This window comes from Cavia porcellus, unplaced genomic scaffold (genome assembly GCF_034190915.1).
Source record: "Cavia porcellus strain 051 isolate PalLab524CR breed Dunkin Hartley unplaced genomic scaffold, mCavPor4.1 scaffold_7, whole genome shotgun sequence".
Lineage (NCBI taxonomy): Eukaryota > Metazoa > Chordata > Mammalia > Rodentia > Caviidae > Cavia > Cavia porcellus.
The window spans coordinates 96,222,791-96,291,575 of NW_026947490.1; the positions used below are offsets into that span (position 1 = coordinate 96,222,791).

At 43.6% G+C, this 68,785-nt stretch overlaps 2 protein-coding genes across 3 annotated transcripts in view; one reads left to right on the plus strand and one right to left on the minus strand.

The window, feature by feature from the left end:
• The window catches only part of Nr2e1 (nuclear receptor subfamily 2 group E member 1), a 22,203-nt gene extending 11,762 nt beyond the window's left edge, over nucleotides 1–10,441 (plus strand). Inside the window, exons 5-9 of the mRNA XM_003466034.4 lie at nucleotides 1–83; nucleotides 3,046–3,142; nucleotides 3,525–3,674; nucleotides 3,910–4,015; nucleotides 8,889–10,441. The exon at nucleotides 1–83 is cut by the window's left edge and continues 64 nt beyond it. Of these exons, the coding sequence (XP_003466082.1) occupies nucleotides 1–83; nucleotides 3,046–3,142; nucleotides 3,525–3,674; nucleotides 3,910–4,015; nucleotides 8,889–9,051 (599 nt within the window). The 3' untranslated portion in view covers nucleotides 9,052–10,441. The remainder of the gene's footprint in view (nucleotides 84–3,045; nucleotides 3,143–3,524; nucleotides 3,675–3,909; nucleotides 4,016–8,888) is intronic.
• A 13,579-nt stretch (nucleotides 10,442–24,020) lies between these two features.
• Nucleotides 24,021–59,466, minus strand: Snx3 (sorting nexin 3). Of its 2 annotated transcripts, none has more exons than XM_063253976.1 (4): nucleotides 59,125–59,466; nucleotides 28,609–28,704; nucleotides 25,924–26,048; nucleotides 24,021–24,707 (listed from the first exon to the last, which is right to left on the minus strand). In XM_063253976.1, exons 1-4 carry the CDS (start codon nucleotides 59,218–59,220, stop codon nucleotides 24,602–24,604), a joined length of 423 nt encoding a protein of 140 aa, XP_063110046.1. In that variant the 5' UTR covers nucleotides 59,221–59,466; the 3' UTR covers nucleotides 24,021–24,601. The 2 variants fall into 2 exon arrangements, with proteins under 2 accessions (XP_063110046.1, XP_063110045.1); XM_063253975.1 differs by having other exon boundaries at nucleotides 59,059–59,454.
• Nucleotides 59,467–68,785: the final 9,319 nt, after the last annotated feature.

The window sequence follows — 68,785 nt, forward strand, 5'->3', positions numbered from 1 at the left end:
AATCAGCTGCCAGGCTCCTTTTTATGAGCATCAAGTGGGCGAAGAGTGTGCCAGCTTTCTCCACGCTGTCTTTGCAAGACCAGGTATGACCAGCAGGGCATGGAGGTCTTAGGAGTAGCAGGGCTGGGGCTGGGGATTTAGCTCAGCGGCATAAGCACCTGCCTTGCAAGTGTGAGGTCATGAGTTCGATCCCCGGTACCGATAAAAAAGAAAAAGACAAAAAAAAAAAAAAAAAAAGTGAGCAGGAGTAGCAGGGTTGGGCATAAAGCAATTTAATTTGTAGCATTTAGTCTGAGAAAACTGGATATTGCTTGGATAAATCTCTAAGGCAAACATGCATGAACAGCGAAGACAGAACTATTTTTACCGGTGTCTTTCTATAGATTCAGAATAATCTATCTGTAGAACTGTTAGTAAGAAATGTAATTATGTTATTTCAAAAAGGCCAGATCTGGCTTATGAAAAGACATGGAAAGAACATTATCTCTATTTTAGTTTAGCTGAAACATCAAACTTAACCTCAAATTTTAAAACCTTAGTCCTTTCCTTTTATAAGTTGCTGATAAATCTACTTTCTTAAGAACACTAAAGGGGCTGGGGATTTAGCTCAGCAGGCATAAGTGTCTGCCTTGCAAGCAAGCAGTTGTGAGTTCGATCCCCGGTACCGATAAAAAGGAAAAAGACCAAAAAAAAAAAAAAAAAAAAAAACAAACCACTAAAGCTGAGAAAGTGCAGGTGGTAAGGAGATTCTCTCGGGATTATTTTTAAAATTAGTCCCATAATTTTACACTTTTATGTCAGTTTATGTCATTCATCGTGATACAGTTCGGGCCCCTGACTTAGCAGCGTGCAGCAGCACAGGGCACGCTGCACACCTCTGCAAGCTGGGGTAGTTTGTGGTTCTGGTGCCTTTAGAGATCTCATAAATAAATGGGCATTTTGCATAATTCTGTGGTCATAAATGACATTGAGAGAGAAAATTGTGCGCAGCTAAATTTACTTTATACCAAAATGAAGAAATTAGGTTGTTTGGAATATCAAAAATAGCCCCTGCCAGTATTTTTCTAACGAGTAAGAGAAAGAAAATGAAATATTCACAGCCATCGGCTGTGACTTCTGTATTCATGGAAATTAATGACAGGTTGCCAAAAACTAAGTCATTTTTGGGTGCCTACCTCCGTTGGGCTGGAGATGAAACCCAGAGTCTAGCACATTGCAGACAAGAGTTCTACCTCTGAACTACATCCCAGGCCCTGATAAGTAGTTCTAAAAGCAAAGGATTTAATTCTCCAATTCTTTTCATGCTAATGAATGTATAATAGTGCCCTTTACTTAATATGAAGTATTTTTTGTCCAGGAAGACTGGGCAATGTGCTGAAACATTTAATCTTCTAGCACAAAGTAGCCAGAGTTAGATATTGTTTACCTTGTACATTAAAACGATTATTTCCTATACTTACTTAATGCAATAAAAGAAAAAATAAAGCACTTTGAAAGTTAAATCTTTTGGTCTAATTGTGATTTTGGTTATAAGCTTTCATGATTTTAGGTAGTTCTTTTACACATGTCGTTGAGAACTGGCTGATTTTTGAGGGATTTTTAAAAATAGCTATTATTTTTTCAAGATTGTTAGATCCTGTCTTTGACCAGGTGTTAGTTACTGGTTGGCTGTAGCATTCGGGGTGTGTGTGTGTGTGTGTGTGTGTGTGTGTGTGTGTGTCTGTGTGTTTGTGTCTGTGTTTGTATTGGCTCTTCTTTTTCTTAAACAAGTATTTGTATTCTTTAATCCAAACAAAATTTACTTTCTGTCTGCCACTTAGCCCTTTGGTAGAAACCCTTTGACAAGAAGCAAACTGTAGGGAAGTAGAATTTGATATATTAATTTTAAAAGGAGACAGATTTTCATTTAAATATTCAATAGCAGATTTTATTAGAATGAAAATGACAAGTACCTTGACGCTGTCCACTTATGAGTCTCAGAAAAATCAGACAGTGAGATGAGGTAAACCCAGTAAAACCCGATTAACATAATTACACCCTGATTTCCCCATGCCTCTTGGGAATTAGTGATCATGTCTCTCTCCCTCTCTCTCTTTCTGTTTTCCTTTCTCTCTCTCTCTCTCTCTCTCTCTCTCTCTCTCTCTCTTTCTCTTTCTCTCTGTCTCTGTCTCTCTGTCTCTGTGTCTCTCTCTGTCTCTCTCTGTCTCTGTCTCTCTCTGCCTCTGTCTCTGTCTCTCTGTGTGTGTCTCTCTCTGTCTCTGTCTCTGTCTCTCTGTCTCTGTCTCTGAGTCACTCTCTCTGTCTCTGTCTCTGAGTCTCTCTGTCTCTGAGTCTCTCTCTCTGTCTCTGTCTCTGTCTCTCTCTGTCTCTGAGTCTCTCTCTCTGTCTCTGTCTCTGTGTCTCTCTGTCTCTGTGTCTCTCTCTCTATCTCTCTCTCTGTCTCTGTCTCTGAGTCTCTGTCTGAGTCTCTCTCTCTGTCTCTGTCTCTGTCTCTCTCTGTCTCTGAGTCTCTCTCTCTCTGTCTCTGTCTCTGTGTCTCTCTGTCTCTGTCTCTGTCTCTGTGTCTCTCTGTCTCTGTGTCTCTCTGTCTCTGTGTCTCTCTCTCTCTCTGTCTCCCTCCCTGCCCGCCCCTCTTGGTCCTCCAGACCTGCAAGCTTAGTCATAATCAGTAGCCCTCACCTCTGACAACATTAGCATCCTGTACCCGGAGTCCACCTGCTGAGCTGCGGTGGCATTTCTGGGAGCCCTATCCCCAGAGAAGTTTCTAGGTGGTGAGAAAAGGTGGGAGCAAGGACAGGAGGGGGTAAATCCTTTTCTGAGAGAAGCAAACGCTGACTCTCAAATGCACATGGATATCTATAAGCACTTTTTTTTTAAAAAAAAAAGGAAAATATGGGAAATAAGAGAAAGCTAAAATATTCAGAAAAAGGTTTACCAAGACAGACTCTTAAAGTGCTTTTTTAAATAATGGAATTTACATATTGAAATTGTTTATAAATTTATAAATTACACACTATATTATATTATACATCTATTGTATGACAGCTGATGCTTTTGGAAGATGCTTGGAGAGAACTGTTTGTTCTAGGAATAGCACAATGGGCCATTCCGGTTGATGCTAACACTCTGCTGGCCGTTTCTGGTAAGAATTGCACAATTTAATGACTTTGTTGTAGAAATTACCATAAAAATACATTACTAGAAAAGAACAACATGTAAAGAATAACAAATTCCTGCTGAACAATAGAGTATACCTGTCATTTATAAATCTATATTTAGATGCAAATGATGTTGTTTTGTTGTATTCATGACTGCTTGCATTGTTATTTAAATGCAAATTACTGTGTTTGTTATCATCCAAGAGAAGATTTTGTATTAACTTTCATACAATATAGCCAGTTTACATGGAATCAGATATCTTAGCGTGACAATTGAATATTGATATGCAGTATTTTGTCAAAAATCAATATTAAATCATGAAAATGCCTTCGTATTAGAGTACTTATCCCATATTTTTATTCTAGGCATGAACGGTGACAACACAGATTCCCAGAAGCTGAACAAGATCATATCTGAAATTCAGGCTTTACAAGAGGTGGTTGCACGGTTCAGACAGCTCCGGCTGGACGCTACTGAATTTGCCTGTCTGAAATGCATTGTCACTTTCAAAGCTGGTGAGCAGATGCAGGCCCTGTCCCTGTCCCTCGTCCTTCTCCAGCTCACCACCTCATTAAATTCAGCCGCCTCAAAGTCTAGGTTGACTTTTGCAAAACGAGGGGACCTTTACAGGGGAGCTGGTTCTCTGAGCTGACCCTTGGCCCGTAGCTGTGGGGACCTGTGTGCTCTGCGGATGGGCTCCCACTGCATGTCCTGTGCTGTCTGCTACAGTGTCCCGCGCTTCCTTTCCAGTGCCCACACACAGCGGCTCTGAACTGAGAAGTTTCCGGAATGCTGCAGCCATTGCAGCGTTGCAAGATGAGGCTCAGCTAACGCTCAACAGCTACATCCACACCAGGTGACCCTTGTTTGCCTAGAACGTGTACTTAAGGAAATTGCTTCTATTGTGAGCATGTGAGCAGGCAGTAATAAGCCAGGTCTAACACTGTGACTAATTATCCTGTTGCCAATCAGTTAATTTAGTTAGAATCTGTGTCCTCACCTATCTCTCATGGCGGGTGACAGGCGCAAATCAAATTAAGAGATCAAGCTGAAAGCTTTGTTAGACCCTCCATGGCTGTCCTGGCTGAACAAGGTGACCAATCAAGGTAGTGGGCTCCATTGCTGTGAGTGGATCTGGGATGGTTCAGAAACGAAGGTGAACATCTCGTGGTTAATATACTACAGTGGTTGTATCGTCCTTGAAGAAAGATGTCTTTCTCCAGACGCCAATGCCAAAGAGAAGGACCAAGGAACTTTCTAGAGAGGCCATCTTGACTCCTCTCCTAGGTGATTGGTGTCGCTTGAGTAATTTCAAGCCATAGCATCCACCTTACTCCCAGCCTCTGGGTCCCCCTGGCAGAGGTTGTTGGTGGCTATTGTAGACACTGCAAAAACAGGAGCAAAGCACTGCCGGCCCAGCACTGAGCAGGCTCCCCAAGAGTTGTAGACTTTCTGATTCATTTTCAGATGCAAAACAGCCAGGACTTTGAAAGCCATGGAGGGCTGAGGATGGAGCTCAGAGGCACAGTGCCTGCCTGGAAAGTGCAAGGTCAATCCCTGGCATCCACATCCCAGGAAGGAAAGAAGGAAGGAAGGGAGGGAGAGAGAGAGAGAGAGAGCAAGCAAGCAATGGAACCTCTTTAGCTTCCTAAATTAGGAGTGTGTGATCTGAGAATAGCAGAGAATTATTGTTTATTCTCAAGATTGGAAGCCTTTATCAACTCACATCAGCCATACACACTGATGGCACAACCACATCCAGTGGGTGGAGGCCGTTGATGCCTCCTCTCCTAAAGGCCCAAGAAATCCCAAGTTGACTATTACCCACTGGGGGTGATACCACTTCTGCTAGGATCTGATTAATTCTGTTATAAATTCTCTCTTTTTAATTTTTATAAATAAAGAAAGTAGTTCAGGATGGCCTTGAACTCGCTCTGTAGACAAGCTGGTCTCAAACTCACAGTGATCGTCCTGCCTCAGCCTCCAAGTGCTGGAATTATGGGAGTGGGCCACGACCCCCAGCCATAAATTCTCTTTTGAGTGCTAAATGAATAAATATTCTTTATCCATGGGATATCATTGAAAAAACTGTATTGAGTAATAGTGCATATGTATATGTTTTTGCAAAGTAAAGTGCCCTTGTTTAAAATTTTAAATCTGCATTGAGTCCATTAGGCAGTTAGTGTTTGTTCAAGACTACAAAATGGAGCAGTGCACACATAGTTCGGGCACTCTTCCCCACTAAAAACAGGCTTATACCCCAGACTTGATCTCGACATCCAAAGCTTTTAGAATATATATATATATATATATATATATATTATTTTGTCTTTTTTGAGATGGGGTCTTACTGTGCAGTTCAAGCTGGCCTTGAGCTCACTTTGTAGCCCAGGCTGGTCTCGAACTCGCAACCATCCTCCCACCTCAGCCTCCCGAGTGCTGGGATTACAGGCATGAGCCACCTCCCCCGGCTCCCTTTTAGAATATTAAGAACGCCTGAGAATGTGATGTTCCTTGCCGGTTCAGCCCAGCCTTTCTGGGCACTTGCCATGTGTGGGACTCGGGGTGGCCATTGCAGGGCCAGGAAGAACAAGGCACCGTCCCTTCCCCTTGTGTGAAGTGGGCAGAAATGCCACTTCAAGCAGACAGGTCAGAAACAAAGAGCCCGATTGCAGGGGTGAGGAGATGAGCTCTGACCGGGAGAGAAGATCCATCTCTGTGGCCAGTGGAGATGGCCGTGGGCGTCGGCCCCTGAGTGTGGGAGCAGGGAAGGGGGTGCCACAAGAGCCAGGGGAGGAGCTGGAGGTGCCAGGGGAGCGGCCCAGGCGCACGCTACCAAGGGGACCCGCGGCTGTTTAGAGGAGTGGTGTGGGCAGCGCCTCAGCTTCACCCCCTCGGGAAACCCCTGGCTCCCCATGGGGTTCTTATGTCAGGACATCAGCTACAGTTACAATTAGTGTTAATATCTAGAGTCATGCTGTGATAAAAATCAGCGTGCTTTATTTCTTATTCTGAGTAAAACAAGAAGCTAGCACAGAAACTGAGCTCCTCGTTTCCGTCCTATAAGTACCCAGGACATAAGGAGCGGGCCAGGAATTGGCATTCAACATGGATGTTACACGTGGAGCTCAGGCACAGGTGTGACTCTGTGACTGACACACAACACGACACTGAAAACTAGCTATTTTGCCAGTGGAAGGAGTCAGGAGCACAGTCTCCCCTCGCCCTCCATGCACACCCAGTGTACACACACAGTGATACTATTTCCGGGTAGTACGTTACCCGACCTATAACAGAGTATAACATTTACTGACTGACCAGTTCTTTTCCAATTAGGAAATAGAAGGAGTGGATAAACAGAAGATTAGAAAATGAATCTGCAGAAAAATCAACAGTTAAACCAGCTGGTACATGCCTGTAATCCCAGCATTCAGGAGGCTGAGGCAGGAGGGTTGTTCTGAGGCAGAGGCCAGCCTGGGCTACACACTGAGTTCAAGGCCAGCTTGAACTACATAGCAAAGCCCTGGCTCACAAAGACCACCAAAAAAAAAAAAATCAATAGTTAATTGGGAGGCTGGAGTACGTGCCTAGCGTGGAGGCCCTGGGTTCAATCCCCAGCAACACACATGTGCACACACACACATATATACACATGCACACACATACATACACATGCACACACATATACACATATATAATTGTCTATGGATTTTCCAAATCCATGACTTCTGCAAGTAATGTTTTCCACAGTGGTCTCTCGTCCTGGGAAATGGTCAGCAAGTCAGGTGTCTGCTGCAGACCTGGCGGTCTATCTAGGCAGCTGCTGCCCTCAGACCTCCACAGGGCCATCTCTCTTCTCTGTCCGATTCCACGAAGGGGAACATAAGACCGCTGCAGTGAAAGGCAGACATGAGACACACTGAGCCAGGAGCGCCAGTGGTGGGACTTGGGTTTGGTTTTGTATTAAACGTAGATAAGCTTCACTGTTTGCATAGCGTGTTATTAAATGTGTCCCCGCCCCTGGTGGACAGTGTAGGAACCTGATGACCCTGCAGAGGCCCAGAATGAATGATAAGCCTTGTCTTTGGTTAAAAGGCAGAAAAGTGGCTCTTGTGGACTGTTGTAGCAGGCGGCCTCATCAGGCAGTTAGACACGGCTAGCGGACTCCTGGAAGGAAGTTTGCTGTCTGTCAGTTACCGGCACTATGATCTGTACCAAGTGTGGTCAGTCACACCTTGGTGTCCTCGGAGCTCAGTGCGTTGGGTGGTTTGTTTCCAGGAGGGAGCCCCCCTTGAGGAGCGTACTGATACCTGCTTCTAAGCTATAGACAAAAAAGACGGGGCTGCAGTAGGAGGTGATTTATAGGCATCTTAAAGACAGCAGAAAATTGAACTTGCACGTCCGAGTATAGATGTGTGTTGGACATCAAGAGAGAAAATTGTTAAGCAATTTCTCACGTCTTTAATTATGTGCCAATTTCATTGACATGAAAGTTGGGTGGCACTGCCACCCAACAGAACTTAGCCTTTAATTTGCAGTGTAATAAGGACAGAATTATTCCTGCGAGTGACTAAGTATAATGCCTGAATAATAATTTGGAGAATTGCTTAGAAAAAGAAGCCATTTTATCTGAGGGAACTAGTTTCATGAAGGAGCCTTAAGAATCAGAAAATGTGGATTCATTTCTTGTTAGCTTTATCATTGGCATCATGGTCACTTTCTACAGTGGCAAACTCAAGTTTAATATTTGGGCCTAAAATTAGTTTCTTTCTTTTTTATTCCTTTTTTTTTGTACTGGTGATTGAACGCATGGCTTTGTGCTGAGCTACATTTCTAGCCTCCTTTTTTTATTTTTGAGACAAGGTCTCACTAAATTGCTAAGCTGTTCAAGGTGGTTATGTTCTTTTCTCCTCTTTCACCCTCTTCCTGTGGGATTGAACCCAGGACTTTTTCACTACATGCCAGTGCTATATTTACTTATTTATTAATTTTTTTTAAATTGGTACCGGGGATTGAACTCACGACTGCCTGCTTGCAAGGCAGGCGCTTATGCCGCTGAGCTAAATCCCCAGCCCCTATTTATTAATTTTTTTTTTTTTGGTCATTTTCGTTTTTATCGGTACCAGGGATTGAACTCGCGACTGCCTGCTTGCTATTTATTAATTTTTGATACCAGGAATCAAACTCATGACCTTGCTCTTGCCAGGCAGGTGCTGTGCTGCTGAGCTATATCCCTGTCTCCCCCCGCCTTTTATTTTTAATTCTGGTTTTAGACAGGATTGTACCAAGTCACTAAATTATCCAGACTGGGCTCAAATTTATAATCCCCCTGCCTCAGCTTCCCAGAGTGCTGAGAATACAAGCATGCATCACCATGCCTTCCCCTGTCATGTTTCTAAAACTTTTAGGGGCTGGGGATTTAGCTCAGCGGCATAAGCGCCTGCCTTGCAAGCAGGCAGTCGTGAGTTCGATCCCCGGTACTGATAAAAAGACTTAAAAAAAAAAAAACAAAAACTTTTTTCCTCCAAATAAAATAAATTAACATAATGAAAATAAATAACATAAATAAATAAATAAATGAAAATAACATAATGAAAATAAAGTGGTTTCAGAACCCCGCTGCGGGGCAGTGTGTTACTTGAGGAGGAGACGACGTGTGTTTGAGTGTAAGCTGTTACTTCCCGTGCGTGCTGGGCTCTGATGTCGCTCCACGGCTTCTCGTGTTGCAGATACCCCACCCAGCCTTGTCGCTTTGGGAAACTCCTGTTGCTCTTGCCCGCTTTACGCTCCATCAGCCCATCAACCATAGAAGAAGTGTTTTTCAAAAAAACCATTGGCAACGTGCCAATCACAAGACTGCTTTCAGATATGTACAAATCCAGTGATATCTAAGCTCTCCAGCCCCGGCTGTCCAGGATGGGACAACGTCAGATGGACTTCTACCCGTGGACATCGAGCCTCAACTAACAAACCCTTCAGGAAGCATACATCTGGGAATGTGTAGCCTTCAGGAAATATATCAGTGGATACAAAACAGTTCCAGTAGCTGTGACCTGCTGCCTCAACTGGGGTCGGGCAGCCTAGGAGGAAAGGGCTGAGCGGGACCACCCGATGACAAACTCCTCACCGTGGTGCCGGGAGGGGCCAGCTGGGGGCTGCTGCAGGCCGAGCCCCCTGCCTGACCTGGGACACCAGGCAGAGCCATCAAAAGCTAAGACAAGTCATGCTGTCTTTTCCTGTTTAGCACATAAAGTTGGGTGAGCAGATATAGCTCCATGTATAACATCATTCTGCGGCCTTCAGAAGTATGTTACGTTGGAGCATTTATTTTTAAAATACTGGCTAGGCTTTAAATCAAGAGTATTATCAAAAGTTTCCCTTCTATTGTAATGCATCATAAGTGGCCTTCGGAACCGAGGTAACTGGTGAAGAGTAGCTTACGCTGTGTGGTTTGTTTTTACTCTCTCTCCCCCATCTCCCTTTTCCTTTTTGTTCTGTTCTTTTTCCTTTCCTTCTTGTTTTTAATACCATAGGCCAGGCAGCCTTGTCGGAGGAATCGGTGGATGGAAGTGAAGTTCTCTCCGGGACTTCAGCTTGGATGCCATCTCAGAACCTGAAGAGATGAGAGGGGATGAGGAAAAACAGCAAAACCAAAAAACGTGGGGATGTGTGGTCCAGTGAAGCCGAGTGCAGTCCTGTTAAGGCAGTGCCAAGGCCAAGGCAAGGGTCCGAGCTCACGGCTCTGCTGCCCACGCCAGGCACCGAAACAGTGCCCGGAGGAACTGCGGGGGGAGAAAGCTGAGAGGTTCCGTGACTGATCTGTGCTGATGGCCTGAGACTCTTCAGCGCTTTCCTAGTAAAGCCTTGAATGCACACACAGAGGCATGCGTGCACACACAGAGGCACGCGTGCACACACAGGCATGCGTGCACACACAGAGGCACGCGTGCACACACAGAGGCACGCATGCACACACAGAGGCACGCGTGCACACACAGAGGCACACATGCACACACGCTGCAGGTCCCTCACTGTCAGTCAGCTGCTCCTCTGGTATGAATCGATACTTACGGAAACGTAGAAACAAACATTTTTAAATAGCTGGTGTACTTTTCACATTTTGGTCTATTAGGAACTAGCACCGAGGAAAACAATCCAGCACTTGGACTATCATAGGATGAGTTAAAGTTTTCTTGTACAGAGTGAATTAACTGATTTGTGAAGTTAAAAGGCTGTACTCATTGTATTTACAAAGAATAAAAATATATTGAATTTAAACAAATTCGGCCTGGTTTCTTTACCAGCCTCCCTGGCTGCTTCTGACTTGCCGGATTCAAGGTGGGGTCGGCAGCTGTTGAATCTGAGGCGCGAGCACAGAGCCGAAAAACAGAACGACAAAGGCAATTTCCTTTTTACAGTGAATGCCATTTGTAAAATGATGAATAAAGAAATAAGACATAAGATTCAATTCTCTGCAGCTCTCCCATGTAATTGCATCTGTTAGAAAAATTGCTGTGTGAGGAGGAAAGAGACCGATTAAAAGTCTTCACTCTCCCCCGTTTCTAACTCTCTTGCCGACATTTCAGTCTGACCAGGAACTTTAAATCACTGAATGATCAAGAAGATGAAGTGTTTAAAAAAAAAGATGAAGGGTTAAAAAAAAAAAAGAAAAGAAAAAGAAATCCTGGTGAGGAAGACGCAGAAGGAGCCATAGTCCAGTGTTCCCGGAAAATCGCAGGGCAGCGGCACAGTCCCAAAAGCCCCAGGCCTGGCGCCTCTGCTGTCACCTGAGACCATGTGTCGAGGGGCTTGTCCCCTGCTTCCACAGAGCAAGGGCTGTCTGTCTCAAACGAAAAGCAAGTTAGCCTAGAGATGTACCGATGATACAGCATGTGCTTGACATTCCCTGGCTCAGTCCCCAGAAGCACCACACACATGCACACATGCACACACGCACACACACACACACACACACACACACACACACACCCCTACAAGGCACTCAAATATTTGCAAACAAGAATGTTCAATATTCCTTGCACTTTTGTTAGTTTTCAACAATATAAATGTCCAGCCACCGAGAATAGATACATTGTAGTTGATGATGTTACAGCTGTTAAAGGGAACAGCCAGAGCCCATGTTTCCATCTGGGAAAATCTGGAATTTCACCTTAGAATGCGAGGGAATTGCACAGATCCATGCAGCTTGCTGTCGTCTATTATACTTACACGTCTTATACCTACAGGAAAGTACTGCATAGACACATGGGTATCTAAACATACATCAAACACTCAAGCATGAGGCCGGTGAGAGAGCAGTATAAGCACCTTCCTGACAAGTGCAAGGGCCTCAGTTCAATTCCTGGTACAAAATAAAGAAATAAACAAGCACGATCATTTATGGTAAACACTAACTCATGAGAGTGGGTCCCCTGTGGGAATAGATAGGCTTGCTAAAGGGCACCAAAAACAACAACAAAAAAGTCACATATTTCTGTAATGATTTATTTTACAACAAAAGAAAAAAGCTGAAACACCTATGATATCAAAGAGAAGATTTGGAAAACTGGATGATGGATCCAACACTACCCCAGATAACAACCCCAGAAGCTTAAAGAAATAAGCTTATTACTTGCTCGGGGACTGTCAGCCATCTATGGCTCTGCAGGGCTGGGCGTCAGCCTGTGGTGTGGGTCCAGATGTGCACCAGGGATCCCTCCTTCTGGACCGGCAGCCGCTCCTTCCCATAGTGGCCTGCAGAAGGGCAAAAGGCTGAGCGGCCCCGTGCAAACACACTGCTAGCTACAACTGGCCTCGGTTGTTCACTTTTCACTTCCAGGAGCCAGATACAGGCCAAACCCAACCCTAGAGGAGCAGAGGATTACTCTCCTGGGAGGTGGTTCAGGGGCGGAGGCTCACCAAGCGTAATGGAATCGAGTACAATTATGATCTCCTTTACCGAATCTCAAAGAGTCTCCGCAAAATTACAAAGCAATGATTCCTGGGACAAGCCTTAGAACACTGTAATGTCTTCACTGTCAGTATCTCTGCTGTGGAAAACAAGAATCAAATCTGGCTCTCAATCTTTGAAAAGGCCCAGAATTTAAAAATCGGTTGAAGTCCCTCCTGGGATTTTGGAATTTCTGCTGCAGTCGCTGAGCATGGGATCCTTGGGCACCTGAAGACCCTTACTGCTGCCAGGACTTAAGGTGGACCTGTCTGCAGCTAGCATTTAGGGAGCTGCTTCAGCGGCTCTGAATGCATGTTCAAGATACTTGAATACATTTTCAAGTTTGAATATATAAGCAAGAGAAAGCAAGCCCTGCCAGGAGGTCACTGTTGTCAGAGCTGCAGAGCTTCTCTGACAAACGGACTTTGTAAATCCGGAGAGTTGCTTTTCATAAGTTTGAGTGCATATCGTGCGGCAAGGTACAGAGACTTACATTTGTGTTTGGATTATTTTTACTGGGTTTTTGTGCAAGGAAAGGGAGGACAGATGTATTCAGGAACATCTCTGAACTAAGACTCACATTGCTTCAGTTCACTTCAATGTCTTTAATCAAATTTAGAAGGTAAGAATTAAATTCATTGGCCAGTACATGCCTTATGCTGCTGTGCGTGTGCGTGTGCGTGTGCGTGTGCGTGTGCGTGTGTGTGTGTGTGTGGTGCTGGGGATAAGCTGAGGGCCTTGCACGTGCTAGGCAAGGCCTCTACCACTGAGCTATATCCTAGCCCCCTAAATATATATATATATTTTATCTTTATTTATCTATCGGTACCGGGGATCAAACTCACGACCGCCTGCTTGCAAGGCAGGTGCTTATGCCACTGAGCTAAATCCCCAGCCCCCTATATATTTTTTTTAAAGACAGGGTCTCACTATGTCTCACTATGTGGTTAAAGCTGGCCTTGAACTCACTATGTACCCCAGACTGGCCTCAAACTCGTGGTGATCCTCCTGCCTCGACCTCTGGAATGCTGGGATAACAAGTATCTGCCACTAGGCCCTGCCAGCTGCTTAATAATTTTTATAAGAATGGAAGGCTACAAGGCTGGGAATTTAGCTCAGCGGCATAAGTGCCTGCCTTGCAAGTGTGCAGTCATGAGTTCGATGCCCAGTACCAAAGAAAAAAAGAATGGAAGGCTACTTTTCTGCAGGTTGTGTGTGTGTGTGTGTGTGCATTTCTGTCTCTCCTGGTGAATATGTACGCTAATATATGCTATCACTCAACTTATCTGCTTAGAACTGCAGGCTGTGAGCTAAGACTGCATTCTGTGCATTCATAGTTCTAATTCTTCGTTGACAGAGTTGGGTGATTTGCAGTTTTTCACTTTAACAAATTAAACTTTAAAGCACTAACTTCCCTTGTGTACCTTTATGGATTCATGGCAGTATTTCTGTAAGATAAATTTTTACAAATACTATTTCTGGGTCAAAGATTATATGCATTTTTAATTTTGATAGATACAGCCGAATGTTTCTCTAAAAGGGTTGTATCAATTTGCACTCCTGCCAAGAGGATGTGAGAGGGCCCATTTCATTGCTCAGAATTTAAAAGTGCTTAATCAGACACTGATGAACACTTCAGAGGCTGTTAGAAAAATAGAGAACGCATATGTTTCTATTATGACCATGTGCCTGCTACAATGCTTACTGAACTGCTTAAGTAGGTCTCACCCTGTTACCGATAGTTAGAGCTTGGTCCCCCCAATTTTTCAGTCCAGGACACTGTGAACTTTTAGGAATATCTGTATCAAAATGAAGGTGGAGAGAAAATGCAAAGTCTGAGCAGTTTGGCTGACACTTTGCACGGCTAAGGTGCTCTGAGAATCTCAGCTAAGTGGGCTGCAGGGATAGCACAGGGGCAGAGCACCTGAGGCCCTGGGTTTCTATCTGCAGCCCCAGCACTGGGAAAAAAAATGCAGCTACTTATTGTATATACTAACTTTTAAAATACAGTAGTGTACATTGCTTCTGGAAAATGAAGAACAGTATCTCTTAACTAACTCTAATACCTTTAGCAAAAGTGACACATGGAGCATTCCCCATGCACTCTGCATTTTTATGATGTTTAGAATTTTAGAACTCGGGGCTGGGAATTTAGCTCAGCGGCATAAGCATCTGCCTTGCAAGTGCACAGTCATGAGTTCGATCCTCAGCACTGAAAAAAATTTTTTTTTAGAATTCATCCAGAGCACATGGAAGCTCCTCTTCTCTGCACACTGCTGACCTCATAGAACTGCTGGGCAAGGTCATCAGCACTTGCGGCTGCACACTGTCAGCTGGGCCTGTCAGCAATGTGGCAGGGACAGAGTCTTAGATGAAGAAACCAGGATGTTGCCACATACCCTGGGCTTCTTTGTGATGTGCTGAAGTGCTGACATGCTTTTCTGGAAAACCATGAGTGGCTAATGTGTTGAGGATGCCACGGTCTTAGGTTTGCCCTTGGGACAAGCAAAAGGGACTTATTCTTTCATGGCACAGTTTCCTCTAATATTTACCAGTCACGGTGCCCTGGGGGGACTAAGCAAGAGTCAGGAGAGAGACTTGGTTCCTGTACCGTGAACTTACAGCTTCTGCACCACCAATGGCCAGTCCAGGCCCAGGAGAGGGAGTACTGACCAGGGCGAAGAGAATGGAGTCTAGTATGACCACTATGATCTGGGGCAAGTAGGCTAAGCTCTGTGCCCCTCTGGGCTTCACCTGTATAAAGGGGTGCTGGCCTCAGAGTTGCCTAACTTCCTCCCTTCATTACCACACCTCATCACCATCTTTAAGTGAGGCCAGAACTCCTGGGGAGCAAGAACTAATCAGATCAGCACATTTCTCACTGCACTTGGCCTTAGCTAGCACTACCCCTTGCCGGCATCAGATGCTGACCACTCAGGCCAGCGTCTGTAGGGCGGAGCCCAGGTGGTGGGGTTTTGGGGCAGCATGGGTGAGAGAGATGAACCCTAGAACGTGGTGTATACTAAGCATGTGCTCTACTGCTGAGCGGCACCCGCAGCTCCCAAGTGAGTGGAGCGCTAAGGGTGAAAAGCACCGACAAGGGCTTGGATCCCACCCTGGGAAAGGGGGCTGCATCTGCGGACTCCGGGGTCGGCGCCTTTCCTCCCTCATACCTAGTAACTCGCCCTTACTCTCTGGTGACCTTTTAAAAAGTTAATTCTTCCCCCTCTTTGCCTGCTCTGGCCTATCACTGAACTTACCCAACTGATTGTAGCTCTTGTGATTGAGAACCTCTTCTGACCGCTTCCCTTTCCCCAGAAATTAACGTGATCATTAAGGCTTATAATTTCACTCACCAGTGCTATCAATCAAGGGGCTGCAAAAACGGAGTTAAGAGTCCTCTTGTAATTGGCAGCAGCCTGTGATTCTGAGCCGAGCATCCAGGGTCTGTGGGGAGGCTGGAGGAGGGGAGCCTGGTGTGCAGGGAGGGGTCCTGCCCCCCCCCCCAGCTGACTCCCAAAGCTTCCCTAAGGGTCCAGCAAACCTTCATCTCCACCTTGTTGAATGTCAAAATGAAGAAGCCAGTTCCTGCCCACCCCCAGCTCTCTGCATTAGCAAGAATGGTCTCTCCAACATCCCAGCACATGGAGAGACCAGCGAGCTTGTGTGCATGCATGTTTCAGTAGCGGGGATTGAACCCAGGGCCTCGCATGTGCTAGGTGAGCTACATGCCTGGCCGGGGTGGAGTCATTATCCAAATCTGATTATGGAGGAGCTGTGCATTCTGTTTAGCTATCGTACAGGTGGAGGGCTATCAGACCTAAGCGGGGTAACACATTCCTGCCTGACCCCTCATTTAGAGACACTTTGATCCCAATCAACTACAGGCGAGTGCGCAGCAATGTGTGCCGTGCTCCCTCCCTACAGCCCAGCTTGCTCCAAGGCTGCCTCCTCCATGCAGGTGCAGAAGGGCTCTTTTCTTCCTGAGAGAGCTGGGCTGTCTGATTGTCTCCAACCCAGGCAAAGCCCGGAGAGTGCTTGACACAGGCATGGAAGGTGGCATGTAGGCCAGAAATGAAGGACCAGCTATTTTATTTCAAATACAACATTGTAACGTAACAGCACCCAAAGTGACTTTTTTTTTGGGGGGGGTAACTGCATCAAAACCTGAAGGAGGAAAATCACCTGTAATTCCACCTCCCTAACACAACCATTTTTATTTCTGCCTATTTTTCTGGTTCATGCACATGCACCTATATATTTTAAAGTAGTTGTAATCAGAGTGAACATGTTTTGCATTCTGATAGCCTTTTTAACATTCTATCACTGACATTTTTTATTAGTAGTTATGAACTCTCAGAATTCCTTCTGGTGTTTGCATAATCATTCTGTTACTTGGTGTGTGCCATGATTTATCTGCCATTTGCTGTTTTGGATAATTAGGCTCAACAAAAATGTTTAATAAATTAAATGCACAGTCTATGGAATAGTATGAATAAATCCTATGCTTGGAGAGTATTTAAAATATGGGCTCCTGCTTCCTACTGACCAGTGGACTCAGGGACAGGAGAGGCCTGGACAGCTGCATTTCACAGTCCCCATGCAGCTGCTTTTAACTCCTTACTTTCTGAGGCACTGTTTTGAGTTTGCCGAGTCTTTTTAGAGAAGCCTCCAGTGACATAAACAGAAAATGCTTCATCTTGAGTTCTCCCACTCAGCACCAAGATCAAGCACAAGATTTGACTCAGTGTCTCTTCACCACAGTGGGCATGGGGTACAGACCTATTTATTACACCAGCACTCTGGGCAGCGGAGGCAGCAGGATCACAAATTCCAATCCAGCTTTGGTAATTCAAGGACTTAGCAAGATCTTGTCTCAAAATTTTTAAAAAAGGGGTGGTGGTTGTTGGTATATAGCTTAGCTCAAAAGCTCTGGGTTCAGTCTCCATTACTGGAAGAAAAAAAGGGGGGGCGCTTTCCCTTTGGCGGGATGCCCATTGGTATTTCTTGGGCATTGGCTCCCCTGCAAGGTGGTGTTGCCAGACTGTGTCAAGGCTGTGTGGGTCCCAGACCCATCAGGAGCTGGGAGCTGCTTCTGGCTCTTGTTACTGAAACTCAGCATTCCAACACGCAGGTGGATGGGGTCTGCCTCCTCCATCTCACAGGGACAGTGGGAGACCCCAGGCTGGCCTGCTGTGGGGATGTGGCTGGAGGGCTCCTGCTCCCCAGGCTTCACAGCTCCAGCAGCCCGCCCTCTCCTGGCTTGAGCTCCCCAGCAGGCCTCCTGTGCCCCCCAAGCCAACCCATCTGGGAGGCTCCTAGTGCACCCTGTCCACCACTGGCTTGGGTCTGGGGAAAATGCCTTCTTTACCTGCCACAGTTTACATAAAGCCCCGAGTCCAGATTTGATGCAGCTATAACTACAAAGACAGCAGCAAGGTCCTCCAGTGGAGGAAGGTTCAGAAAGATTCGGAAATGCCAGCTGCCCGCGTGGTGGGCAGCGAGCAGCCGGAGTGACTGTAGTGATTCCACCCACGCTCTGGCTGCAGTTCTCAGAAAAACCAGACAGGAAGAGTTCTACATACTTGTGGATCCAACACTTTGCCAATTAAAGGTTCATTTGAACTTAACAAACTTTTTTCAAAGGCAGATTCTTACTGGCAGGGTAGAGTGCTAGGTGTTGGGGCTTGGATAAAAAATGTCCACGGGCAAGCTGATGGGCTTTTGAGCAGTGGTTGGACACGGGGCACTGACCTCACAGTAGATTCCCAAGCGCTGTCAGGAGGAGGGACCTACTGGAAGGTTGAGGGCTGTGTGTGGTCCGCAGGCCCTTCTGTCTGTCTGTCTGCTTCCTGGCTGCCATGAGGTGAGCAGCTTTCCTCTACCACCCCTGGGCACTGGGCAGCTGAGGGAGGAGTCTGTGAGGGTGGCACAGAATGGGACACGGGTCCGAGCAAACCACCATGCCCTGCTTCTTAAGGAGAGCTGTGTGCCCAGGGCTCCGCAGCAGATTCCCCCAGGCCTCTGCAACCCGGGCCTCCCCACCCCTTCCTGGCAGCTGAGCCCTGAGGACTCAGGGCACAGAGAAGTTATTAGGTGTTGAAATGGGCTACTTTCCGGAAGCGGAAAGAAAGTTTGGTCAGTGTGTCACATTTCTGCATAAAGAATGGGAAAACATACTTCAATAAATTCTTTTGAAATCTAAATAGTTCCTCAGGGAGCTGTTCTTGTTTGATCTTTCAAGCAAGTTACTGACACTCAATCACATGGATGGATCCTAAACCAGTTTTAAAAACTAAGGATGCTATGTTGCTATTTAAGTTGCTCTTTTAAACCAAAAAAAATCAGCTGATGCAAGGATGCAAAGCCGGAATTTGAATTCACATCTGGTTGACCTTAAAACCTGGGCTCTTTTAAATACTCTCTAGAGATCCCTGGTTCCCAGCCTTGTTTTCTCGTCTGAGCTCTGAGTCTGCCCATAAGGGAAGACTCCTGACAGGTTGCTTCCAACGCCGGAGAATTAGATTGGATTGCTTTTGAGATTCATGACTCTGATTCTGATTCCACTTTTCAGAATTTTATTTTTTTTTGACTAGTTAATAGTCACATGATACAAAGCTCAACTGGTACGCATCACACTAAAGACATGACCACTAATCTGGGCGTAGTGGTGTAAGATGGAACCCAGTATGTGGGAGACTGAGGCATGAGGGTCGCTGCAAATGTGAGATCAGCCTGCGGTACAAAGTGAGACTGTGTCAAAGAGAAGTTGGGGGCGGGGGGAGACACACAACTAAGTGGGCTTTTTGGAATTGATCCTGGTAAAGAATACTGGAAAAACTATTGAAAGCCAAAGTTTGGCAGTCAATGATGTACCACTCACTAGTGATTTAACAAATACACCAAAGTCTTTATCAACAGCAAGAGGAGCTGAATGGAGCATACGGAACTGTTAGTACTATCTTTCCACTTCCCCTGAACTCCACTCAAAAAAGCTCCGTGTGTGCGAATGTGCATATGCATACGTGTGTGTGTTGAAATCCTTCTGCCGCGGCCTCCCAAGTAGCTGGGATCATGTGTGTGACTGTGCCTGTTTTCTAACGGGTACACCGGCTGGATCTGTTGGCGGTGAAAGAAACTGAGGCAGGGAGACCACGAGTCCCACTGAGGCCACTCAGGCTGTGTGTGTATTTTTTCCCCTTCACTTCTGTATGAGCTACCCAGCCTCCCAACCAGGAACCAATGTTACGTATTTCTTATATAACGTTTCAGATATTCCATTAACACTTGAAATCTTTGTCCTATAATTTTGTAATTTTTCAAGACAAAGTATGTGAAATATATTCCTAGAATTGGAACTTCTCGGCTTTTTTGTTTTTTTTTTTTTGTTGTTGTTGTTTCCTGGTGGTAGCACTGGGCATCCAAGCCAGGGCTTCGCACTTACCAAGCGCTCCTCTGCCAAGCTACACCCTCGCCACCCAGTTCCTGCTTCTCATGGAAGTCGTGCCGATCTGTCTTCCCACTGGAACCTATAAGGGACCAACTGTGTGCTGTCTGAGCTCAATTCACTTATTTCAGCTTCCAGTCAGACTGCGCAGGATTCTCTCTAGAATACTGTCAGGAAATGGTGGGGCTCTGCCGGGAGATGCCAGAGGCCACCAGGTGGCTGCCGGCAGTGGCAAAGAGCAGCACAGTAGATGATTCACATTCCTGACATCCGTCATTAACTGTCTTGGGGAGAAGAAAAGCATGCTCTCTGCAGGGCGGCACTCAAAGGGTCAAGGCTTAGGGACCCGCTCCTGGCAAGGGAACCCCCACAGGTCAAAGTGTTCAGATTACAGGTCGGGGAAAATCCCTCTGCAGAAAGAAGACAGCAAATCCTCAGTGCAGCTGAAAGGACAAACTTTCTTCACCTTAGACACTCCAGTGACTAAACCGGTTAAACATGGTTAGGATTTACTGAACATGAAAACAACTGGATTAAAGTATAATCCAGCTAGAAAGGAAATGCACACGGAAGCTAAGCAATGGCAAAGCTGCAGCGTTCACCTCTGCCAACCAGGGATGGCCACCCTGGTTATGGAACCCAAGTCTCTTACATCTTCAGTGGCCTTTAGCTCTGGCAAGAGCCTGACAGCCACAGTGGCATCAAGGCAACCGTGGCGGCACTCGGGGCAGGGATGTCCAGGAGCCTGATGGCCTCCAGCAGCCAGGGCAGGGCTTGGGCATGGGCCCCGCCTGTGCTCCTGTACGAGCAGTCAGCATCCACTGTGCAGGCAGACTTTCAGATCGAAGACAGTAGTTCAAATCCATTTTGCTTGTTGACTATAACACTTTGGACAAATTAAACTGTCCCAACTCTCCTGTTGGTCAAATGAGAGGAACACTCATTCAGTAAGGTTGTTCTGATGGTTAAATGGGGAATGAAGCGGCCTGGGACCAGCCCAAGTCCTGGCACAGCCATGTCTTACTGTGGCATAGGATGGGTCTGAGTTTTTCTGTATCAGGGCTTCTTGACCCTTTTTGAACCCACAGATCCTACTCGGGTATTTACAAGCATAAAATAAAATACACATGATTACAAAAATAAATTACTAAAATACTTTTATTAAAGCATCCCGAAGATTCTTGATATAATGTGATTCTCTTTAACACGTTAAACAAAGCCCTCCTGGTGGATGTAGTAAACATCGTAATTTTCAGGAACGATCCAGATCTGAACTGGAGGGCGGAGGAGCGCAGTAGTGGGGACTTGCCCAGTCCGTCCGGGCCCCTCGCTGCACACTCTTTCCTGAGCCACGTCAAGTCTACTCAGGAGTCCATCCTAGTCGGGTTTTCTTGGCACTGTATTAGTCACTTTTGATTCTGAGTGATTTCCTACACTACCCGCTTACTTCCCCCTCACTGGTACTAGGGAGTGAACCCAGCACTTTGGGGGGTCAGACAAGTGCTCAGACACTGAGTGATGTCACCAGCCCCTACCCATCTATTTTTCCACATTGTTCAAGTTTTCTTTAACATAACTGAGAGTGGGGGTGCCCGCCCGCAGTCCCAGTTATCAGGGAGGCTGAGGAGAGAGGATCACCTGAAGTCACAGGACCGGCCGAGGCAACACACTGAGACGCTATCTCAAAAACAAAACAAAAAAATCCTTTGACATATTCATCAGTTACTTTTAATTGATTGATAATTCCAACACCCATAACAAATCATGATTGTAAGCGCTTTATCTGGATTTTTTTCTTTTGGCATGGCTTGTGACTTTTGTTGCGAGCCAGACATGTTGGACTTAAACTGATTTCCAGCACTCTAGCTAGTTTGATTGTGCGTAGTGTCTGTGGCAGTTTCCGGTACCAGACTCCACCTTCCTCTAGCGTCTCCGTCGCCTGCCTCTTGTCTTTTGGTTACTCTGAACTCCTTGGCGATGACACTGCAGCCCCACTGGTGTGGAGGACGGAGGGGCTGGGGGCTCTCTACCATCCCGATGAAATCAGTGCTGCCGTAAGCCTGCTTCTCGTCCAAGCCTGCAACACTGCCTATCCATTTCCTTGAAGTTGTGACCCTTGAATTACACTGCTTTTTTTTTTAGGGAAGAGGCAGGAAGGTAGGATGGAGGCCACACAGCCTTCCTACAACCTGGAAAGCAGCCTTTATAAGGCGGCATTATTTCACAATCATGTTCATTCTGTCCCACGGGGGGCCTGTTCTGGGACGTCACTCTGATCACCTCTGGATAAACCTCCATGTGACTTAAGGCTGCAATCCCCAAGGAATTTCTGCTGTCATGCTAGTCCACGCTCAGGCTGCAGCAAGCACCTCACCCACAGTCCCACAGCCTGACTGTTCGCTTCGGCACCCCTGTGCCAACTGCCGCTTCCTCTCTGGAGCTCAGGCTGTCTCTCCAAACACTGGACTGGTAGTGTGCCTGCTACCTTAACTTGCTAATGGGTCTGAGAAGTCACTGCTTGTCTGGATTTTTCTTTTTTCAAGCCCAAGGGCACCAACTTTCAAGCTCTCTTTATGTAGGAAGTGAAGCTGGACGTGTCGCACTGGGAATGACCAGTCCCTTCCTATCTGAATTCCCTTCCCACATCCCTTCTCGTCACATTTGCCGTTTGCTCTGGGACAGCACTGTCGGTGTCTGCTTAGGTGCTGTCTAAGCACCTCACAAGGCCCTCTGCGCATCTCAAGAGCTCAGTGCTTCAGGTTGCATCCACTTGGGGCACTCAGTGGGACAGTGAAAACCACTTGTAAACTTTTCATGCGCTTGAATTAATTTTCCTGGCCTCTAACAATTTGATATTTTGTAAGGCTGTAAATCGACACTTACAAAAGTAACGTCTCAAGATTTTTTGGTAAGATCTTTTTCTTGATTTCTTTTTGTAGATGAAGATAGTCAAGAAAACTCAAGTAAGACCCAGTTAGACAGCCAAGTGGCGCACACCTGTAAGGCTGCCTCAGCCTCCACAGCCTCAGAATCACCTGCCCACCATGCGACTCATGGGCAAGTTACATTCTATTCTCTGAGGAAGACTCCTAAGGGTTTCCAGAACCTCTTCCCACGTGGTCAGAATTAAGGGAACCTGCATTTTTAGTTTTAACCTAGAGAGTCAAAAAGTAAAGTTTCACTACAGACCACAGTCTTGGTTCCCTAAGAGACCAAACTGAAAAGTACACTCCTAAATTAGGCAAAAACGTAGAATAAGTGACTTTTCACTTAGTTGAAGAAATTTCTCCCCATCCTGAGGACACAGGGATAAGAGACGAGAGGCGAGCAGGGCAGTCCAGTCCAGCCTACACCGCCTTACTGGGTTTCTCCCTCTGTAAGGGCCCACAGAATCCCGTGAGGGTGGAGCCTGTCCTGCAAAGGGCGGCGGCACCTCTGATTCCGGTCTGTTCCACTTCAGCAGCACCCCAGTGTGTCTCCAGACATCCCTGACTACCCCCGGGGAGGCGGAATCCTCCTGGCCTCAGAGAGCTGCTACTCTAGAGGAATTATTGTACAGTGGAGCTCTTATTTTTCCGTTCTGGATACCAAAGCATGATAGCCTTTGATGTTCTCTAGCCCACTCATTTAAGTTAGTATGTTTAGCTTTGTATTTTCTTACAATGATGGAAATATCCAGCTTTATGAAATTGTGAAACACTGTTTGCACAACGAAGTCTTACGGCAGCTCTGACTTTTAATGATTTCTGGTCTGCTTGGTTGAATCCTGGTTTGCGAAGACCAAAGCTTGTTTCCTCTCAAATGCACTGACTCATTCATTTACCAAGGAGACAGTTCATGGTGGAAGGATTCCCCTTCTTTATCCTGGGATTGAACTCTGGGTCACATGAGCCCTCAAACCATCATAGGCCCTGAGACTCAAACCGGAAACCACAGCCTGGCTGCAAAGGTCTTGGCCATGACACAATCAGGCAGCAAGATTCGTGTATTTTGTGGTCTCTTATCTCTTACACAAGTCAAGCTGCAGCTCTGTGAAGGGCATAAGGCAGGCCAGTAGCCCAACCCTCATTAAAGAGAAACCATGCATCTGCTGACTTATACACCGTGCTAAGGTCAGAGGGACTAGGGAAAATTCCTCTGAGAAACAGGAGGCTTAGTGTTAACTTATCTTAAAAGGTCTTTTAAAGAATGACTTGAGATTATAAAGCATTTCTCCAGTATACAAAGTGCTTCATAACAATTCAATAAGCTTTAAGGAATGCGTTTTTAGTGCATTGCTTTTCTGTTGTTTAAAAGAAAATACCCCATTCAAAAGGTGGCCGCATACTTGATATCACCACTGCTTAAAGAGGAATGGAGTTACAGGAATGAGAAGTGTATAATTAGTAAATAATCCCTCTCAACAAGTGAGTTAAGTAGCTAAGCCATAAGGGAGAAAAGAAAAGCTGGAGGCAACACCATCAGTGCATATCAGAAATGCATTTTTATTTGAAAACAACTTAAAATTTTAGACAAATGATTTTAGTATATAAATTTGATTTGTTTGTATATAGAATATAAAGATTTCCCTCATTAATTTTTCATCTGAAGGGCACTACAGGCCGGGAGAAGGGTGTGTATCTTTCGTGTGCGGCACTGAAAACGAGCGGTGTAGTGCTCCTACACATAAATTAGACCAAGCGGCATCACATCTGGGGGTTACTTTAGTTAATCAGACTGAAGAAGCAAGCATGACACAAAAACTGTGCAAATAAGACCGAGTCAGAAACTTTAGTTAGGACACTGCAGATTATATGGGGAGGCTTGTGAAGCTAGTGTATATACCACGTTAAATCAGCAAGGAAGAGCTATTTATAGAGAAAGGCTAGAATGAGAGACTTCCACTAAAGCAAATTAACTTGTCAACTGCCAAACCAAAGTGAGCACATGAGTGTTACTATACCGAAGGCGCGTTAGAACAGCTTCTGTGCAGCATGCTAAGGGGTGGTTAGAACGTCTCACTGGTGCAGATCAGTAACGGTCACGCTTTTGCCTCTTGCCAAATTTCAAGCGTGTCTTATTTTAGATGGAGTATAGCTTTTATCTATTATTTCATCCTGCAAAAACATGTGAAGACAGCGTTCATTCTGTGCCAGAGGATGACCAGCGACCCTGCAAATTAAAAATACAAATTCAGTCCAGTATTCTATAAAAGTGGTGGTAGTTAAGGGTCAAAACACTCACTTTAAGGTTAGGAAGTATTTACAATTTTCTAAAAACAACTACTATTCTGGAATAGCTATGCAGTTATGCTCTACAAATAGTGTATTTTCTTTTATTTGAGTCCCAAGAATGATTTAGAAAACATTTTCTAACAGATTAACTTTATACTGCTTCTGGCATTTGTATCCAACTTGATTCTTAAATCTCAGCTGGAATATCTATAAGGAACTTAAATGAATTTAATGTTTAAAGTGAAATTTGTCTCTGAATTCTAAGCAGCATCTACATGAGTCTATAATAGGATTGGATGGAATAAAAAATACAGGAAATGTAATGAAGTCCAATAGTGTACTAAGAAGCAGGCACAAATGGCCATCTCTCTTTGATTTGTTTTCTGTTTTTGTGGCTCACTTTTAAAGTTTCTATCAGAGGCTGAATACGAAACCAGGCTGGCCTGTAACCACAAGTTCCAGGCTAGCTGGAACAACTGAGTGATTCGGCAGGCAAGACTGCCTCAGAATAAAAACTAAAGAGGGCAGAGAACGTAGCTGAGGTCAAAGGCCCTGGTTCATTTCCCAGCATCAAGAAAACAAATTAAATTAAATTAAATTAAATTAAATAGCTATATTTCAAATGTGATTGAAATTAAATACTAGAGATAATAGTTTGAGCTTGTCAAGAGTTTCTAAAAGACAAACATTCCTAAGGTTTTTTTGTTTAACATTTTCAAAGAAACCTTTTGTCATGAAAATAAAAAATGTATACCTTTACACAAGACACACCAATAATGTCTCCATTTGCAATCAAACAAAATGATTGCAAGAGTATTGTGCATTTTACGGTTCATGCTAGAACATACCTTAAATCAGAAAATAGAAAAACTATTTTTTAAACACTATAATTTTAAATGTAATCTGCATAAATTAACCTAGAAAAACAAATATAAAACGGTCAACACAAAGCTACTCATTTCAATCACTCAAGGATGTTGTATTTCGTGAGTTTCAACTTGTCAGATATTTTTACTTAGTTTCAGTGTTGCAGAAAAGTCAGGATACAAAAGGTACCACCACAGCTTAGCTTAACACGTAAAGTACAGGGAGGCACCTAAAGCAGTCTCAAAACGACATCCTCTTTTACTGCGTGAAGAACAGAAAGCACTTACTTGTTTATAAACTGCTCCAGCCCTTGCTTCCTCTCCTCAATAAAATTGTCATCAAATATTCCATCATCTCCTCTGAAAGGAAGTTGACGCAAAAATGCCTTTCCAGGCAGTGGGGGAACTACAACCTACAACACCAAAACCTCAATTAAATGCAGAAATAAACTGTTAATAACACACAGGAAGAATTCTGTGGTGCCTTCACCCTCTTGACACTAGCTGCTCGCTTCCTGTGTATGTCGTCCGCATCCCTGTGTCCATTTCGGGAACTAACAAACACGTCGACTTTCTCTCAGACCCTGCATCCTGCCTGTTTCCCAGTGCTGCTCCTCTCTTCCTTCCCACACTATTGGAGTTCCCCAAATTTTCCCCCTCAGAGTCTAACCCAGAGCCTTGAGCAAGTCAGGCAAGTGCACAACCCGCCTCTGACGGTAATTCAGCGCAGGGCAGGGATGGGGCTCCTGTGTACCGCAGAATACCGAGCAGCATCCCTGCCCCCCCCCATGAAGGTGGCACCTCCCAGTTAGGACAACAGCCCTGCCTTTTCAAGTTTTCCATCACAGGCTGAATTCAAACCAGATTGGCCCGTAATCCCAGCTCCTCCAGTGGTTGAGGGAGGAGGATGGCAAAATAAAAAAAAATAAAAAAAAAAGAACTTGATATGCAGCTCAGCACTCCCTGGCTTTAATCCCTGGGACACAACACAACACACACTGCACAACCAGACTTCTACCTCAGAATTTCAAAGCAAGTAGCATAGTACTGCTCTTACTCAGAAGGTGACCATTCGGACTTATGACCAAGTCATGCTGTTGGGACTGCCCACCTCTCTCTCCCTCTCTCTCTCTCTCTCTCTCTCTCTCTCTCTCTCTCTGGTACTGGGGATAGAACTTATGACTTTGCGCTTACCCTGCAGGGGCTTGTGCTGCTGAGTTAAGACTCTGGCTCCTCCTTTTTTGTGCAGTTCTGTACATATTATTTATAAAGCTTTAATGTCTTTTCTGGTACAGTAGTTTTTGCTGACTGTACTGTAGAGTACAGCAGTTTTATGTTGCTACACATTGCATTACTGCATGTAAGTTACGCAAAAGCAAAGTCATCAACTTGAGGTTTCCTGTGAACACTTCTTTGTTCTGAATATTGTATGTACATACTATATATATAATGACCAACTCAATTTACAACCTAATCATAGGACCACAACTTTGTCATTAAATGAGAAATGCTTGTATGTTCATAGAGACAAGTCCCCCCCCCCTTTTTTTTTTACCACTCACAGATCTTCAAATTAGTATGTAAAAGTTAATGTGTAAATTCACATAATCATATTCTCTAGGATTCGGTCAAACTTAAAGACAATGCATAACTAGGACAAGCCCTTTTCTTGGCATAACTTGTTTTTACTCGCTTTAGCCTGTTAAAGATAACTATACTTCAGCCAGGTGTGATTCAGCATGCCTACCTGGAAGGATTTCCTGAGCCCAGCAGTTCTCTGTTACTTTAACAAAGACAGGGCTTGGGGTGTAACTTTGGTAAAGTGCTTGCCTAGTATGGAGGCCCTGGGTGTGCTCTCCAACAAAGAACTAAGTCTAAGAAAAGCTGGGCGTGCAACAGAAGCAGAAGCTCAAGTATTCGCCAAATGACCAACCGTTTAGCTTAGCCTTGATCTTACACCAAAACAGAATAGAGAGAGCTATGAACAGTAAACATATACAGCAAATTATTTCCTACCATCAGTAACACATATTCCACAAGAGTGAACACCTTTTCTAGTTGCTGACGTGCTGGAAACTCAAATTGGGCCTTTAGTCATACTAGGATGGTCCTCCAAAACTATGTGCCATCCATCCCCACCTCGAGAGTTAAAACTTTAAGCCCTAGATAGTTTCTTAAAACCTATTCTTGAGATAATAGTTCAGTAGATTAAAAAAGAAAAAGATCAATTCAAGTTCAGATCAACAAAAAAAGCAAGAAACCAAATGCCCAATGTAAACTTTATAATCCTACTTATTAAGACTTATCAGGATTATCATAAATTTTAGTATTCATGAATCTCTCCCCTATATTAGCATTTGTCAAACTGAGTGTTTAAAAATCATCAGAGATATAACTGAGAGGAGCTCCTGATCCATGAGTTCCAGTAAAATGCCTGTATGACTGGGCTGGGGACTTAGCTCAGCAGCATAAGCGTCTGCCTGGCAAGCACGAGGTTGTGAGTTCAATGCTGGGCGCACACACATACACACACACAAAAAAGGCTGTGAGATGGTCAGAGAATATCTATACCTACAAAAGCTTTTATTTAAAAAAGAAATCTAGGACCAGTGGCAATGGACAGCAGGATTGTAGTCAAAAAGAACCATGACCTACTGAAGTTATGAATGGCTTGTTCAGCTAAGATTCCAAAAATCCTCTTCAACATCAAATTACTTTGCTTAAGCAGTCTGAAAAAAAAATCTAATTACAATTCTAGCATTCATTCATGCATATATAGATGATCCTTTTACATAGTTCACAATGGCTCTGAACTTACTACGCAGTTCAAGCTAGTCTCACATTCTATTGCCTGTTTTGTTTTGTTTTGTTTAGACACAATCTTGCTACATAGTTCAGGCCAGCTTTGAACTCACTTATAAAAAATAAAATTTGAGAACCTGAAAATTAAAGTTGCATTATAATAATTCTTACCTTGCTCTCTCTCTCTAATTCACTTCGTAGCCATTCAAAATCACTATATCTTCTTCTAACAGTAGATTCCTTTAGCTTGAAAATAGGAAGATTTGTCTGCAACAAAAAGATATACCCAAGTTGAAGCACATTAATTAAGGAGATGTCGAAAAGAGGAGCTGTAAAACTGTTAGTAAGAAAAGTCTGGTCACCTTAAAGAAATCATGAAGCTAAATTAAGACATTCCACCTACAACAAAATTTTGCTACCTGCTAAAAAGGTATATTAGTTACCTCAATACAACCATTTGGGCCTAAAGTCATTTACACACAATTGGCTATTTTCCTTGTTATTCTTGTTATTCTGGGAGAAATGTCAGTGGAGCAGGGGTGACAAAGTCTAGATCCGACTGCTAGAGGGCTCAGCAGATCCTCTGGTAAGGTCTCCGGGATGTGCTTGTCTTGGGGGAGCGAGTTCTCATCTGAAATTACAATGCTCCCCTCATCAGCAGGATCCTGTTTGGGGATGCTACAACACCTACCTCCTAGTTATTAATATCTAAATTCTAACAATACATTGAATGTTGCTCTTATAATACCAAGAGAAAAATCATGGAGAATTGCTTTCCTGAACTACTGTGGAAGTCAGTTACATCATCCAATCTGGACACTGGCACCCAGTGATGGAGGAAGACTGTCCCAGCAGTGTCAGTCTCTCTGACAAGCCAGACACTGAAACAGAACGTCCACTGGATTCACATTCAGAAGCTCAACTCGGGGTAGTGCCACGGAGATGGAACTGACACTGCCCAACCCACTGACGGAAGGAAGGTACGTTCCCAGGCTGTAAAATCCTCAAGTGAAGAGGGTGGCAAACACATTCAAAGTTACCTCTGACCAGGAGATGGCAACCATTCGGTTTAAAGCCGAAGGCAACATCCACACCTCGCCTCCTCCTAGCCTGGAGCCAGCCATCCCCACAGCCCCTCTACCACCAACCCCTTGTCAAGAACTTTAACCAGCGAACAGAAGATGCGGTCTCTGCCACACTCCGGTGGCAAGCTCTTCGTCCAACCATCGGCAGGTGGTGAGAGGCTCCTCCCGGCTACTCCATCAAAGGAAGCGCTTGGATCATGCAGATAAGGGAGGATTTGCTCCCGTCCTGTGTGCGAGCTTCTACTGCGCACGGTGCCAATCCTCAACTTTTAGGAAAAGCCTGACAAAGTGCACTTTCCTTGGCCTGCAGTAAAGCCTACAAATATTGTCAAAGTGCTGCTGGACGGTGGAGCTGACACAAATGCCTGTGCCTGAGTGGTGGGACGGCTTTGCGCGCTTCATACTGTGCACACTGGCATCATTTTCTCACATCCTCTTAGAAGGCGAGACTCCCAATCCTCAAATCAATCAGGTCTCGTCCACGGACTTAGCTGTAGTCCTGGGTCACAGAAGTGTTCGAAGGCTATCGAGCCACATTTGCTAAAGCTGTTTTAAAACCCCAAAGTCTGACACGGTCCTCAGAAACTGTTGTCTGTCCTTCCATTTACCAGTCTTTATAAGTTATATATATTTCGCTTTATTATGTTTTGAGTCAGGGTCTCACTCTAATCTAGTCTGGTCTTGGACTCGCTATGTAGCCCCGGCTGGTCGTCAACTGCCGGTGATCCTTCTGCCTCAGCCTTCAGAGTGCTGGGATTACAGGCATGTGCCACTGTATGTGGTCTTGTTTCCTTTTAAATTTTTTCCTTAGAGGCAATATTTTGATTTTAGAAAGCTTCAATAAATATTTTTCATTGGTTTGCAATAAAAATTAATGTTTTTAAAATAAATGTGTTTTACAATACATTTAGAATTATTTTTAAATGTTTTGCAGCCTGTAAATTTTATGGTACAGTTATGTGTCTTTGTACCAACTGTTGTAAAAGCTGACACCTTCAGAAACTTGAGTAGCGCACTGCTGAAGTCCTAGCAACAGCTAGGAAGCTGAGGCAGGAGGATTACCGAAGTCCAAGGCCAGCCGGCATACAGAGGTCAAGGCCAGACTGTGCTACAAAGTGAGGTCCTGTCTCAAAAACACCCTGCATTTGTCACCCTATTCCACCTCACTCTTGTATTAACACATTGATTTTATACAGGGTTTGCTGTAAATCCAGAAAAATAAACAATACTACATTCCCAAACGCAGTGATTATTTACAAAATGTTTTAAGTATTTGTTCTGTTACATTTTAAAACATACATATCACAAAGTTTATAAAAGACAAAATTAATTTAACCCAACAAATGCCACAGTCTGCCTTTTCGTAGAATATGCCATTTGTTAGTATATATTCGCTTAGATTGCACTTGGTCTTTAAGTCAATCTTTCTGGTAGCTGTTTCACAGCTGAAAAGAAAAATGCTAATGCTAATAAATCTTGGTATACAGATTCATTATCATCTTGTAAAACTCACGCCTAAGGAAATCTTTTTATCCGGTATTTAAAACCACTTTTTGTGGCATCCATTTCTTCCACAGTGCATTGACCTCTCTCTACACTGTACAACCAGAGCCTGGAATTTTCTACAGATGCTGTTGGGCATAACAGTGTATAGGTTTCAAGCATGAAACCAAATCTCACAAAAGGTTTAAAAGCACTTGAATTTTCTTTCCCAGGTACCCACAACATTTGTCCATTGTATTAATGACTAAGAGCAAAATTGCACATAACAAGACTCTTATTATACTAAAAGTCAAGCTTATATTTAGAGCTCCTGGCTTGTTATACAGAGGGGTATTCGCATTCCTCACAGGCAATAAAATCAGCTCCCCTGGAGAGCAGGATGGTGATTCCCAGAAAGAAAGCACTGGATTATTTCTCTCTAATTTCACCCATTGGCTTTTTAGCCAACTTCACCCTTCCGCATTAAAATATTAAGTCTTTGTAAGTGTCTAAAGATAGAAAGGCCTTTACAGAGTTGAGTATTTTCTGCAGGTGAGATTTTACATTTTGAATTCCCTCCTCTCAAATTACTTTACAAAAGGGATTAACTGCTCTCTTTATTCAGTATGTTAAGATCAAGCTTGTGAAAAGAGTGCCCTAAGAATTTTCATACTTCTGGGTACGGAAGTCTATAAAGTTAATCTCTGAAACAACATATCAAGCTTACAGGTACAATGTCGAGGGCAGAGCGCCAACTGGGCTCACTTTACCCTCCACTTTCCCTTCTGAACTTTTGACACAATCACGATCGGATCTGATTCACTCTAATGGGGCACCAGAGGGAAAGTCCCTGCCCTTCTAAGGTTAGTTGTAGCTGGACCAGCTAGTGGTCGTGTATTTTTAAAAGAATCATGGTTCATCTAAGACAATTATTTTAGATTTTTCAGCTGTGATTTTATTTTATTTTAGTTTATTTTGGTATAAGAACTGCTTCGGAGTTTTGATAAAGTCACATCAAGAAACTACGGGCTGATGTTTTTGTAGCTCAGTGGCAGCAAATGTGAGGCTCTGGGTTTGGTCTCCAGCACTATGTACAAGAAAAAAGAAAAACAAATTCTCTGTACTGTTTGCCCACTATATTTAGAGCAGTAAGGTTGCTTGTTAAAAAGTTCTTCCCGGCCTGGGGTAATTTACTGGTAGATCAGGGGCTGGGCATGTAGCTCAACGGCATAAGTGCCTGCCTTACAAGCGTGTGGTTGCAAGTTTGATCCCCGGTACCGAGAAAAAAAAAAAAATTTACTGGTAGATCACTTGCCTAGTAGTAGCACAGTACCACAAAAACAAAAATGAACTTTATCATCCTAAGGTTCCTTCCATTAAATGTACTTGGTTAAAGATACCACAAAGTCAGGCACTGTGGCACACACCTATAGTGACAGCCACTTGTAAAACTGAGGCAGGAGGGTTACTTTAAGGCGAGGCAGTGCAACTTAGTCAAACTCTCAAAATAAAAATGGACTGGGGGTATCGAATATCTCAGTGTAAAGTGCCCGCCTGGCATGTTCGAGCCTAGGTCGGATGGTGGTGGTGGGAGGGGAGAGAAACTGACGCTTGAGTAAGTTAGAATTATTTTCATCTAGGGAGCCAGCCATATAATTAATACAAACAGTTGAGAAGGGTGGGGAAGCGCGGATTAAAGGCAAAGAGGACCTAAGTACAGCATTTGTTAGCGATGGGAAATAAAATGAAGCCAGGTATGGTGGTGTAAACCTTTAATCCCAGCGCTTTGAGGTTGAGCCAAGAGAACCACCGCAAGTTCGAGACTAGTCTGGACTACATAATGAGACCTGTCTCAAAAACCACCCCTACCTAAAAGAACCCAGGATACTCAGTTCTACACGAAGCATGGTGGCACGTAGCTGTAATCTCAGCACTGTGGGGGGCTGAAGCTGAGGACTCAAATTTGAGACCAGTATGGATAACCCAGCAAATTAGACCTTGTCTCAAAATTTAAAGAACATTAAAAATGCTGTGAATATACCTCGCTGTGAAGGCCCTGGATTACCATATGCCTTAAGTACAGCCAGGGAGCCCAAGTGGCCACGGGCTGGGAAAGGAACCAGGAGGTCAGCCTGCCCTTTCTGGGAGCACAGCTGCCCCCACCCCACAGGTAACCGGGCACACCGACAGGGGTGCCGGCACCGAGGCACAGAAACAGCGGGATGACTGCAGGCCTGGGGCTGGCAGGCTGAGCATCTGTTTAGAGGACCACAATATGCACTCTAGCAACTACAGGGATTTCCCCCGGTCTTGTTTTTGAGATGCAATTTTTTGTTTGTTTGTTTGGTTTTTGTTTTTTGGTAGTGGGAATGGAACTTAGCATCTTACACTTACCAGGCAGGCATTTATGCCACTGAGCTACATCCTTGGCCAAACATTGTTCTGTTTTGTTCCATTTTATTGTTTTGTTTTATACCTTTCCAAAACACACATATACACACATGTTTTTGTGGGTTTTTTTCCCAGATTACTGAGGTAAATTACAGCAAAAATTCCTTAGAGGCTTTACTTTGAGCACCATTTCAAATGCGTTAGCTTTATCTAGACAGAAGTAAAGAGCGCTGAGCTGGGTGTGGCGGCACAATACCGTAATCCCAGCACTGAGGCCAGCCTGAGCTACACAGCGAGCTTAAGGACAGCCTGGAACTACACAGGGAGACACAAAAACACAAGCGAACAAAAAGAACAAGACTGCTGAAGACAGAGGTGAGCCTGAGCCCAGCTGGGCGGCTCAGGGATACCTTGTCTTCCTGCTACCAAGTAATTCTGAAATGAGTCATTTTCCTCCACGGGTAAGAAAAGCGGCTCAACCCCAGGTGGAAGAGGAAGTACACACTGTCATTTTCTTTCCAGCTATTGCTCACTTTAATTTTTAATGGGCAGAAGTACCAAACTTACTCATCTGTATGAAATAATATTTGTAGGAAATATTTGCGGAAAATACAGTGATTAGAGACTGGTAACATTAGGGACAAGTGTTAAGAAGCCTATAATCAGGCACGCACCAAAAGCTAAGCATCAGTAAACCAACTTGGGTAATCCAGGTCTACTTCTCTATTTTACTGAAATTATGAAAAGACCTGAAAATCATGTTTCATTATATATCTGAACCAAAATACCCACTCCAGCTGGACAGTACCCACAGGAGCTATGTAAGAAACATGGTAATAATAATTTTAAGTTATATCAGGGCCATGGGCCAAATTAGTTTTTCTTACTTTTTTTTTAAGTCAGGGTCTTGCAATGCAGGTCAGGATGGCCTTCAACTTACTATGCTGCGCTGGACGGCTTCCAACTCAGGGTGACCCCCCTGTCTCAGCCACATCAGTGCAGAATTACAGGTGTGCACCATGACACCCAGCTTCAAATTAACATTTAAAAAAAAGAATGCTAATCTATAAAATTCCTTTCACCCTCAAAATTTGCCTACTTATTGTTATAGCACTAGTTTGTTACTAGCATGTAAAAACATTTATTTGGAAAACTATAAAATAGATCATCTATATTAACAAGCAAGGCATACATAACAAACTGAGACTCTAAGAATAGTCACATCTGGCACTGAAGGAAAGCTTCAGCATAGTGTCTATGCCGGGCATGGTAAATGCCTGTAATTCCACTCAGGCTAAGGCAGAAAGATTGAGAGTTTCAGAACAGTCTGAGCTGCACAGTAAAACCCTGTTTTAAAAAGCAAAACAAACAAAATACCAAAACAACAATGAAAACACACAAAAAAGGCCTGGAGATGCAGCTTGGTGAGACAAGGTTGTATCCTAAACGGGCACCCAGCTCTCTGCTTTCCTCCATTTTCTCCAAGTTACTTAATGACACTTGCAATAGCTCAAGGCCGGCCACTTTCATGCCGTAATTGGAGAGCAGAAAAATGACGGCTGGACCTGACTTGTTAACAATTACTGTTGTACTAAGATATGCAAGTAACAAAATTAGTAACTTAAAAAGAACAAAGCACGGGGCCAGAGATGTAGCTCAGCGGCACAAGCGCCTGCCTGGGAATCACAGGTCCTGAGTTCTAGTCCCGGTACCCCACCCCTGCAAAAAAGAGCTGAGCACAGCCTCTGGGTATCTCCTTAATCACTTTCAATCTACCACACATCTACAAATCTTTGGTTTTTGCCATTCAATTGGATGGCATTTTTTCTGAGCGCAGCCAAGTTCCGGAGCTCTGTTTTGTACTGTATCTGGGTTTCTGATCAGTTCCATGTCCCGCATCACCCGCAGGAATGCTGACACCTAGGGGTAGAAATCAAGGGATGACAGTCTGTCCCATTACTGGATCACCTGGTTAAGGTGTAGTCAGCTGAATTTCTCCCTGTAGTTGCCTTTTATTCCTCTTTATAATAAATACCCTTTTTCTAACTCTAGGAACTGCCCTTCATGATAAAGTTTAATGTCACTTAAGCTTGCACAGTTAAATTCAATACATACAAAACTGTCAGAAGACAGAAAGAACGCTGTTGTCTGAACTCCCACTTTTTGGGGATGCTATTTGCCTTATCTCCTCCCCTCCCTAGGACTGGGGACTGAACCCAGGGAGCACTGAGCTGTATCCCAAGGCCTTTTCATTTCACTCTGAATCAGTGTTTCACTGAGTTACCCAGGCTGATCTTCACCTTGTGATTCTCCTGCTGCCTTAGCTTCCCATGTAGCTGGGAGCGTATGTGTGCGCCACCATGCCTGGCCCAGGCTGCCTCATTTCAAACAGGAGCGCGACTAGTTTATTGCAGAAGCCTCGTTCACTGAGAACTACAACGTGAACATGCAGATTTATAAAAGTACTGTATTATAACTTGTTGATTTACTAAAACTAGCATGAAGTGGGTTTATAGTTTATTTGGCTAGAATAAGGAAAGATATTTGTGCTTGATAAAGGAAAAACTTCAGGGCAGTCCTTAAACTTCAATATGCAGGGGCCAAGGATTTAGCTCACTGGCATAAGCGCCTGTCTGGCAAGTGTCAAGTTGTGAGTTTGATCCCCAGTACCAAAAAAAAAAAAAAAACCAACCCAAAAGTTCAGTGTGCAGTATCTTGGCTGCACCCCAGCACTCGGGAAGCTGAGGAAGGAGGAACACTGTGAGCTCCCAGGAGCCTGAGCTGCACAGGGAAACCCTGTCTCCAAGCAAAACAAGATAAACCCCCAGCCCGTACCACATGCATGCAGTATCTTGTCTTTTGATTTGCAAAATGATGCTTTATTTTGCTTAGCTCATAAAACGGTGACAGATGAAGTAAGAGACCTTAGGACACAGGAAAACTATAAAAGAACAAGACTAAAAACTAAAAGAAAATTGAAGTGTAAGACATATCTGTAGTCCTGATAGTCTTTAACTGTTAATCATATAAAAGAGAAATCAACCATTTCCCACAAAAAGTAGGAATGAAAGTGGGTATTATAAAGTAAAGGACAGATTTCTGAAACCATGGCACAGAGATCTAAAACAGGTACCCCCTGCCAGTCTACACACAGGGAACTGCCTGCCACGTTACTGTCTCTAGAAAGGCCTCATACACTCACAGGCTGACCTATTAAAGTCAGCAGCTCACAGGCACCCATATGTAACCTGATTATCACTGAGAGCCAAGCAGAAAACCAAGCTTCAAAATATGATCACCTGAATATAGCTTAACAATAGGTATTAGAAAAATGTTTACTAGGTGTTTCTAGTATTTCTTCAGATAGTGTCACGTGTACATTTGAAAAAGACTGGCAACAACATCAAAAGTATACCCAATAGGCCACACTCTATTCAGCTGACCCTCAGAGATGTAAACGGATGCCCCACTGCAGCTCTCACTAGACAGCTGCATTTCTCCACATATCTCCATCGCGAGATCAAGGATAAGCTGAGAAGTGCTTAAGCTCTTACGTCTCCCGCAGCACTCTGGATACTTCTTTTACCCAATCTGGAACAGCATGAATAACTGGAGATATGGTTTATAACCTAGATGAACTCCTAAATATGGCTGGGGAGAAGTCACTTAAATGAATAAGCTTTTAGTCTGGAAAACCTTTGAAATGTAGATCGTCACTAAGCCAAGGTTATTCAGTTTCTTTCTTTTTTAAAAAATAAGGACATAGCCTTCCAGTGATACAATTCCTCATTATTTTAAAAGTATGGTATAGCTTCCAAAATAGTAGACAAGGAGTTATCTAAAACGATTTTAATGTACAAACCAAGTAATTCCACAGACCCTTCCTACGCTGTCCGTATTCTTTGTGAGTTAGCGACAAGACAATTGTGAAGGCGCACAGGTTTTTCGATGAGCAACATTTAAAACATTTAACTCTATTGTAAAGGAAAATCCATTCATTACAGTTTATCAACATTTACATAATCCTACAGGCTCATGCTGAAAGAAATACGCCTATTAATTATTTAAGATCTTCTCTGGACTATTGATTTTTTGTTTTTGTTTTGTTGAGACAGAGCTTGCTATGTAGTTCAGGCCTTGTGTAGTCCACACTGTCCTGGAAATCACAGCAATTCTCCTGCTTCAGTCTCTACAGTTTTGGGGTCACGGGTGTGGGCCACCATGCTGTAATATTTTGCATTTTTTTGTGTTTTACAGACACAGTTTCACAGTATAGTTTAGGCTTGCCTTGAACTCAGCCTCACGGGTCTGGTATTACAGGCATGTGCCACTACAGTCAGTGAGGCTAATTAATTATTTACTATTTATCTTCCCAACTTACTCACTACTAAAAATCACCTCCTTCACATGTGCCATCTAGCATCTCATTCGATTGGTCTAATGTAAAATCTAAATATCAGCATTTGTTTTATTTTGAGACAGGGTCTCACTATGTATTCCACGCTGGCTATGTAGCCCAGGCTGGGCTCAGACTTGGGGAAATTCTCTTGCCTCTGCATCACAAACATTAGGATTACAGGCATGCACCACCATGCCTGGCTTAACAACAGCATTTTTAAGTGACACTATGGTACAGTGGGGGTTGAGAACTGCTTCCCTAGTAAAGTAGGGTGAGGGTTCAAACATCTGTGTGAACATCAAGTGACTCTGGTTTAGCTATAATGGTTATGGGAATCAGTATTTTACCTTGCCAAGGAGAGTGATCTGGACCGCATACTATGCAATACTATGAGGATCCTGTATTGCAAGTAGGATGCAAAGTCACTGTAATTAAAACTATGGTGTGGAAATATTATGTTAGTAGTTCTATTCAACCCTAAAATGCATAAGGAACCACAAAAGACCCTGAAGAGCCACAAGACAATTATGAGGGGGGAAAAAAAGTTGCAGGAATCACAGGTACTGATTAGAATGTATTTATTTACTATGCAGTTCAGACTGGTTTTGAACTCACTCTGTAACCCAAACTGGACTCAAACTTGCAGTGATTCTCCTGCCTCAGCCTTCAGTGCTGGGATTATAGAAGTGTGCCACCACACCCAGCATAAAATATATCACAAAACTATAAAAATCAAAATAGTATGATAATGGCACAAAAATAGCCATAGACCAATGAAATAGGAGCCTGCAAGTAAACCCAAACATAAATGGTCAATTAATTTTTTTTTTTTTTTGTCTTTTTCCTTTTTATCGGTACGGGGGATTGAACTCATGACTGCCTGCTTGCAAGGCAGGCGCTTATGCCGCTGAGCTAAATCCCCAGCCCCAGTCAATTTTTAACAAGATGACCAAAAAGATGTAATGGGAAAAATTCTCTTTAATAAATGCTGCTGAGCAAACTGGATTTCTACATGTGAAAGAATTAAACTGGACCCTTATTTTATTCACAATGTTACAGCTGTGTTAGTGAGAAATCTTACAGGCAGTCAGACAGGGCTAGGCCCTTTAAAGACCCAGGGCAAAAAGATCACCTGGTACCTTGAAACCTTGGAAGACACAGATTCCTCCTGCTGTGGGCCAGACCACAACACAAAAGGCAAAACAAATGCAACCACACCCTAAGTATAAACACCAAAGACTGATATTCTAAGTAGGTATGGATCACTTTGAGGAAGCCAGGGATCACCATCCCAGTCCTCTACAGGAAGAGTCACTGCTGTTAAGCATGCCACATTTGGTCCATTTTCCCTGAACAATTAATCTTACTGGTTGACCACAGTTCTGTCGCACTCGTGCCCACCTCGGGAGTTCCCATTTTTCTCCACCTTGGACTCCTCTCACCTGGTGGTTTTGGCAACCCACTAGGGACCGCCTCTGTCTCCCAGACAGAAGCTTTCTTTGTATCAATAAATATATCTGCTCTTAACCTCTGTGTTCCTAAAATTCATTCTCCAAGTTTCACTCCCCTATATCAACAATACACACAAAAACCAACTCAAATGGATAAAAACCTAAATGTAAGACCTGAAACCATAGAGCATCTTAAGCCTCTCCCCTGTAATCTTAGCACTCAGGAGGCAGGAGGGACTGCCTTGAGGACAGCCTGGGCTACACAGTTAGTTCAAGGCCAGTCTGAACTACCTAGCAAGATCTTGTTTCAAGAAAACCTAGGGAAAAAGCTCCTTCACATTGGTCTTTACAATGACTTCTTCCTATCAAGGCAAAAGGATGCTTTTACTGAGTCATAATTCTCCAAGACACAAGTGTCACATATACGAATAGATCAGAATACTTACAATAAAAACAACTGGATAATGGTATCGAACACCACACACGCATGCTCTCAATCTAGACGACAGCAGGGTCCTCACAGCGCTTTCACTCCTTTCCTAAAGCCCCACAGAAAGTGACTAGTCAGCTGGCTGTGGTGGCACGCATACCAGTAATCTCAGCACTACTGGTAGCAAGATCACCAGTCCAGGCCCAGGCTGGGCAATTCAGAGGCTGTCACAAAACAGCAAATGAAATAATCCAGTATCAATGAAATCAGAGATGTAACTAAAAACTTATTGACAAAAAAAAGCCCGGGCCCTGACAGACTCACTGGTGCATTTTACAAGACATTTAGAGAAGCCCTAACACCACTACTTGTCAAACTCCTTAACAAAACTGAAAGGGAAGCGATACTCCCAAATTTATTCCTGGAAGCAAGCATTGCCCTGATATTAAAACCAGAAAAGGACCCAAGAAAGAGAATTACAGGCTAATTTCCCTAATGAACGTAAATGCAAAAATTCTCAATAAGATACTGGTGAACAGAATGCAGCAAATCATAAAGAAGATTGTACACCATGATCAAGTGGGATTCATTCCAAGAATGCGGGGATGGTTCAGCATGTAACATACCATATTAACAGAGCCAAGAATTAAAACTGTATCATCATCTAAATAGATAAAGAAAACGCTTTTGACAAAGTCCAGCACCCATTCATTATAAAAACCCTACCAAAAACTGAAACAGATGACCTTTATCTCAAACTGATAAAATCCATCTATGACAAACCAACATCATACTAACTGGACAAACACTGAAGGCTTTCAGTCTAACATCAGGAACAAGACGAGGCTGTCCACTGTCTCCACTCTTATCAACATAGTCCTGAAAATGTTGGCCAGAGCAATTAGACAAGAGAAAGAAATAAAAGGAATAAAGATTGGAAAGAAAAAGTTAATACTGTTATTTGCAAGTAACATGAGACTACATAGAAGGCTCTAGAATCCTAGATTTAATAAGCAAATTCAGTAACGTAACTGGATACAAAGTCAACACTCAAAGTGGATAGCATTCCTGTACAGGAATGATAAACTCACTGAAAGAGAAATCAGGGAAACAATACCTTTCACAATAGTATCCAACAAAAGGAAATACTTAGGAATCAGTCTAAAGAAAGATATAAAAACTACACTGAAAAGCTACAGTACTCTGAAAAAGAAGATTGAAGAGGATATTCGAAAATGCAGAGATATCCCATTCTCTTGGGTAGGAAAAGCTAATATAATGATGAGAGTCACACTTCCAAAGCTGTTCTACAGATTCAAGGCAATTCCAATCAAATTACAACAGCATATCTCACAGAATTAGAGAAAACAATCCTAAAATTCTTCTGGAGCCAGAAGAGACCTAGAATAGCAAAGGCAATCCTGGGCAACAAAGACAAGACAAGGAACATCACAATTCCTGACTTGAAATTATGCTATAAAGCTACTATGATAAAAACAGTGTGGTAATGGCAAAAAAAAAAAAAAAAAAAAAAAACACCAGACCCAAAGATCAATGGAACAGATCAGAGGATGCAGAAAAACTGCAGACATACTAAGCCTCCTTATCTTTGTCAAAGGTGCTAAACACATTCACTGGAAGAATGACAGCCTCTTTAAATAAGTGGTGCTGGAAAAACCGGCTCTACACAAGATTAAAACTGGACCCATACCTTTCACCATACACTAAGCTAAAATTGGAATGAATCAAAGATCTTAATATTAAAACAGGAACATTATATCTGCTGGAAGACAGAGTAGGTCAAACTCTTGAAGACACTGGTATAGGCAAAGACTTAATGAACAAAACCCAGAAACTATCACAAAGAATCAACAACTGGGATCTCGTCCTATCGGAAAGCTTTTACACAGCAAGAGCAACCATCAACAGAGTGAAAAGACAACCAGCAATGTGGGAGAAAGTGTTCCTCAAAGGATATAAAGAATTTTATTCAGTCCTCCCAGATTTAAAGACCCAATCCAAAAACAGACATCTGAGGTGAACACACTTTTCAGATAAAGAAATACAAACAGCAAATAAATAAGTGAAAAAATGTCCAACACCACTGATCATTTGAGAAATGTAAATTACACTGAGATTCCACCTCACCCCAGAAATAATAGCTACTATCAAGAAACCAAGCAATAACCAAAGCCAGAGGGGCTGTGGGGAAAATGCACACTGGTGCAACCACTGTGTGAAGAGTCCTCGAAACACTCAGACTCTAGGTACCACATGACCCAGCTATTTCTCCTTCTGGTATCTTCTCCAAAGAATTAAAAACATCAATACATGTGCACCCATGTTTACAGCAGCACAGTCTGCTAACAGCCAGATCTTAGAAGCAATCTAAACGCCCACTGACTGAAGAATGAAAAAAAAAGTAGTTTTTTTTAATGCACCGGAGTACTACCCAGCCATAAAAAGGATAAACTAGAGACTTTTATAGGTAAATGAATGCAACTAGAGACCATACTTATAAAGGAAGTAAGAAAGACACATATGTAAACATTACATTGTCTCACTAGTGTATGAAGTTGAAACAACATGTGTATATGTGTGTGTGTATAAATATAGTTGAGATAGTTACACTACTGATTGCTCTGAGTTCACTGAAGAGAAAGGTTTGTGCTGATATTGTTCAGACAACTGAATGCAGATGTCCTATGCTCTGGGTGAATGACCTGCGGTAGACAATGTACAATATACGCATCACTGCTGTCCCTTGACTGTTTTTTTTTTTTTTTTTTTTTTTTTTTTTGTCTTTTTCCTTTTTATCGGTACCAGGGATCGAACTCATGACTGCCTGCTTACAAGGCAGGCGCTTATGCTACTGAGCTAAATCCCCAGCCCCTCCCTTGACTGTTGTGAAATTTCATTTTATTTTTTTCTTCTGTTTGAAATAAAATGGATGTTAAAAATAAATAAATAAAATTTAAAAATAAAAAGGAAACCATTCCAGATCCCTTATTTCTAGCCCCAAGCCTTATTTGGAAGCATGGTAAATAAGAAGCCATGACACTCACAAATGTTAACTAGAATTCTCCTAAACCATTAGACTAATATTACAGTACAGTACACCACACACAAAGGTGTTAAAATCTACTGTGAATGCCAAGCTATGAACAATACAAACTGCACAGACGTGGTCCCTGACTTCACCAACTCTGTGACACAGGCACAAACTGTAACAGGGTGTCAAAGAAGAGTATGAGCCCCAGGACAGCCGAGGCTGACCCGGGATAAGAAATGAAGGGTGCAGGGCCGCCGGGAGCACGCTTCTGCAAACACAAGGAGCTCTGATAGCGTGTCATGACAAAGACAGGCTGCACGACCTTCAGGCTCAAAGACAAAGCTATCAGGAACTTTGCCCGAGTACACAGTTTACGGCTGCGCATGCTATTAGGTCAGGTGTGCAGCTGGGGCAGTGGTGTACGCCTACAATCCCAGCCTTTTCAAGCTGAGGCAGGACAAGTTTCAGGCTAAACTGAGAAATGTAGATACCTGTGTCTCAAACTAAGAACAAAACAATGTGTTCCCGTTTCAATGCTCATTTTTGTGGATTAAGACTTAGTCTGTTTTTACCACTCACCCAGGGAATTAAAGGATACATTCACTGAAAATGTATTTTTTTAATTGTATTTTAGAAAGACAAAGTTCAAACTATCATTTTTGTGGCATAAGTTCCTGATATTCTGCACTGCTAGGGAAAAAAAATGCAAGTGAAAATAACAAATATTTCAGTATTTGCTTTGCACCATGACTGCACATTTGGCATAGAAGCTCATCATAAATCTGTGACACCATTTCTGACTCACAGAATGTCTAAAACCTAGATCTGTTCTAGAAGACAGTCAAATAGACCTGGGGGTTTTTGGCCCCTTTTGGAATTCATTACTGTCAAGTTAGTTTCCTTTGAGTTTTAACTTTGTGTGTGTGTGTGTGTGTGTGTGTGTGTGTGTGTGTGTGAGCTGGGACTGAACCAGAGCCTTGCGCATGAAGTACCTTTGAGACACAACCACCAACCAAATTTCCCATCTTTAAAATGAAGATGACACTGCAAATTATTTCAATAAATAAGAACTATGATGATTGCCATATATTATCATTTATTGGTTACTTAATACGGGACAACAACTATCCTTATGTCAAATCAAAGTTCTGAAGTTTCATTTTCTGGGCACAAAAACCCAAAGACAGGAGTTAAGAAACTTGCTCAGGCAGAAATAAAAATTTTGCCCACCTTACTTAAAGTCTATGCCCTTTTTTTTTAATGTCTTTTTGAGACAGGATCTCACTATGCAGTTCAGGATGACCTTGAACTCACTTTGTAGCCCAGTCTGGTGTCGGAACTCGCAAGGATCCTTTTGGCTTCAGCCTCCTGGAGTGCTGGGAATACAGGAGTGTGACATCATGCCCAGTTTAAAAGTCTATGCTCTTCAAGTACGTGATTAGAGGAGCTGATCCGAAATAGATGTTAAATAGTTTGAAAATTTCAGTGAAGCTGGGCATGGTGGCTCATGCCTGTATTCCTAGCACTCAGAAGCCGAGGTAGGAGGAACCTCGCAAATTGAAGATCAGGCTGGGCTACAAAGTGAGCACAAGGCCAGCCTGAACTGCCTAGTGAGATCCTATCAGTGAAAGAGCATTTCCTAAATATCTCAACACAAACATTATGTACAGTGGGCTAGGTTTGATTGAGAGGCTTTTTATCTGTTTTTGGTCTCGAGAACCAAATTCAGGACCTTGTGCTTGCTGGGGAGGCACTTGTGCTACTGAGCTATATTCCCAGCTGAGGTTTTTAAAAAACATTCAGGAAGCTGGGTACTGTATTGCGCATGTGTAATCCCAGCTCTCAAAAGGCTGAGGCAGGAGAAATGCCACAGTCTGGGCTATGCAATGAGTTCAAGGATAGCCTGGACTACACAGGGGGATCCCACACACACAAAAATTTTAACATTGGACAAAATATGCAAATGTACATATAACACATATATTAACACTGAAAGCATGAATTAAAATCATTCTTTTCAAAATTATAGAATCTAAAAGGAAGGTGTAACATGGAAAGGCGGGCTGTGGTACTGTTCGAAGGTACTGCAGAACAGATAGACAAACAGTAGACAGACAGACAGAGGCAGAAACTGCTAGACTGGTGGAATGAGAAACTCACTGAAGTTTCTCCCCCAAAATATAAGTAAAAAAATTTACTCAAGAAAAACAATCGAGGTTGGGCATGAAGGTGCACATCTGTAATCCCAGCGCTCACAGGAAGCGAGGTAGGAGGACTGGCTCAGAATTCCAGGGCACCCCAGGCTACACCAGGGAGCACCAACTACATAGCAAGTCTAAAACAGAAAGGGAGGGACGCAGGGAGAGAAGAAGGAAAGCAGGAAGGAGGTCAGTCTGTCTGGTAGCTCAGCCTGGGACCGCCCGCCAACCGCACCACGATCACCGTGCCCCACCAGAGCCATCACCCCATTCTCATGGCTGGGGCAAACTGTAAAAAACAGGGGACTTGCTGGTTCCACATGCAAGTGTTGTTCAAAACAACGATGATTTCGCCTGTGGGCTGGGGACTTAGCTCAGTGGCATAAGCGCATGCCTGGCAAGCACAAGGTCCTGAGTTTGATCCCAGGTACTAAACAAAACGAAAAACACAATTATTATGCCTGCAATTGCAGTACTCTGGAAGGCTGAGGCACAAAGAGCCCAAATTTAAATTTAGAGTAAGAGACTGTCTTCAAATAAAATAAAATGGCTTGGAACACAACTCAATAAAAAGGGGTTAAGATTAATCCCCAGCACATCCCACCCCTACCCCACCCCTACACACAGAGGCAAGATTTCTGTGTTTTCCGTAGTTTGATGGCCGCTTGCTGTGGCTGGGGCGAAGAAAGTGTACCCTCCGCAAAGATGCAGGAGGCAGGTCTGAAAGGAAGGGCGAGCCAGGGACGGTGCTGGCCCCAGCGAATGCCTGGCTGGTCCACCAATTACAGACACAGAGAAGACCACAGTTCCCGTTCTCCCGCACCTCCAGTCTCTCCGCAGAGCCGGGAAGGAGTGGGAGCTGAGGAAGCTGGTGTTGGGAGCCGCGGCCGAGCCCGGTCGCCTTACTTGGCGGACGTGAGGCCTGTAGGAAAGAGCAAAGCCTGAGCTAGATTACCCCTCCCATCGAGTGTGCTAAGATGGCGCTTATCTCCTGCTTCCTGCTTGGTAAACAACCCGCCCTGTAAGATCTCCTGCTTCCTGCTTGGTAAACAACCCGCCCTGTAAGATCTCCTGCTTCACAACCCGCCCTGTAAGATAGTCTGCCTAGCAACAACTGATGTTAGCCAATCAGCCCGCATCGCGCGCTTTGAACTGATTGGCCACTGTAACCCTATAAAAGTGAGTGCCTCTCCCGCCACGAAAAAAGAAGAAGCAAAAGAAGCAGAAGAAGCACGCAAGGAGCCGCGGAGAGCGGACCGGTAGAGGCTTCGGCCGGGAGGATTCCCGGGGCAGGCTGTACGGAGAAGGAAAATAAAAGAAAAGGTTGTCCACTGCCAGACTTTGTTGTGTGTCCTTCCTGCCAGCCGGGAGTGACACCGACAAGCTGGAGGGCAGAGAATCTGTTCCCAGACCTTTACAGAGAACAGCTGAAAGGATGCTGGAGTTTAGCTTCAGAGGGAACCTCCAGCCTCAACCGCGTGTTTGAAAGATGAAAAGTAGGCAGCCCACTCGGGACCCCTTCTGGCTCTCTCTCTCTCTCTCTCTCTCTCAGACAGAAGCTTTCTTCCTCTCAATAAATATTTCTGCTCTTAACCTCTGTTGTTCCTAAAATTCATTCTTTGATTTTAGAGAACACAAACTCTTTGCAGACACCTAGTAGGTGGGGAGCTACGTTCCCCTATATCGATGCCGTGCACATTATCAGATCATAGTGCAATGAAAGCAGAGTATCAGTAGCAAAAAGCCCTAGAGGAATTATGTGAACACGTGAAAGTTATATAGTGGTCTCCTGAATAATCAGTGAATCACAAAAGAAATAAAGGAAGAAAGTAGTTTCTAGAATTAAACAATAATGCCAGTACAATGCCAGGGCTCATGAGCTACAATGAAAGCGGAAGTTTATACTTGTGAATGCCCACATCACAAAAATAGAGTGAATCCAAATAAATACGCTGATAATGTGCCCTGAAGTCCTATACAGACAAGAACAATCCATATCCAAAGCTGACACAAGGAAGGAAATTATAAAGATCAAAGCAGAAATTAATGCAAGTGAGACTAAAATACACACAGAATCAATGAACCAAAGAGTTGGTTCCTTGAAAGAATAAACAAAGTAGGGGCTAGGGATTTATCTCAGCAGCTAAGTGCCTGCCTGGCAAATGTGAGGTTGTGAGTTCGATTCCCAGGCCCCCCCAATAAAATAAAATAGAATAAAAGTAAATTAAATTAGGGCTGGGAATTTAGCTCAGCGGCATAAGCACCTGCCTTGCAAGCAGGCAGTCATGAGTTCGATCCCTGGTACCGATAAAAAGGAAAAAAAAAAAAAAGCAAATTAAATTTAAAAAAAGAAAGATGAAATGTAAAGGTAGAGGTCAGAGGCTGAAGGCTTGAGGACGCTAACCCGACAGGCGGAGCCTGGGCACGGGAATGTCCCCAGGCTGCAGCTGGAGCGGCTCACTGGCAGAGTGAAGAGCTGAGAGGTGAAAAGGAAGTCTAAACTGAATCTGACCCGCTCTCTCTATTGTACACGAAGCTTCTTTAGCATAGTGACATGTTAATGAACACACCCAGATGAAGAGGGTATACTGGAGAAGAGCAAGAGACAAATTCTTAAACAAAGCCACTCTAGCCAATCCACAGAGTGCTGCTGCCAACCCCGTAAACAGAGAGCAATCACAGGAGGCACAGCAGGACCAGCCTTCCTACAAGGTACAACTTCATAGCTCAGAGACAATACTCAGACTAGACACGCCACACTGAAGTAAAATGCCTTTTAGCCCAATACTCTACAAGTTTGGGGTTTGTATTTTGTCTACTTTGTGTAAAACTTCTTACACAAAGTAGAAAACTTCTTAATCAAATATATGCAAAATTCTGTTTAAAATCTGGTACTTATGTTTGTCATTAACTTTAATGCCAATCTTGTGCTTATTTATAAATGGAGGTGACTTTATAAAATGATTACAACTGTACTTAATAAGCAGCTTCTGCTGCTGGTCTGCACTAAATACCTGTTTTCACCACGCTGGGTCATGTTTTGAGATATAAATATGCACTATTAACATTTGTTTTTCAAAAAAAGTAAAAATATTTTACATACTAATAGTTTGCAAACTAAAAAGTAAGAAGTCCCAATTCAAAAGCAATTGGGAAAGGCCAGCAGCACTGCAGCAAACCAACTACAACACAGAAGGCAAGTAACAAACCCACCAGCTCGCCGTTTCCACCAGCAGGGGTCTTGAGAACACCTCTTTTACTATCTCCGGGATCTGCGAAGTGGAGTTTTTGCTTAAGGGCGGTGAATAAGCTCAGAAAAGCCTACAAGATGCCCTAGTTATCTACACACCTAGGTGCCATGTGATAAGGGATGGTGAGAGGGTGGCGTTATCAGACAAGGGATAAGCTACAGATGCAAGAAGAATGGTGCACAAAGCCAAGAGTTCAACAGGGCAAATATCTCAACTTTGAATGTGTTTCACTGATCTATTAGCAAAAGGTAGAGGCTTTCCTGGCTTTAAGTAGTTAGCCATTAAACTAAGTCCAGGGATGCCCCAGGAAATCAGGTGTGCTTTTATTTTAAATTGAAAAACAAAAACATAAAAGCTGATCAGATACACATCAGCCTCACATGACAGTCTTGCAGGCAATTCACTAACAATTAATTTTCAGTTTAATGACAATTGTAAGACATGCAGAGAAACAGAAAAGTGTAACACATTTACAGGGGAGAAAAGGTAGGAGAAATTTCATGGAGGCTCAACCACCCAAGCTTCGGGATTAGAATTCCAGAGCAGCTATCATAAATACATTCAAAGAACAAAAAGAAACCATGCTTAGCTTAAAGAATTAAGTGTTAGGCTGAGGATGCAGCTAGCATCCCTAAATCCTGGTCTGATCCCCAGCACCAAAAGTAAAGTTGCATACAACTTTGACATAGCTAGAGAGGCCTAAAAAGATCACTTTTAGGTTCATTAAAAAACATAACATGACAATGATTCAATGACCACAGAATCTCAACAAAAGGATTATAAAGAATCAACAGAATTTCAATTCCCAGTACTATAGAAATAAAAGAACCACCAAACTGGAATTCTGCTATTGAAAAGCATAATGATAATGAAAAATTCACCAAAGGAGCTCAACAGCAAATATGAAATACCCGACAAAAAAAATCGGCACATGTGAAGACAAACAAGTAGAAACTGTTCACTCTTAAGAACAGAAAGAAATGAATGAACCACAGCCTCAAAAATCTGCAGGACGCCATCCAGCCTTAAAAACATGCGTCCCACATTGAGTGTTTCTATTTTGTTTCAGGCCAGGAATCAAAATCAGAAATTTGCAGGGTGTGGTGGCTCACACCCTAATCCCAGCACTGCAGAGTCTGAAGCAGAAGGATCCTTGCAACTGGACCAGCCTGGGCTGCAAAGTAAGCTCAAGAGCAGCCTGAACTGTGTAGCACTATATATTTCTTTTTGTTTTGTTTTTGTGGGGCTGGGGATTGAACTGAGGGCCTTGTGCATGCAAGGCAAGAACTCTACTACTGAGCCACATCCCCTGCCCAAAACAGGAAACTCATTTTTTTAAATTTCTTTTCTCTTTTTATCGGTACCGGGGATCGAACTCACGACCGCCTACCTGCAAGGCAGGTGCTTATGCCGCTGAGCTAAATCCCCAGCCCCTGAACTGTGTAGTGAAACCCTGTCTCAAATATACACACAGCCCCAGAGATTTGTGCATGCTACTGAGGTGCTCTACCAATGACTACATTCCCCAGCCCTGGAATCAAAATTACAAACAGTAATGATGGCAAATCCCCCCAAATCTAATGTACATACAAAAGTGCAGTAGAATTCAAACCCAATATATATCAAGGTGAAACCGCTAAAAGAATAACAAAAGAACAGCAAGAGAAAAATAACTCATCACATACAGGGATTCAGAGTTACACAAATCACGGGTACACACAGGGAATCCAAGATGAGGCCCAGGCAGCGCGGCAGCTCTGCGGACTCCACTACTCAGGGCGGCAGGTGGGCAAGGCCGACCGCCCCGTGTACTCTCCTCCAGGGCCCGTGAGCCTGTCTTTCACGGTTAAACTAAACCACATGGCACAGCTGAAGACAACTTGCAGATTTAAAGACTCGAATCAGTTTGTGAGTTCATCCAAAGAGATTTTTGTAGGTGAACCTCTTATAAGAGGCTTTAAGTGCCAAGGATTTGCTCAATGGTACAAGTGCTTGCGTGCCAAGCATGAGATCGTGAGTTCAATCTCCGGTACCAAAAGCAACAACAACAAAACACCAAAAAACAAACAAACAAAAACCCCGCAGGGCTTTAAACTGGAGTACTGGTACAACATGTAATCCCAGCACACAGGACAGGCTGAGGCAGGAGGACTCCTGTGAACTGGAGGCCAGCCTGAGCTATATAGTGAGTTCAAGGCCAGGCTGAACGATGCAGTGAGACCTTCTCAACAACTCCTCCTCTCAAAGGCTTTAGTTTTCTGAGATCAAAGTTTTCCCCAATGGCCTTGAAGAAGTTCATAGCTTCAAGAAAAAAATTTTTTTCCAGTATTAAGGATTGAACCCAAGTCATTCCCACTAAGCTACAACCCCACCCCCACTGCTCCTTCCAATTCTGAGCCGGTCTTGTCAAATCACTAAACTGCCAAATCATGGCTTGAATTCGCAAGCCTCGTGCCTCAGCCCTAAACTGCTGGATCACAGGCATGCGCCACTACACCAGGCCAGCTGCAGAAATTAATCCTGCCAACAACTGCGTAAGTCAGAAAGAAGACCTCTCGAACAAAACACACTCTCAGCTGATCCTCTAATTACAGGACCCCAAGCAAAGGATATAGCTAAGCTATATCTCAACTTCTGATTTATACAAACTGGTAAGATAAAAATTCGATAGGTGCTCTTGTAATATTTTTAATGTTGGGAATTAAATCTTGGGCCTCCTACATGTAAATCAAGTGCTCTACCAATAACCTATACTTCCGGTCCATGTGAAGAAATAAAGAACAGCGGTAAAGGCAATTACACAGGTAAATATACGACAGGGGCGATGTATTTCCTTTCACTTCTGTTTGCTGACTAAAAAGACAACGGCATAAAATAACTATAGAACTGTATTTTATTGATTTTAGAAGACATAATGGTGTGGTCAGGCATGGAGGGGCATACCTAACCCCAGCACTTGAGAGGCCAAGGCAGGATGGCCACAAGCTCAAAACCAGCCTGAATTATATGGCAAGACTCTGTCTCACAAAAAATTAAAAAAAAAAAAAAAAAGCTGGCCGTGGTGGCTCACGCCTGCAATCCCAGCACTCGGGAGACTGAGGCAGGAGGATCACTGTTGAGTTTGAGATCAGCCTAGGGTACAATATCAGGCACGGCACCAATAGACATAAAACAGTATCTCCGGGACCTCATAGATGAGTTCAAAAGTGAAGTATTTAACCAAGTAAAGCAAGATATAAGTAGAATAGTTAGAGAAATGCTAAGCACCACCCAAGAAAAAACAGATGGCAGAATGGAAGAACAGAAAAATAAGGGGAGAATTGTTTGATGGAGAAAATAGAGAAAACACAGAATACATGAAGCCGGTTCAAAGAGATTACCAGAAAACTAAAAACTCTATTGAAAGCTGGCATAACAGCTTGAAAGAAACTAAGGATGGGAGCATGAAAGGCAAAATTTCTTAAAAATAACAAGGAAACAAGCAGTAACAATACAAAGGCTAGAAGATAAGAGGATCTATAACTTAAGACTTTAGAATGTAAAGGAAGAAGGAGGAATACAAACAAATGAACTGCAAAGACTATTCACAGAAATAATCAAGGAGATCTTCCCTAATATGGGAAAAGGTAAAGATACTCAGATGTATGAGGCATACAGGACCCCAGCCACCTACAGCCCAAACAGAACTACACTCAGGCATATAATAATCAAAATTCCAGAAACCCAATATAAGAACAGAGTATTAAAAGCTGTCAGAGACAAGAAACAGATCACTTACAAGGGAACACCCATCAGAATTACAGCAACTTCTCAGCACAAACCATCAAATCACGAAGAGTATGGAGCGAAATAATTCAAGCTTTGAAAGATAATAACCTCCAGCCAAGATTGCTATATCCTGCACAACTGTCCCTAGAAATTAATGGAGAAACAAGGTGCTTCCAGGATAAAGAGGAACTAGGGGAATTTGCAACCACCAATTCAACTCTACAGAGGATAATGCAGAACATTCTAAAAGAGAAAAACACCAAGATTGCAGAAACAGTGGCAGAGCGGCCACAATGAATGGAGCAGAAAGCGAAATGAAGAAGACAAACTGACAGCTAATGACAGAAAAAGAGCTCAACAGAAATGAGACAGAGAAGGTGGGATGGTAGGAACAGCTATTTTGGAGAAAACAAGACATCATAATAGCTAGTGCTGATTTAGCATCATCTTGAAGTCCCATCAAGCTTTTGTTCTTCTGTCTCCATCGGTCTTAACATGTTGTATCTTACTAGATTTTATTATATGTGATAATATAAACAAAAACTTTTATAGACAAGGAGATAACACAGAAACCACTGTTCATTTTCTGTTAGTTGATTCTAAAAATCCTGTAATACTGTCATTCTCTTGAATGGTTTTACATTGTCTTGATATATTTGATGCTACAGTACACAAAGTTATACTCAAAGATTTCACGGAAAGAGACACTATGGTAACTACTTTTATGTCGGGATATCTTGTAGTGAAACACTACTTTGCTTAAATGGTTATGTTCTGACCTGTGCTGTTTTGGTGTGATGTCCTCTTTTATCTCAATCTCTTTTTTTAATTTTTATCTTTTAAATTAAGGGAAAAAATAAATAAAAAATAGATTATAGTAATCCACTTTGATTTCCTATTAACTTGGATTTGAAACCCTGCTCTCACCATCTTGTTTTTGATTGATTTTGCTCTATTGTTTTGCTTGATAGTACCAAGTTTGAGAGTATAGGCAACAACTGTGAAGACAATAAGATTCATTATGACACCCATTCTGGTTTGACTGTTATCTTCTTTTGAAGTCCTGTAATGTCTCCAATGTTTTGGTTTTATTGGTTTTGTTCTTTACTGTTTTGTTCAATTTTATTATAACTGATGATACAGGCAAGTCTTTTTAAGATAGCAAGAGGCATTATGGTTACCATCGTTGATCGCCTTGTGTTCTGTTTTTACATTATGTACTATGTCCATCCTTTTGATTTGACTCTGTTTTGTTACGTCACATTTGGTTTTTTCTTCAAAAAAAAAAAAGTAGTAAGAACTGTGGGAGTAATAAAACCCAAAATGTGTAATCATCACTGTAAAAAAGAGAGGAAAAAAAGTGCTCTAACGGATATAACTGCATGTATATTTAAGCATAAAAGATAGGTAACCATATTACTGAGTTTTTGTTGGATCATTGAATAGAAGTCTTTGCAGTCTCACTGTTTGAATGTCTACTTTATATGATTTAATTTTGTAACTTGAACAACTATTTCTAAGATGACAATATGTAATCTATTAACTTCTAAGATGACAATATGTAATCTATTAATTTCTAAGATGACAATATGTAAATCTATTAACAGTAGTGATTTCCTGTTTTTTTTGTTTTTTTTTTTTTTTTTTTTTTTGTCTTTTTCGTTTTTACCGGTACCAGGGATCGAACTCACGACTGCCTGCTTGCAAGGCAGGCGCTTATGCCGCTGAGCTAAATCCCTAGCCCCATCCTGTTTATTTTTTTGAAATTCTGTATAACTTGTACCCTTTTTCTGTTTTGTTTTTTTTTCTCCTTAAATAAAATTAAAATCCCTGATACCGATAAAAACAAACAAAAAAAGATTTAAAAAAAAAAAAAAGATACAGGAAGCCAGATTAAAAATAATAATCCTTACAGCTCCTAGAGGCACCCGGAAGTACCTAGAGTGCAGCCCAATCCCTGCAAGGAGCACAGGAAGGCAGCCTGCTCTAAGCAGTCGCAGCTGGCTTAACAGAGGAAGCAGCGTGAGCGAGGCCGGCACAGCACAACGGCTGAGTGGTGAGATGCGAGTAGCTGGGGACTGCAGCATGAGGAAGGGACAAGACAGGAGGACCAAGCAGGACTTCAGCTTCCACATCTGCAAAATAGGAACTTGCTCTGCTTGGTTACCTCCAAGACTACGGATCACTCTCCTCTACAACTTTGATACAGCATACAGAAAAAGGCTCGTCCTTTGAAAGCACTGCCAGCCAACTCTTTCTCCAGGTTACCTCGTCACAGCACAGACGTGTAAGTACTTTTCAGCTGCTCTTCCTCAATGCTCTTACTGTGCAAGTCAATTTCTAGTCTCAAGGGTGCCAATGTTCGGATTTCTTTCAAAGGTTTCATCCACTTGAAGTTGCCTGAACATTAGGCTGTAGATGCAAGGATCTTAACATACTATTTTTAATTAAACTGACTGTGAACCAATTTGGAACCAGGACTAGAATACTCCAAAATTGAGCCCTGACTCCCAACACTGCGATGTTTAACTACTGCCTTCATTGGACTAAGAGATTCCCAGAGACTGGGTCCTGGGGATGCCACACAGTACTCTTCGGTGGTTCAACCCACTTATGTTCTTGGCTAAATAGCTATTAGGAGGTGGGACCCACATTGTGGAGCCCTGTTGTCACGTGGGGAGGGCATCTATCTCCCAGTGGTGCTGCTCACCTGCTGCTCTGCGTGCCAGCCACTAGGAGAGACACAGCATTGCTCTGCTGTGCCCTTAGCTGTGATGTTTCTGCTTCGGAGCTACTGGTAGCTGCCTACGGGCTGGATCCCCTGAAACCACAAATTAGCCCTAAATAAACCATTTCTTTCTTTAAACTGTGGTATCTGATATATGCACATGTACAAATTAAATATGGTACCTATTTTGGGGAACAATCTTTTGTGCACTGGTTCCTTAGTTGCTGTTGCACCAAACAGGACAGAAACAACTACTTAATAATTAAATGTAAAGGCACAAGACGGTTGGACATGGTGGCTTACGTCTATAATCTCAGCACTTAAGGGGCTGAGGCAGCAGGATTGGTGCCAGTTGGAGGCCAGCCTGAATTGCAGTGAAATTCTGTTTTGAAAAGACAAAATAAATAAACAAACAGGATTTTTAAAAAGGGCTGGGGAAATCAGGCATGGCTGTATACACATATAATCCTAGCATTCAGCAAGGAGTTTTAGGCCAGCCTGGGGTATAGTGAATTCAAGACTAGCCTGAAATACACAAGCAGACTGTCTCTAAACACCAAAAAGAGCTGGCCTTTGCATGTGTGTCGTGTGTGAGTCAGCATTCTGGAGATTTATGAGTGTTGTTTCACTGAGCACTATGAAGCAGGACGAGCATGAGTAGCATGACTAGCATACCTGTTTCACAGAGTGAACTAAACTTTAGCTTTTTACCCTGCTCTGCCAGTACATGACACACTTATTCTCCGAACCACGACTATCTCAAAGCTCAAGAAAGATCTTTACCTCCCCTCCTGCTTGGAAAACAGCTGTCTTCAGGTACAATAGCAGATCTTAATTAAAAATCTTCAGAAAACTAAAGCTGCAGCAAGAATGACTAAATTTCCCTTTCAGCCTTCTCTTTAATATGTCAAAATAATTCTAGACCCTGAGCTTTCCTAAACCTTTAATCATTTATGGTGCTCTCTGCTGTACCTACCCATTAGAACAATTTAAAAAAACATTTAACACTATGCCAATTATTTTCAAAAGCCCAGAGATACTAATCAAGAGATCCTAATAGTCTTAAACACTGTTCTCAAACCAAAAAAGATAAATGAAAATTGGGAAACTTGCATTCTAAAGTGCCACCATCCAGATAAAATTACCCTGTGAATTAAGAGTAATTTCAATCAGATTCTATAAAATTGAACATTTTTCTCAAGACCAAAATTAGAGAGTAACTATAAGACAGTTCGAGGGCCCAAACTCTGAAACACAGACCGCTTTCCACACAGCAAATTCAACGGCAAAAGGCAGGCAGCAGAGGAGGGGGGACAGCGACAGCTGAGAGGAGCAGCAGTAAGGACGATCATAACATGACGAACCTGTCCACCTCCCGTCCCTTCTACCTTATCGTAAGACTGCAGTTACTCTCAAACTTCGTGTGCTGCTTAAATAAAGCCTCACGTCTTGCTCCACAGCATCCTGAGTTTTAAGGTAACACCTTACATACCAAGAGAAATTTCCATAGCATTTCATAAGCATTAAAAACTCAATTACGTTGTGTTATCAGGACCCTGCATGTATGACCAATAGCAGTCACGTGACAGTTACAACAAACTGCTCTGTGTAAAAGTACAAAAGCTGGCTGGGCATGGTGGCACATGCCTATAATCCCAGCAATTGGGAGGCTGAGGCAGGAGGATCACTGTGAGGTGGAGGCCAGCCTGGCCTTCAAAGTGAGTTCAATGCCAGGCGACTGAACTGCATAGTGAAACCTTGTCTTAAAAAAAAAAAAAAAAAAAAAGCCTGACTTTCTAAGGCATAAGCATTATTCCAGCTACTCAAGAGACTGAGGCAGCTGACCAGCAATTTCAAGTTCAGCCTGTACTTGGTGAGGCCTTATCTAAAAATGAATAAATAAAATACTTGGCCCAGAGTTAATTCCTCAACTCACTAACCAATCTGATCTTTTTTTTTTCTTTTTGTACTAGGGATGAACTCAAAAACACTTTACTACTGAGCTGTATCGGTAACATTTTGAGACAGTTGCCAGGACTATCCTCAATGTTGCACTCCTCCTGCCTCAGCTCCTGAAAGAGCTGGCATTACAGGCACGCACCATCATGCCCTGCCCTGGCTTTAAACTAACCAGTGTTAAGGACTGTTTTCTATAACATTCAAATGATGGTATTATAAACAATTTATATTATCATGTAAGCTATTTGGTAATAAAATATCATAGGTTATTTTTAATAAGAAAATTAAATCACCACAGGAGAAACCATCTAGTAATGCACTCAGCAAGATAAACACAAAATTATTACACGAAGGAAGTGGAGGGAGGAGATTCCAATTCCATTGTGTGACAGGAAATACCACTGTAGCTATGGAAGCTTAAAAGCAGGCACCCTAAGTTTTGTTTTAGCACAAGATAAAAAGGAATGAGAATAAAGGCAAAAGAGGAAGTTCTTTTCAGTGAACCATCTGCTGTATATTAAAAAATTCAAAAACCAAATTCAAAATCATTTCAAAAGTTAAAAACTCACTTTTTCACTACGCTCATCTCAGAATGTACTTTCCTAAGTGCAAAGGGGCCTGAATTTTGTACTTTGCTTACTTTTTTTTTTTTGTCTTTTTCCTTTTTATCAGTACCGGGGATCGAACTCATGACTACCTGCTTGCAAGGCAGGCACTTATGCCGCTGAGCTAAATCCCCAGCCCCTCACTTTGCTTACTTTTATAAACACAGTTTATGGCTCACATTTTAAACATCTCAAGAGAGACACACTGGCTTATCAAACTGTTACTTTCGTCTTTTAATGAAGTTGGATGACTTTTTCTTTTAGCAACACTTCCATAAGAATCATTCTTAAAGTGGGTATGGTGGCACTGCCCAGAATCCCACAACTCAGGAGGCGTAGGGGAGGAGGATCCCCACTGAGGCAGGCCTGGGCTACAGAGTGAGTTCAAGGCCAGCCTGAATTACCTGGTGAGCCAGTCTTTATTTAAAAAAAAAAGAATCATTTTTTAAAGTTTCACAATATGAATAAACTGTACTTACACATAAAAATAGGATGGCAAATCTTATGTTGTGTTTTTCACACACACACAAAAGTGCATAAATTAAGTTACTGCTCTTTGCTGGGTGCGGTGGCCCACACCTGTGATCTCAGCACTCGGGAAGGCTGAGGCAAGATCACACCAACTTCCAGGGCAACCTGGCCTACATAGTGAGTTCAAAATCAGCCTGAACTTCACAGTGAGCTCCTATCAAAAAGCAAAAAAAAGAAAGAAATTACTGAACTGTTAACAGTAACTTGTTATGTAAGTTTCATTATTCTAAAGCAAAATTATTTTAGGTTTAATTTTAATAAATTTGTAGTCTAACAGCTGAATCAGTTTAATGTACTGTAATTTGTAAACATTATGTCCATAGATATGCAAGTTTTTTTTTTTTTTAGTCTTGTCTTTTTGAGACAGGGTCTCACTATGCAGTTCAGGCAGGTTTTGAGCTCACTTTGTAGCCCAGGATGGTCTCAAACTAGAGGCGATTCTCCTGCCTCAGTCTCCCAAGTGCTGGGATGGACTTGGGCCGCCAAGCCCAGCTCTGTGAGCAAGGTTTTTTAGGCCTGAACTATCAAGTGAAAGTGAGGTGACAGTCTCAATTAGCACCTTTCAAAGCAAGTGAATTATTTACTACCAACGAATGAGTTATAACATTGTTTGTTCTTCCACTGATCCTCATTCAGTGAAATGCAAAAGCCGAAATTAAAAGAGATCAAGTTCCCTAAAAGAATACCATTTTCTTAAAGCAATAATAGTTTTGGATGAGGTAGGCAACAATCCCCATGCCTCGACCTTTAGCAGGATGACCCTCAAGAACGCCAAAGTAAACCATTTCCAACCACTGCTCACACCTGGCCCAGCCCAATGAAAATTTCGTCGGGATTTTTTCAGCTCCCGTCCAGTTCTGCTAGAGTGTACAACCTAACCTAGGTCAGTTAGTTGGGTAGCTTGAAAAGGCGTAGAGTAACCGGCGTCGGTGGCTAGGCCACCTCTGGGGAGTCTCCAGGAGAAGGCGAAGGTTTCAACTTCACACTTCACACTCTTGCCGGCGAAGGGCCATGTTCTCGAAAGATCTACTCCCTTTCCAACTCCAATGTCATTCCCAGATCAGCTGCTTACGGGGCGAGCGGCGCTCAACCCACGCCTTCCTCCAGGATCACCTTCTCCCGCCGCCGCGGGGCTCCCTCCGCAGCCCCCACCGACCCGAGCGGCGCCCGGCTCGCGCCCCGGCCCGCCGCCGACTGGGCCGCCCGCCGCAGGGGTCCCGCCCGAGCGGCCGCCGCAGCCCCGGGGGCGCGCCAGGGTCGCGGGGGCGACGGAGCGGGAAGACGGCCTCACCTTGACCCTGATCTCGTAGGTGGTGAAGCGGCCCCGGCCGACCCCCACGGTCTGCGGGTTGCTCACATCGATCTCCAGGAAGTTGCTGGGCGGCCCGTAGGCGTCATTCAGGTTCTGCGGCTTAGTGATGAGTCGCCGGGTGTCCGCAACGGTCTCCGCCATTTCGCCGTAACCGCCGCCGCCGCCGCGGGCTCCCGCCGCCCACTCGCGTTCCACCGACGCCGCCGCCGCCGCCCGCCGCGGAGACTCGGGCTCGCGCGCAGCGGTCGCGAGGCGAACGAGCACGTAGTGTGGGCGTCCACCCCGCGCGAAGCTCCTCCCTCGCCCCGCGGGCTTCCGCCTCTCTGCCTGGGGACAAACAGCTGAGTCGCCGGAACGCCGCGCCCCGGGCCGCCAGGCCCACGGAGGCCGGGGAGGGGCAAGGGGGGCGGGAGCAGTGCCGCGGACCTCAGGCGTCACGGGACTTGTGGTCGCGCGGATTCCAGCCGGACTACAGCGCCCACAATGCACCGGGCGAGCGCGTCTGCGGGAGGGCGGGGGCGGGGCCGGGCGCTTCCGGTCTCTAGGTGGCTGGCTTGGCTTGGCGCTGCTGGGAGGAGAGCAGCTTTCGCAGTCCTGGCTGGTTTGCGGGAGAGTCAGAGTGCGAAGCTGAGGTGGCTTGACAAATGAAAACAAAACTGCTTCGATTGTGCGCTAAACTGTCCACAGCCCAATAATAAACCCCGCAAATGCCTCTAATGTTTCCAGTGATGACTTAAACTCAAGCCTGAGTTTCACCAGGTGTATGTGTGTTTGTGTTGATAAACCAAACGAGGTAAAAACAATTAAAACAGGATTTGTAAAACCTAGCAAATTGCCATGGTGGGTATGGTGGTGCATGTCTGTATTCCCAGCACTTGGGAGGCTGAGGCAAGAGGATCCCTGAGTTCAAGCTCAGCTTATGAGACCCTGTCTCAAAACAGCAACAAAACAACAGTTGCAGGATACAAATTTAACGTGTGAAACGCAATTGTATTTGCCTGCACTAGTTCCAAAAAGAAAACAAGAGTAAAGAACCTAGCAAGTTAAGGGCACTGAGATCAAAGGCATTTTAGAGGCAAGTCTGCTCGAAAAAACAAAATAACTGTGGATAGGCTGAAAGCTAGTTTGAAAATCTTGTGAGATGCCACTATTTCATATTTTCCAATGAAATTCTAGTAAGTTTTTTCTTTAGAGTGGTAGATATGTCCCTATTTAACGGCAATTCAGATGAGTCTTTATTTGAAAAGCTAGAAATTTTATTTAGAGTCTTTTATATCTCTAAGAGTCCAAAATCAAGCAATTGTTTTGTTTTTGGTTTGAGTCATGTCACTATGCAATTCAGCCTGGTCTTGAATTCACTGTGTAGGCCAGGTTGGCCTAAAACTCTGGGGAGAAGAAATGACCCTGATTTCCTACGTGATAGAATGGCCCCCCACATCTGCAATTAGGCCGTCTGGGTTTGAGGATCAGCTACTGTATTGGACTGGTGTCTCTGCTGAGATGATAGGTGTGCCCAGCTTTCAAATGCAAATTTTGAACACTAATAGGATCAATTCCCTCAAGATGTTGTGTCTCTCAAAAGTGTTCTGCATTTTGTTTGTTTGTTTGTTTTGTTTTTGAGACAGGGTTTGGCTACTAATCTCAGGCTGGCCTCGAACTCACAAAGACCTGAGGGCTGGGATTATAAACTTGTGCCACCACACCCAGCTGCTCATTCACTTTTGATCTGATCTATTCCTTAAATTTTGAAATTTTTCAGAAGACCCAAAAGATCAATAGCAATGTTTTAAATTTTTGGAACCTGGGAAGCAGAGGCAGGAGGCTCATAATTTTCAGCCTGGCCTGGATAATTTAACATTTAGCAAAACCTTATCTCAAAAATAATAGCATGGTAGTCTAGGCCTGTAATCCCAGTCCTTGGAAGGCTGAGGCAAAAGGATCACCATGAGTTTGAGGCCAGTTTGAGCTACATTGTTTGTTCAAGACCATCTTACAATATGTAGACCCTGTCTCAACAAACCTAAATAAATAGAAACAGGCTGGGTGATATAGTTACTTAAACATCCTGTAGATTATTTCCCAGAAACTTCATTCTTAAGTAAACATCTGCTGAAGGCCTACTGGTATTTGCATTCTAGGTACTAGAGTTAAAAGTCAATGAGGTGGGGCTGGGGATTTAGCTCAGTGGCATAAGTGCCTGTCTTGCAAGCAGGCAGTCATGAGTTTGATCCCTGGTACCGATAAAAACAAAAAAGACCAAAAAAAAAGAGTCAATGAGGCAGTTTATAGCCTAATTTATAACCTATCTTGGGGAGTCAAATAAAATAGCAGTATTCCTGCCAATATGATTGGTGTCATGAAGAAAATAATGTGTTGGGGACTGAAACAAGCTCATCAGACAGTGTCAGAGAACCCTCTCTCAGTGCTTCTGTTTTTCAGACAGGAGGGGTTATAGCAGGGTAAGTGGGCTGGGTTAGAAATTGGGAGCTTGACTGCCTGATTTACTGCAGTGAGGTGCAGAAATGTATATAAAAGACTCTTTGAAGTGGCACAAATCAGAGCTAACAGACCAGGAGCCACCGCATTGTGTTGTCATCTGTGACACCTAAACAGTCCAGAGCAGTCACGATATATTCTCAGACACAGTCTGTGTCTGGCTCCTTGGAGGCCACTCAGGGCAGTGGCAGCCCCAGGCAGCAGCAAATGCCTGCGATGGAGAAATAATGACCAAAGGACAACACAGCATCTGTAACATAGTCATACGGCTGAAAGAGTTCTTCCTAGTAGGAAAGAAAATCAGATAGAGAAGCATAATTAATATGCTCAAACTTACAAATCAAGGGTTTGGAATGTCAGTGGTCCAGAGCTGGATCCCTAGTACCGCAAAACAAAAATTTAAAAATGTAGTATCCAGGGGCTGGGGATTTAGCTCAGCGGCATAAGCACTTGCCTTGCAAGCAGGCAGTCATGAGTTCGCTCCCTGGTACCGATAAAAAAAAAAAAAATGTAGTGTCCAAATAAATGCACATCAAGGCAAATGTGAAATACTATTTTCTGTCCGTCAGATTGGCAAAAATTCAAATAAAGAGAAATGTGTAGTGTTAGAATGTAGGAAAAACAGGCAGTTATACTATGACAAATCAGAATTAGTCCCCCTTTTTGGAAAAATAATTTGATAGTATTTATGAAAATTTAAGATATTTAGAAGCTGGGCCTGATGGCCTATGCCTACATGCTAGGAGGCCAAGCTAGGCGAATCATTGTGAGTTCAGGTCCAGTCTGGAACAGAGAGTAAGATTCTGTCACCACTCCCCACCCCCAAAAAATTAAAAAAAAAAAAAGATATTTAAGACAAAAATTAAATTTTTTTTTATTGGTACTGGGAATCGAACTCATGATCACCTGCTTGCAAGGCAGGTGCTTATTCCGCTGAGCTAAATCCCCAGCCCCTGAAATTAAAAATTTAAAAATTTAGAAAAATAAATGAAATGTTTAAGATCTCAAAACCCATCTTTGCTGCAGGAGGTTATGTTACATAAGGATAGAAATACAAAAATGTCTGTTGCATCTTTGTAGTGGCAAAAATTGGAAACTGCTTAAAAGTCCATTGGTAAGAGAATGCTTTAACTTTAATATATTTAAACCAAAAAAAGCATTAAAGCAAATGAATTAGTCCTAGCTTTATTTATTACAATGTTGGAATATGTCTTTTACTAGAATTGAGAATCACTCATAACATATTTTTAAGGATTACAAAATTCTCAACTGCAATCCTATGAACAAGTAAAACCCTATTTCCCTGTGTGTGTATAATGTATCTGTAATATATGGTGACTATTTAAGTTTGAGCTGGAGGTTTAGCTCAGCAGCATGTCTGCTTGACAAATGTGAGATCATGAGTTCGATCCCTGGCACCAAAAAAAAAAAAAAAAAATTAAATTTTAAAAATTCATTACAGTAAAAGACGTATTGCCATTAATCTGTCTAAAATATTCCCCAGAGCTTTGAACAGTTACCTGTTGTTCTTGGACTTTCTAAAGCCATTCTGGAAATTCTTTTTCCTGATATCTACAACGTATGATCAAAAATACAGTGAATGCTGCTGCTCTGTGCCGGCCGATGGAAAGGCAGGCACAAAATGATAGTGTGCCCTCCTCCACCTTGTTCATGGGATCTGTCACCGTGAGACTTCTGGCTCTTCCCCAAAGTCAAAAGGACTATGAAAAGTAAGTGTTTTGAATGAATTCAGGATGTCAAGGCAGCCACCACAGCACAACTAATGACATAAAAAAGGACTTCCCAGACTGATTCAGAAAGTAGCAAGCATGATGGGGTAAGTGTGTCCAAAATAAAGGGAATTAATGATAATATGTAACTTTTTTTTTTTTTTTTTTTTTTTTTGAGACAAGGTCTCTCTACCCAGTTCAGTCTGGCCTTGAGCTCACTTTGTAGTCCAGGCTGGTGTTGAACTCACAATGATCCTCCTGCCTCAGCCTCCCAAGCACTGGGATTACAGGCGTGAACCACCATGCCCGGCTGTAATTTTTTTAAATTTATTCATCCTATTTTCAGTCACATTTTGTATACACAGATGGATATTTGTACTATTTTTATATGTGTGGTCCTGTACTGGGGATTGAACTCTGGACTTTGAAAATGAACTGTATCTCCAGGCCATTTTTCATCTTTTATTTTTGAAACAGGATCTTGCTAAATTTCCCAGGCTGGACTTGAACTTGCGGCCCTTCCTGTTTCAGCCTCCCAGAGTGCTGTGATTACAGGTTTGTACTACCAGCCCCAGCTGTTGTGTGTGTGCATGGGAAACACTTTCCCCTCTTTCTTGGCTCCTCTGGCTCGCGCTCTCTCTCTCTCTCTCTCTCTCTAGCTGGAGACTGAAGCCAACCTCAGCCTCAGCTCCTCATCTTGATCTGCTCTAGTAGCCTTTCAGATAGTTTCTCTTCTGTCAAGGAGGGATCAGCACATGGGTCGCTCCCTATACTAAGAGTCTTTTTTGTTGGGGGGGAGATACCGGGGATCAAACCCAACTTCACGCTTGCCAGGCAGGCACTGATGCCACTGAGCTAAATTCCCGGCCCTATACTAAGAGTCTGGTGTCTCTGGAAGGCTAATGTTTTAGTGAACACATCGTTACACTGATTTTCTTTTACATTTCGCTCAGTTTTACTTAGAGGAGAGGCTGTTTGTAGAAGCAGGACCTGAAAAGAGCCAGGCCCTCACATGTCCCTCTCAGTAAAATAACCCTGCTGGTAACTTGACCCCCAGTCTTAGGCTAATGACCATCTGTTTTCCTTTAGGAGTAACCTTACCCCAAGAAGCTTTATAATCATTCTTCCAAAACACAAATAATTCTGTTTCATGTTTTGTGACTTAGTGGCTTTTATATATTGGTAAATCAGATAATGATATGAACTGTTCTTTCTTGCTTTTGTTGTTGTTACTTTTCATCAATCATCTTTCTGTAATTTTATCTTTCCCTTACCCTTGTGGTAGCTGATAGAGTTATTTCCAAAAGATGAAAAATATTAACAAAAGATGAGAAATATAAAATAAAAAGCGGCCTTTATTCTGAGAACACGGAGAGAGATGACCGGCAACCCCCACCGCTGGCGTCCGGCGATCTCTCCGGCGGACACGCGGCGTGGGGGCCTGTAAATAGCCTCGGTTTGGGGTGGAACCTAAGGCGGGCATTAGGGATACACAGGTAGCCCATTGGTCCTAGGTTTGGCGCCATATGTAAATTCCCAGGGGCGGGAAGATGGCGTCACAGGTAACTTCCTAGGGGCAGGGCAAGATGGGGCTTCCTGCTTCCGGTTGTGGCTTTCCTGGCTACAGTGTCCTGTCTGGGCCAAACCTTTCATATCCCGTCTTATGGTTATTATTATGAAAAGGGGCGAAGATTTCTCTCTTTAACTACTTCCTGCTGGCAAAGGGCGCTGTACTGGAGCCTAGGGGAGTCGACGGGATGAAGGTTGATGCCCAGGTAGACGCTGGTACCAGGTGTTTTGGCCAGGACAACTTCACTGGTGAATGCACGTATGTCAGACTGGAAAAACAAAGAGACAAGATGTTATGAGGAGACATGGCACTGTCATATTTAAGGACCCAGGTGAGGTAGAAGGCTGCATTTGATTTAGACATGTTCCAAGGTAAGGCAGAATTCTGAAAATTAAACGTGGGGTTAGGAGGAGTGGAGTTATGAGAGGTGATTACTCCCCCATCTGAAAGCATAAAAGTTAAGACAGTAGGTTGGTGAGGCTTGTCTCTGGTATGCATGATATTGGAGTCTGTAGGCAATACTGTTAAAGAGTCCTGCTGTAAAAATGATCATTAATAGAATGTAAGAAATTAGGAACCAAAGTGGATAACAAAACATGACTTAGCCTGTTAACTGTGGCTGCGAGGCCTTTGTGAGACGGAGACAGGTAGGCGACAGGAGATGAGATGACCACTCAGAATGATCAGATTTAGGGCTGGAAGGGCACCTCTTAGCCTGAGTGATGTGAAACCAGGATGGCAGTCTAGCAACTTTGATTTAGACATGGGTCGCTGCAACCTGGTTGTTGTCCTTGGAATGATTTGCTGTAACAGAACTTTAGCAAGTATGAGAAAGGCTCTTATGCATCCTGAAAAAGTATAAACCAAGTGAGAAGACTGGGACCTGCACAAAATAGGCCCTGTTTGTAAATGGCATAGGTTGACCATCAATACCCCATCATAGAGATTGAGGACTTAATATAGCAGCCTGAATACTCAGGAAGAACTCTGTATATATGGCCTCTATGTCCACAAATATAGAGAATGTCTTACCTGAGACTTTAGTACGACTTGGAATCCGAGACGGACACCTTAAAGGGGGCTGTTGTTGCCCTGAACCCCCTCAGCCTCCAGCAGCGATTTTCTGTCGGTGACGAATCTGGCAGTGTCGACATTTCCTGTGAGGGCTAGAACTTAGGATGGCTTACCCACTCTCTGGTGGCTAGGACAGTCCAGCGGCCCTGGAGTAAGGTCTCAAAGAATGCCAGGATGGGGCATTTTCTTGTCCAGTATCTTCTGCTGCATTTGAGCGTGGTCCATGGAGGGGGCAGGCAGCTCCACCTTGTGTAGGTTTACCTGTCTCAGAACTCCAAGTGTCACAAGTGTTAAAAATATGAAAAACCATATTAAGATCTCTATAAGGTTTGAAGGTCAAGTTTTGTCTTTTTGTTTGGGATTTGGACTATAGTAGAATTAAGTAAATATGCAGGAATATCACTTTTTTTTATAGGGTGACACGTAGAATTAACAAAGCTTTAGTCTGCCAAACAAGGCTTTAATGGAAACGTTTTGCAGTAAAGGTTTAGCAATCTTATGAATAAATCAAAACTGATCTAATACTGTCAAATTCTGAACACATTTACTTTTAAAGTTGTTATTTGCAGTAGTATGAACCAAGACAAATAAAATAAAACTTTGAAGAAAACCCTTGTCTTGAAAGAGAGCTAGTGGTTCCCAGCAAAAAGGAAATTTATTACCTTAGTTGTTAAACAGGAGATTGGTGAAGGTTTTGATTGATAAACAAGGCTGGTAAAATTATCAGGTGGCCAAAAACCTTGATTAAATGGTTTGAGAATTGTAATAAAAAAGCATCTTTTGAGCGGAGCCAAATTGTAGAAAAGCATGCCTGAGCAGAGCCGCTGAGCTGCTGTTTCGCGGCGCTCCGGCAGAGCACGCCCAGTGGGTGGGGCAAGCGCTGGGATGTAGCTCGCAGGGGCGGGCTCGGACTGCCCCCGGAAACGTGTAAGGTGGCAGCGGCGACGATGGCGCATGGGGGAGGGAGGGGCTGGGACGGCGCATGGGGGAGGGGCTGGGAGGCGGCCCGACACAGCGCGCGAAGCTGGAACTGCTTGCAGGGCTCGAGGATTAGAAAGCCAATTTAGGAACACAGCTGGGTTTTGATTAGCCTCCTGGACCTGTTTTAAAAGTTTGTTATAGTTAGTATGCTTGTCCCGCTCTGGCACAGCTATAGGCCTAGAGTCATTACCAGCAGTGTTTACCTCATGTCTGTGATCAGCTTTTTCTCGAACTGCTTGCCACAGCTGATTCCGTTCTTGTGAGATGAGAGAGGTATTTAGAATCCCATAAACATCCTTAAAATGTAAATCATAACAATTAGTAATGAATTTAAATTGTCTGATATAATTCTGTGGGTCAACAGAGAGGCTACCTAATTTAAGGGTAATCTGGGATAGATCAGAAAGGGAAAAAGGCACATGGATGTTAACAAGTTCCTTGGGGCCAACTTGCTCCCGAAGCGGTAGCAGAGCCTGAGGAGGTTCTGGAGCAGAGGGCTTTTGAGCAGCCATCCTTCCGATAGGCGCATGTGAGCAATCATCTGTAGAGCGGCTACAGAGCTGCTGCCGGTCACCCTGGGAAACACGAGCAGATGGCATCTCACTGTGTGCCTTGCAGCTAGAGGACTGCTGTCGGCAGCACAATGAAGCGTCATGTGCACTGCAACAGGGCGGCTGTTGTAGTTCACAAGAGGAGCCACAAGGAGACGCCTGTTGACAGTAAGGGTCCTGGAAACATGGCGGCGCCCTGTCACGTGACCCAAAACATGGCGGCGCCCTGTCACGTGGCCCGAAACATGGCGGCGCCCTGTCGCCATGTGGCCCTCCGGAACATGGCGGCGCCATGCCATGTGGCAGAGGGTTGCAACATGGCGACTGTTCCCCGCGCAAGCTGGAACAATCACGCGACCTGCTGGAAGGACATAGCAACCAAGACCTAGTATGGTGGGCGGGCGGTGAGAATGCTGTAGGGGATACAGAATTCTCAGGAGAAGTCAGAGACTGAGAGGAAGCACTAACAGAGGGTTCAGAGCCGCTGGGAGAGTCATGGGTCCCAGGAGAAGGCGGGGGAGAGGATGGAACATCGGGAGGTAACTGCGACACAGAGGGATTAGAGCTGCTGGGAGAGTTATGGGTCCTGGAAGGCGGAGAGGGAGACGATCGTACAGTGGGAGGTATCTGCAATGGAGAGGGATTAGAGCTGCTGAGAGAATCAGGCATAGGGGGAGGAGAGAGCAGTCCGGCGGGAGACAACGGCAGGGAACGAGTTTGGTGGTAGGCAGGCGGCGGCTGGGAAAACAACGGAGAGCAGGACGGAAAAGTTTGCGGCGCAGTAGACTTAGCTAAAAGTATCTCAGCTGGAGCACAAGACTTAATGAGAGATGGGCGTGTTCTCAGAATAAGAAAGGCTTGGACATAAGGGAGTTCTAATAACTTGTTGCCAGCTTGACAAAAATCATACAAGTTCCTGAGAATGCAGGGGTCAAATGTTCCTTGCCAAGGCCAAGGCTTGCCGATAAGCGGGTAGGTTGGCCAGACCTCCTGGCAACAAAAAGTTAGTTGTTTAGTTTTTATGGTACCTTTAAGTTTTAGAGTACGTAAATTGGAAATTAGGCATTTTAAAGGCGTCTTTTGGGAGTTAGAAAATACGTTCCCCATGACTGATTCAGGCAAGAAAAAAAACCGGAGGTCCAGAAAAAAGTCGTCACTTATTTGTGGTACCACGCGGCGGAACGATTCCAAACCGTAAACTCCAGTCGTCACTGAGATTTACGAATGGAGTCTATGTGGGATCAGTAACAGTTTTGCCCGTGAAAGCGCAAGGCTTTAAGGGAAGTGAGGGTCTTTCAGTGTGG

Bases quoted from the DNA above. Each gene is read 5' to 3' on its own strand.
- Snx3 (XM_063253975.1), bottom strand. From the start codon at position 59,220: ATGGCGGAGACCGTTGCGGACACCCGGCGACTCATCACTAAGCCGCAG. The intron at 28,705-59,058 runs GTGAGGCCGTCT...TTTTTGTTGCAG, and splicing joins CCTACGAGATCAGGGTCAAG to ACAAATCTTCCTATTTTCAA. The intron at 26,049-28,608 runs GTAAGAATTATT...TTGGTGTTGTAG, and splicing joins AATTAGAGAGAGAGAGCAAG to GTTGTAGTTCCCCCACTGCC.